Raw genomic sequence first — 72089 nt, 5'->3', positions numbered from 1 at the left:
CTGAGATTTTCAAATCCGAATTTCAGAACCTAAGTCTTCATTAAAGCTAAGTACCCCATTGGGGAAACTTTTTTCTTGCTCCAGACCGATGTCAGAAAAAGTTAACAATTGTATTTCTTGTGGGAAGCAAATACCTCATAAAGATTTTCACTCTTACTGTATTCCTTAACTAGGCCCTGATCACAACATTGCTAGCTGTCGGTTTTGTGCTAGATTTAACCAACGCATTATCAAGCGTCGGTTCAATTTTGCATTTCATTACTTTGGCCGAAGATTTAATTATATAATGCCGTCGGACCAGCTGACAACCGGAGTTTACCAAAAAGCAAGGACAAGGATAGGCATCCGAGGTCCAAACCGACGACGAAGCCTCTACTAGGCCATTCGCTGGTTCGCCGTTCTCAGTGAGGCGCTTTCGCAGCCCCTGGCGCCCGCTACCTCAGAGCCACAGGCCACTACCGACTCCCACATGGAGCCAACTGGGCCTCTGGATACTCAAGGTATTGGACACTCAGAAATCATACCCACAGATGGGTCCAGAGCCGCTGAGCAGGCATCGGCTTCTGAGGGTGTCTTCAGACCTACACAGCTATATATTAAGCCATCTTCAGCTTCAAAGACTAAAGCAGCTCTAAAGACAAAGAAACAAGTAACAGCATTCTCCTACTCAGACTTTCATGCCTAAAAAACAGATGCTCAAAATGGCCGAAGACCTAATTACTTTGATCAGGGGCTCCCATCCCCCTCCTGATAAGAGGCCTAGGCAAGAGACAGAGTATGATTCTTCTGATCAGGTATCTATTTCCTCTGATTCCTCTTCTGAACAGGATTACTCCATGCTTCCCTATGAGGATTCTGATGCTGAAGAATCCATTCCTTCAGCCTCTCCTCATGAGGATGATGTATTTTCAGAGTCTGGCCTGTCCCCTGACTCTTTACCCCCTGCACCTGCTAAGCCAGACAGATACTACAGGGTCCCGGATTCTCATAAATTCCTATATAAAAACCCCGCTGCTGACCCAGAAACTATATGTCAGGGTCCCAAGGGAGTTAAAGCTTCCACTGCAAAAAACCCTGTCCCCTCTGATAGGGATTCTAGTGCTCTAGACAGATGGGGGAAAAAGTCTACATTTCTGCTACCCTGGCTGTAAGGGCTTTAAATTGTCAGTTTCATAAGCTTAAAATATCAGCAATATTTAATGTCACTGCTTAAACAGAAAATATTGACAAATTCTGAATGTTCAGAGAACAAGGAATTGCAGGATTTATTGCATACAACTGAACAAGTGGGAAAGCATACTTTGCAATGTGGTTATGATTCACTAGAGGCCTCTTGCAGGGCTGCTGTTACAGGTTCTGTTATTAGAAGGCATGCTTGGTTAAAGGAACAGAATCTGCCTGATCATGTTAAAGCAAAATTATTAGCTGCATCATTACAGCATGATACTTTGTTTGGTACTAAAGCAGAAGAGGTGTTGATAAAAGTGGAGGATAAAGCAAAATCCATGCAGACAGTCAAGGATTACTTACAGGTACAGCCACCCAGGTTTAGCAGGAACTGGCCTTCTAAAAATTGGTCCTTTCCATTGTCAGACAGACCACAGAGGCAGATACAGGCATCCCAGAGGCAGATCTCAGCCCCAAGGCTCATACAGGCCTAAACAATGGGGTGCTCCTACCTCCAAAAGCGGAGAAGACAAATCACAACCTTACAGGAACCAGTCCCAATGACTTTCCTCTACCAGTTCCAAACAGTTTTCTTTTGACAGCCCCCTTAGGGGGAAAACTAGCACTTTTTTCATCAAATTGGCAAATGGTTACCCAAGACAAATGGGTCCTGAACATAGTGTCCCAAGACTACAGGTTCCATTTTCACACTCTACCAAGGTCAAAGGGCATGCCAGACCTGCCACACTATCAATGGGCAGAGGCACAAAAGCAAATTACAGCCCTCATGTACATGAGGGCCATTCAGCAAGTTCCACAACAAGAGCAGGGGCAAGAATTTTACTCCAGACTTTTCCTAGTACCCAGAAAGGACAAAACCTGGAGACCAATACTGGACCTGTCTATACTACATAAATTTCTGGAAGTTCCAAAATTCAAGATGTTGACTCTACAGCAGCTACTGCCCATGCTGGGCAAGAGGGCTTGGCTCGTAAATTTGGACCTAAAAGAGGCATACCTGCATGTCCCAATCAGACAATCTTGCAGAAGATACCTCAGATTCATAGCTGACTCAATGCATTACCATTTCTCTGCACTGCCCTTTGGCTTATCTGCTGCGCCCAGGGTCACAAAATACCTGGCACCAGCAATTGCGTTTTGCAGACAAAAAGGAATTCATATAGATCCCTACTTGGACAATTGCCTAATTCAAGAAGAGAACAAAGACTCTCTTCTAAAGCATCTGGCATTTTAAAAAGATTACTAATTGGCCTAGGGTACACAGTAAACGAAAATAAATCAAAACTAGTGCCCTCTCAAGAGATAATATTCCTGGGTGCAAGCTTAAATACAACTGCCCAGATGGCTTACATCACGCCAGACAAGCAAAATCAACTGACTACTTACTTCAAGAAACTGGCAACAAAAACCCACTTATCTGCAAGGAAAATCCTGCAGGCCTTGGGTTTCATGGCATCCTGCATTCTACTAATTCCATATGCCAGACTGCATATGAGGAAACTACAATGGTATCTGAAAAATGTTTGGACTCATTCCCTGCCTACAACAGGAGTTTCGATGGTGGGCAGAAGCCTGTCACCACAACAAGGGTCTGCCATTCAGTTTACCCACAGCCAGACAGACACTAACAATGGATGCATCAGATTATGCCTGGGGGGCCCATATGGCAGGAAAATGTATTCAGGGCACATGGCCTGCAAACCAGATGCATCTTCACATCAATCAAAAAGAGATGCTAGCTGTTCAAAAAGTCCTGACAGCTTTCAAGGACCTGCTTCATCCAGGACAGTTACTGATAAAGACAGACAACACTACGGTCATGTGGTACATATACAAGCAGGGAGGTACACATTCCTACCCCCTCTGCAGACAAGCATTGACCTTATGGGACACAGCATTGGCTTTTTAAGTTCACCTGCAAGCACAATTCCTGCCAGGAAAAACAAATTCTCTGGCAGACGAACTAAGCAGAAACCTCATAGATCCCCACAAATGGAAACTGGATCCACAAGTCTTCAGCATGATAATAAGGAAATAGGGATGCCCAGACATAGATCTATTTGCCTCTCCTCACATCTGTCAGTTGCAGAGATTTTGCACAAGGTTTTATCGCAAGCAAGCATGGAAAGTGGACGCCCTGTCATTCAGCTGGAAAAATCTAACAGCATATGCTTTTTCCCCACTGCCTCTCCTTCCCAGAGTACTCCTAAAGGTCAGACAAGAGAAGCCAAAAATGATACTGATTGCACCAGACTGGCCACGCCAGCCCTGGTACCCAATCCTAAAGAGCTTCTCTCAAGGTCCAGCATGGATATTGCCTCAAACTTCTCACTTGCTGACCCAACAAAACAATCAGATCCTGCACAGCCAACTCAGAGCCTTAAATCTGGCAGCATGGCGGATAATGTAGCCATTCAGAACACTCCTCTTTCAAAAGCTGTTATGGATGTTATCTTGGAGGCCAGGAGGCCCAGTACCAGAAAATCTTATGCAGAAAAATGAAAGAGATTCTCTGCTTGGAACCAGGAACAAGGCATTGACACGTCTGTACCAAATATACCTCAGACTTTACAATACCTAACTGAGATGCTGAACAAAGGCCTTTCTTTCTCATCAATTAAGATTCATGCCTCTGCCATTTCAGCCCATTACAATACGGAACCACCTATCTTTTCTCCTCCTTTAATAAGGCAGTACCTCAGAGGGGCCAAAAACATTAGGCCTCCAAGGAGAGCACCAATTCCGGCCTGGAACCTCAATTATGTTTTGGAAAAACTCACACTGCCTCCTTTCAAGCTAGCATCAACAACAGATATAAAATTATTATCCTGGAAAACAGCTCTGCTCCTCGCAATAACCTCTGCAAGGCAAGTCTCGGAGTTACAAGCACTGATGGCTGTGGAACCTTTCATCATTTTTCATCCAGACAGGGTTTCTCTGAGGACAAACTCTACATTTATGCCTAAGGTGGTGTCCAGTGTGGCCCTCAACCAAACCATTCACTTGCCTACCTTTTACCCAAATTCACAGAACAAGGGTGAGAAAATTCTGCATTCTTTGGACATACACAGGCTTTGGACAGGACTAAAGCTTTCAGAAAGACTGAGCAACTTTTACTGTCATATGCTGCAGGATTACAAGGGAAAGCTATCTCAAAACAGACTATTTCTAAATGGATAGGCAATTGCATCCATTTCTGCTATTTTCAACATGGCAAATCAGTGCCTAAGGGCATTAGGCCTCATTCCACCAGAGCAGCAGCCACTTCAGCAGCCTTCCTCAGAGGAGTACCAACCAAAGATATCTTAGAGGCTGCAACTTGGAGTTCACTGCACACCTTTACAAAGCACTACCACTTGCCTCTCTACGCTAACTCCAGAGCAGGGTTTGCCACTGCAGTTCTGCAGGGCCTCATAGCCTCTACTAATCCTATTTAGCCCAGCCACCCATCCTCAGCTTTGGGATTCTACCCAAGAGTAATGACTGCAACAGTGAAACACGATGAACATAGTACAGTTGTGTACCTACCATAAATGTAGATGTTCAAGTGTATTCACTGTTGCAGTCCAGGTTACCCACCCACCATCCCTCTTCTCTTTGCTGGGACTTATCTGCACTTCTGTATCCTATACAACCTTTTTGGTGTATTTGCTTGTAGATGAAGGAAATATTATTTTTGTGCATGCATTTCTTATTGGCATATTTTGCAGCCTACCAATTTGGGGCACCTGACATCTGGGGCAAGAAAAACTGAAGAAAATGTCGTCAGCTGCATCTTTTATACCCCTGGCGCATTGACGTCAGGGAAGAGGCGACAGCAACCGACGCCGGACCTAGACTTTGGAATTCAGGCCGACTGAGGGTAGCCTGCCAGCAGGATAACCCAAGAGTAATGACTGCAACAGTGAATACACTCGAACATCTACATTTATGGTAGGTACACAACTGTACTTTTTACCCCTCATTAATATACTAGGGTTACATAAAGCAGGTTGAAAGGTAATATAGGCAGGGTTGCTCATGGCACTTAACTGCTGCACTGAAGCCCGCCCAGATGAAATATACACTCTTTGTTTTTCCTTGAAACTCATTGAGTTACCCATTTTGAAACTCAGGTCTCCGCACATTAGCATTTTGACAATAATAAAAAAGGTAAGCTTACTTGGTTGTGCTGCTGTTAAAACAGCGTAAATTTATGCTTATGCCTCATAGAGAATAAAGGGATTAAGCCTTATTGCAGGTCCTACTAATGTTTCCGGAGGGTAGAAGTGACATTTCAGTGGGGTTTGTTTTGGCTGCAAGATAAAGGAGTGAGCATTGGCCTAAGGTGCAGTGGGTAAGTGGTGTCAAAGGCACTCTAATTCAGAAGTAAAAGAACATTCAGTGACTTGGGGATGGGGGTCAAATGCTGTGAGTGTGACACAAAACTATATTTTTTTATTGAATAAATATGTTTCATTTAAATTAATTAGTACTCTGCTAGAGTGTGCATTCATGAGTACTGCTGGCAGCCTGTGGACAATATGTTTTTTGATAGTTAATTTTGTGTGTGTGTGTGTGTGTGTGTGTGTGTGTGTGTGTGTGTGTGTGTGTGTGTGTGTGTGTGTGTATACTTATGTGGGGGGGTCACACTGGGGTGTACTATGTGTGTCTAATAGCAGTGAACTGCAGTATATTACTATGTCTATTATTTATATGTATTTTATAATCAGATATCTGAGGTATTAACAGTTACTGTAGTAGCTGTACTTAGTGAGCACTTCTGTGTGTATGTGTGTGTGCATATATGTGTGTGTGTGTGTGTGTGTATGTACACATTTGTTTATTTATGTATTTATTTATTTTAGTTTATTTTACATTTGTTTACCAGGAGTGTCCGACTGCGCCAGGGGCCCATTTTCAGTGGAGGCCTGGGGAGAAAAGCTCCTTGTTATAACACTTATAGATTAACTACAGAGATAAAAACATAGTCATGTGGTGTACAAGTGCATCAGTCTATATAAGTTACATTGGGGAAAAACTGTATTATTCAGACAGCAGCATGCTAAAATACATTACTTTGGCCATTAGTTATATATTAATTTGATCATAATCAGACAGCTGTTGTGTATGTAGCCAGTAAGGTGTCTGCAATTAGTGGACACATCTGTGTGAATGCACGTATGTACAAAGAGTTGCAAGGGATTGCACTTTGTGTCTTACTACAGTGAGCCGAAATACATTATTGTGGCCATTATTAATGTATTTATATATTTGATCGAAATTAGACACCTGAGTTGTACACACAAATTAAAATCTCTACAGTTGGTGGTACTTCTGTTTTATATGGTGAATGCATTTGACAGTAACGTGTGGTGCAATATATTACTGTAGCCGTATATCTGCGGTATATATCATCATTCAGTTGGCTGTAATAGGTGGGAAAAGTTCTGTGTATGGTGGGATTGCAGTAAAATAGATTATATGTGTTTGACAACAGTGAAATCAAATATGCTAATATGGCTATAATTTATGTATTTATTCATTTACTTGATTAGTCAGACATCTGACATGTACACTGCTAATAGCGTGGTTGTAAATGATGGGCACACCTGTTAGTACACATGTTAGTGTGTCTGTGTAGTGAGGTTGCAGTGGGCTGCACTGCAGGTGTCTGACAGCTCTGAGGTGAAATACATTACTGTGGCCATTATTTGTATACTTATTCAGTTATTTTATTATAGTTAGCTGTCAGAGATATACACAGTCATTACTTTGGCTGTGGCTTTTGGGCATAATATGTGTGTGTGAGTGAATTTGTGTGGGGATGTTGTACATTGCACTACTTATGTCTGACAGAAGCAAGCTGAAATGCATTACTTTGGATTTATTAATTTGATTAGCAGATGCCTGCGGTATAGATGGTCAATAAAATCAAAGTAATTGGTGAGGTGGTCTTTGGATAAAACAGATAACCCTGCTGTCATTTGCTTTGAAGTCACCAGCCACCATCAAATATAGTTATCCTTTAAATTCAGAGTTGTCATCAGTTTTTGAAAGAGTAGCCAAGCGTAATGAAATTCTGAATTTTAATTTTGAGATTGATTTTTTTTATCTAAATATGGAGTAGTTGAAGGATTATCATTACATGAGAACATTAGTTTGCACTGACTGACCAGGAATGAAGCCAAATAAAAATTTCTGTTTTTCCATGGATTCAAGTAACATAATTGATCTGGTTTCTAGATAGCAAACGTTTAGATTTGGTACGTTTTAGGTTGTCTAAATAAACAAATAGTTAAGTCTGAATAATGTTTGCAGGCAGTTCATTTTGAATATGGAATTATAGTGTCTATATGTACTTTTTTCTCACACTGCCTGTCAATCATCGATCTCTCTCTCTCGTCAAGTTGGCCAATTCATTCCTCACCACCAAATCAAGGGTTAGCTAAGAGGGGCATTATTCAAGCAGCCATCTAGAGTGGTATGATATTTTATGTCCTACTGCCCAACACATGCACTGGTATGCTGCCTTTAGGCATTATGCAATTGATTGACTGAGGCAGGCAGTCCTCCCACTTCCGTGAGGGTATTCTTAGTAAGCAGCTCCACACCTGACAAAAAGCACCATATGTTGTCCTCCCATGTCCCCACCACAGAGGATAATGCCTGCATGTTTGCTTCCCAAGCATGTGCACCTCCTGCCTCACCGACAGAGGCGATGGGTTCTGTCACTTCATTCCTCTCTCATCCAATGGTTCTCCAAATGCTGTGACCATAAATTGAACACTCTACTGAACAGAGTCCATTCAAATATAAAATCCTAGTTTTAGTAGGTATATGAAAACATGTGCCCATAATATGGAACTGAAGCTTTGCAAATATATTCATCTTAATTATCACAACTTTGGATATCTAGATATTAAGTTTCATGCTCCCAGCCTAGGAAGTTGTTTGAAATTCATATAGTTTGACTGTCTAAATTGTTTTGTTTAACCATCCTACCAAACTAATAGTCAAACATGAACACTGGAAACCTTGAAAAAAATAAAAAAAAAATATTATATAAAATGAGGACATTTTCTCTAGGAAACTTCTAAAGCATTCAACATAGTAAGTAATGCTTTTCTGTAGTACTATGCATACATTTGTTTTAGCCCAAAAATATATTAATTACATTAAAATATTTTGTAATATCCCGTCTCTACAAACCTGTGTTAATTTTTCCCCACTGCTCCCACTGCCTGCTGATACCCAGCAACTTTGTGGACAATTTTTTGATTTGCTCTTCATCAGTGAGGTGAGGGTCAGCCAATGAGGGGGCCATCAGTAATGCAGCCATAGGGGAGATTATGTCTTGATATATTCACTCACGCATGACTAGCATAAGAGAAGGAGGCATGGTATGAACTGGCCATAAGTGACGATTCTCTCTTGCAGCACAACTCAAGATCCTTGAAGCAAGGAAGATCTTTTCCCCAATCTGCTCCACCAAGAGAAGTTATACCAGCCAGTTTCCATGCCAGTGCATGCAACTCTTCCCCTGGAATAGGCAGGTGGGTCATACCCCTTCACTTATCCTCTTCCCTGCCTTGCTTCTTCTTTTGCCAGGACTGCTAATTGAGGCCAGATTGCCTGGATCACACTCAGGGCTCCATCCTTTTAAACCACAGAACCATGTTAAATCTGTGTTGATGTCTCTGTTTTTTAACTGTATAATGCAAATAATACTTAATGTGGAGCTTTTCTCCCCGGACCTCCGCTGAAAACGGACCTGTGTCCAGTCGAACTCTCCCGGTCAACAAATGTAAATAAATAATAATAAATAAATACATTTCCCTTACTAAGAGAGAGAGCGAGAAGCTTATTTACTTTCTCTAGATTGGTTTAATTTATGTTCATTTTTAAGTTCAGTTATATTTAGGTGCTTATCTACTAAGTATCATAATGATTTGAATAAAGTATGAAACAAATGAAAAAAGTGTACAGTATGAATTAAATTAAAGACATACATCATGTAAGTAACACAAACTTCCCTTATCAGGCTAAAATATGATATAGATATTAAGATGACCATTGGCTAAATTGAGCATAATAGCATGAGTTGTAATTGGAAACTTTATAAAAGACTGATAATTTATATAGTTAAATATCATTTACCTAATACAGACATCTTTTAAGGGGTCTTTTAAAACCTGAGAGTGTTGGTGCCACAGTGCTTCACACACACACTCATATATCTATGTATCTACTGATTTATCAATATATATAGATAGAGAGATAGAGAGACCAAGAGAAAAATGTGTATGTGTATAGTTATTTATAGTTATTTATAGTTATTTATAGCTATCCTAAACACATTATACTGAAAATAAGAAAAGTACCAGATTCTGAAACTTACTTTTGTTGCTGGTCCTGGTGTAAGTGCTAACATTTCAAGGGCATATCTTGGAGTTTGACATTGTGAATCTCAGTTATGTGCATTTATAATTTTTTGGTGTATCCAGTTTACCTAATCGGTTGTCAACAGACTTAAAAAAATTAGAAATGCCCTTTTCTCTGAGTCTCTTCCCTAACAGCACTTGCAGAGCAGCCCTACACTTACCATGTTTACTGTTACCAAATCCATTAGCAGTGCATCCATCTGCTCAGCAGTCCAGACTTTCCTAGGTTGCTAGGTATTTCTGCTCTCCCATAATGCACTGACCCTCATTACCACACGTGAGCTACAAGACTGGTAAATGACCTCAGGATGCTGATTGCTTGTTCTGCAAGTTTAGGTCATGAGTTGCACCGTTTATTTTTCTTTATTGCTTGTTTATCGAGCTTATTGCCCTTTTTTTCTCTTTTTTGGTGGGTTCCTAAAGTTCCTCTCCTCCTTTCTTCACTTGCTCCTTTTCTTTGGTCTGTGGCACTTTCCCTTACAGAAAAGTCCACATTTCTCCATCTTGTATGAGATGGTCTTGGCATCTTAGTATTTTTAATGTCGACTTAGCAAGGCTGCCTCAGCTGTGGAGAAGGAGAGCTAACATGATGCATTGTGGGATATGGGGAAGCTAGCCTTTTTTAGGCAATGTCAGAATGACAAAACTACCAGCATAGCAAAAAGAATAAACCTCAAAGTAACCTTAAGGTGTTAATGTTCAGTGCTAGGAGACTAAACAAGAAATTCCAAACCCCACAACTGTCCTCACTCTGATGAATATACACATCTGTACTTTTACCAAGACTTGGATTAAAGCCACAGAAAGTACTCTGATAGTGGAAGGCTACAGTACCTTCCACACATTTAGACCAACAGCATCCCAGACTGGGGCTAAAGGTGGAGGTGTCTCAATCTTTATTACCAGCAAATACAGCTCTAGGTTGGTTAAACAGGATGATGCAAAGGAGTTCATCCACATCCACATCTCCATAGACAAGGTTCTCTGCCATGTACTGGCCAGCTTCAGGTCACCTTCTATGACTCACAAAGCTCACAACTCTTAGCTAGACCTAGTAGAGGTGCTCGCCATCCAACCAAATACCCTATTCATGGGAGACTTTACCCTTCTATAGACTTGGAAATGTACACAGTCTCTAACTGACAGACACAATGGTTCTTGGACCAGATAGTGCGCTCTCCAACAAGAAGTTCTAACTTATTGGACTTAGTACGTGCAAACATCGGAGAATAATTCAGTCCCTCTGTGTCACATCCTCATTGATGAAGTTGGACCACAAAGTTGTTTCCTCCTAAAATAAAAATCAACCCAGAAAACCCAACTAAATCTGTAATAGTTAGAGAGCTAAGATAGTAAGAAAATCATTCTATGTCACACAACTCATAAGTAAGGGTATGGCATCCAAGTCCAAGGAAGTAACAGTATCACAGGGTATGGCATCCAGGTCCAAGGAAGTAACAGTATCACAGGGTATGGCATCCAGGTCCAAGGAAGTAACAGTATCACAGGGTATGGCATCCAGGTCCAAGGAAGTAACAGTATCACAGGGTATGGCATCCAGGTCCAAGGAAGTAACAGTATCACAGGGTATGGCATCCAGGTCCAAGGAAGTAACAGTATCACAGGGTATGGCATCCAGGTCCAAGGAAGTAACAGTATCACAGGGTATGGCATCCAGGTCCAAGGAAGTAACAGTATCACAGGGTATGGCATCCAGGTCCAAGGAAGTAACAGTATCACAGGGTATGGCATCCAGGTCCAAGGAAGTAACAGTATCACAGGGTATGGCATCCAGGTCCAAGGAAGTAACAGTATCACAGGGTATGGCATCCAGGTCCAAGGAAGTAAACAGTATCACAGGGTATTGCATCCAGGTCCAAGGAAGTAACAGTGTCACTCTACTCAGCACTTATCAGAACCATCATTGAGTACAGTGCCACCTTTGGCATGTATCTAGCAAGGCACTTGCAACAGTTGGAACGTCCTCAAAGGTTCCTCACCAGGAAAATCCAGGGAATTAATACCCTGTACTACACAGATCACCTTAAGGCCCTATCTCTGTACTCAGTATCCCACAGGTTACTGAGACGTGATCTATGCCTGGCATATGATGCATTCTCAGATCCAGCTCTGATAGAGCTTTTACACATCTTGAAGACAAACACTAGATCCAAGGACCTGAACTTTGTCAGCAGCATAAATAGAACCTTCTGGAGGGACCAGTATGTGTCTCAGGGGATCCTGGTGCTATGAAATAAGCTCCTCATCTAAGTTAAATAGAGTTCATCCCTGACCCTGTTCAAAAGAAACCTTGATCATTGGATGGGAAATCAGAAATTCACCCCTGGTCTGGCCCTGATGTCTCTGATGGACAGAGGTTGACAGGAACTAAATTAATCCCCAGCTAACATATCCCCCCCAACATAACTGCCTAGCTACCTCTTTACTAACATACCCCACCATATAGGTGTCCACGGAACTCTGGGACAAAACATGGTTGGGTTACATGGCTAGGCTGGTAAAGACCCTGATAGTCATTTGCCTAGTATGAATTTATGATCATAGTGGGAGGCTAACATGGTGCATTGTGGGATATGAAGAGGCTAGCATGATACACTGTGGGATATGGAGAGGCTAGTATGGTGCATTGTGGGATATGAAGAGGCTAGCATGATACACTGTGGGATGTGGGGAGGCTAGTATAGTGCATTGCGGGATATGGGGAGGCTAGCATAGTGCATTGCGGGATAGAGGTAGTGTCTAGTTGTCTTGGAATGTTTTGGGTGCTCAGCAGTCCTAATGCCTGCAGACTTACCTTACAGGCTACAGAAGATGGGGATAATTCTATTTTTATGTCATTACATTCTGGGAAGAAAAAGCGGTATCCCTGATGCTGCAAATTCAGGTTCAGGCTGCTAGCTTCAAAGATTTTTGAGATTATCGAGTCCTAATCTAGCCAGCTTTATGGTTACTGGCACAGCCACTAGGTGTTTAGAGATTAGGCTATGTCCCTGTGCAGAAATTTAGACTTAGTTTGGAAGATTACAAATTTGCTGGAGACAATGTTGACCTTATTTTCATGTGTGTTTTCTAATCAGACACTGGGCATAATGTGTGCTGTATATGGGGTCCCCGGTGCATGTTAGATTTCAAAAATGACTTTCTGTATTACTGCAAATCCTTTCATAAATTCAGCTCCAAACATTGTTTCCTGCAAACACACCATATTACTACTCAAACCATCCAATGCATGGGATGTATTCCAAATTTTTAGAGCTGCTGCGTAAGAACTGGCCAGAGAATCTGACAAGTTGTCTATCTGGGATGCAAAAAAAGTTAACTCATTTTTTTTCTTTTTTGTGTTTTGCAACATAGCATGTGCATTGGCGACACTTTGCTGTGAAAATATGCAATGTTTCAAGTGTACACAAGTATAAACTCTATATTTTAACTGGTATTAACACCTTGATGGTAATAATAGGACTAAACATGGTCTGGTACAAGGGGATAATTGCTTTTAAATAAGAAATTTACACTTATTGTATGTTTCCCTTTGTAACAGAGACAATTCTCAAAAAAAAAAAAAATAGTAGTTTCCATTTACTGAAGAATGGTATTGGCTTCATGGTTAAACTCTTTATTACAGAATTTCTACCCGCGTGTTACAAAGTAAACAATGCTGCTGTCGTGTCACTGTTTGTGACTTATGCATTATTTGTAACACAAGAATACATAACAAAAACAGATACTGTAGTTTCTGAATACCTCTTAGTCATAAAATGCAGTATCGATTTCAGCATGTTTTTACTACATATACTGCGAACTAACCAGTTACTCATGTATCTTGGTACAGTTTTTTCTTTGAGCATCATACGCACTTTGACTTTGCACTTTGATTATTTGTTGTAATTAGTAAGTTCATCTTTCTTTGATAGATGTGATTAAGTATATATTTAGCGGTGCTTAATGAGTTTTCTGCCTGGCTGCACTCAAGCTAATAAGGAATTCCACAGGTCCCTCGGCAGCTGCTGCCGATCCCCAGTTCTTTTTCATCGCAAGAAGAATATGTCATGCACTGCAAAGATAGCAGGACTAAACTCCTCAAAACTGGCCATAAAATCCAGGCTAATTAAATAATAATCTGCAGAAAAGGCAGGTACACATGACCAGCAGAATGGCTTCCCCACTCTTGAGTAAATGCTGAACTAAAAGCCTATGTGATTATATTTAAGGAGAACCATTTGATTTTCCATCTTGCATTAATTGCAGATAATGAAATGCATATTTTTATGAGTTAATTTTTGGTTTTGAAATTATTTCCCATCTGTGAAGCTATTAATTCTCAGTTTGAGAGGAAAAGGAGGAAAAGAATCTTTGGTTTGCTTTCTTACATGCATTTGGCTGGAAGAAACTGAACAATTAAATTGTAGGATTCGGTTTGCAGAATTAAATTACAGTAGTCAGACCTGTATCAGGTTCCATGCTGCATATTAAAATTAATGGAATTATGCAGTTTTATATGTGGATAAGGAGACTGTATATTTCTGGCTATAGCTAATGACAAGAATAAACAGCATTTGACCTGCTCTGCAGATTTTTTAATGAACCTTTTTACAAGTCAATATACTGCATTCGGCACTGGTTACAGCTGTTGTTCCATTTTGAATCTTGTTGCTCACTCATCCAGGCATATTGTATGTTGCTAAATCTTTATCAACATAATGCCATGCAGTGGTTTATTCTGATGCCATTTCACATGTTTTCCTTAAGGATACATATATTGTTGCTGCTTTATTTATATCCTGAGGCCTTGTTGCTAAATTTTGAAGTCAGAATATTTTGGAAGGCATAGTGATGAAAATCACTATACTCAAGAAGTTATTTTAATCGTATTGTTTGCTGCAGATTTGTTTTGATGCAGACTGCTGGACCAAGATTAGCATTGCAAACTGCAGTGTGGCCTTGTTCTTCAAATTTAAAACGTATCCATATGGTATTGCAGTAGCTGCTGTTACTAACACAGTTATGGTCTGTACTGTATTCGGCGAGTTGTTTGGATGTATTGTTTTCTTTTTTAGTATTTGATTACAGGCTTTTGTGGTTTCCAGAATTGTGCCTGAAAAACAGGATTGATACTGCTGAGTGTGCTTAACTGGTAAACGTAAACAAATTATCCATTAAAATGTTTAAATGTGAGATATTTTCTCAAAATTCCATAAGACTTTCCCAGTGTCACTAATCATGGTCCATTCCTACATTTAACCTTGGAATAACTGAAGCATCCAGCATTATCCGGAATCTTGAGACTCCAGGAATAACTGAAGCATCCAGCATTATCCAGAATCTTGAGAGTCCAGGAATAACTGAAGCATCCAGCATTCTCCAGAATCTTGAGACTCCAGGAATAACTGAAGCATCCAGCATTATCCGGAAATCTCAAGACTCCAGCAGTAACTAAGCAGAATAAACTTTTTGTTCACTTACAGTCCTAATCCGGTCACCGTTAATCAGTACTGCTTCCTTGATTAAGGATTCAGAACAATCCAGGGTGGAACTTTAAGCACATTATCTAGTTAGGCACTTTTTCTTTTCAGCCCAAGTCATTTCATAACTTATAAAATTGTACTTGCAATTGAGTGGTCTCAACACATTATTTTGGTTTGACATTTAAGCACTTGTGAGTGTGTGAAAGTTAGTGAAAGTGTCCGGATGGGAAAATTAATTCATACTAAAACGTGTGCGGAATGGGGTGAGAGATGTGGACAAAGCAGGTTTAATTTGCAACGATAACAGGCTGTGTGATGAGAGTCAGGGCTCTCTGCATAAGGATTTGCAGTAGACATAAGGGTGTCTTTTCTGTTGGAAAGAAGCCATAAGGCTAAACTAGTACTTGAGTAAGACAGTGAGCAGTATTACCTGCCCGAGGAAACCCAGGAACTCAACATCTGTAGCAAAGGCCAAAATTCTGGTGGGAGTCTTGATGGAAGAAGACAAGTGGTCCATGCTGTACTTCATAAGGTAGAAGAAAAGGACCATACTCCAGCCATTCCTAGAGTCAGCATTCCGGATCTGTAGAGTGCTGAAACAGGGAAAGTACAGGTACAGGACAGGATGCATGCATTACCATGGAATGGATTTAACACAGGTACAGGACAGGATGCATGCATTACCATGGAATGGATTTAACACAGGTACAGGACAGGATGCATGCATTACCATGGAATGGATTTAACACAGGTACAGGACAGGATGCATGCATTACCATGGAATGGATTTAACACAGGTACAGGACAGGATGCATGCATTACCATGGATTTAGCACAGGTACAGGACAGGATGCATGCATTACCATGGATTTAGCACAGGTACAGGACAGGATGCATGCATTACCATGGAATGGATTTAACACAGGTACAGGACAGGATGCATGCATTACCATGGATTTAGCACAGGTACAGGACAGGATGCATGCATTACCATGGAATGGATTTAACACAGGTACAGGACAGGATGCATGCATTACCATGGAATGGATTTAACACAGGTACAGGACAGGATGCATGCATTACCATGGATTTAGCACAGGTACAGGACAGGACAGGATGCATGCATTACCATGGATTTAGCACAGGTACAGGACAGGATGCATGCATTACCATGGAATGGATTTAACACAGGTACAGGACAGGATGCGTGCATTACCATGGATTTTCTCTCGGGTTTGTTTCTGAATGCAGATGAATGGATAGTGTTAAAGTGGGGCTGCACGTAAGTAAACATGAAGCTAATTTAAGGAAGTCCTTTGGCAACAAAGTTGTGTGATTGAAAGAGGAGCAGTGCAAAATGTTTTTTTTTTTTTTATCAAAGTGTGATGATGCCTATTTTGCCGAAAACAGACTGTGTTACTACCAAATTGCAGAGTTTGTCACATTGCTGATTCTCGAGTGGTTGTGCAACTGTGGAGTTATATCAGCAAGGGGGGAGTAGAACTGCAGAGGGACTGTGCTTATGCCAGTGACTGGTTTTACATGAATATACTCTGTATAACTGAATAAATGTAACTCGGTTACACCACACCAGTGCTTATCTGACAATTTATGCATTCTGTGCATGTGATTGCATGTCAGTGCAAGCTGTAAAAATGACTATAGATTGTTGTGTGCTCTCTACCAGTAATGGGCTGCAGACTAGTTCATTCTGTTGCTCTAACTGGCTGTAGGACTGGCTACTGTAAAGTAGTTCATGGGTAGTTACCAGGTTTGCAGTCCAGGAGACCTTTAGTAGTCTAGCCCATATTCCCAGTTTCTCTAAAGGACTGTCTGGTTAAGTGACTTGCTTAAGGTCACACAACAGGCAAATTAATGATGAGGAAATCAAACCCTGTACCACAGGCATTAGTTCATTCAGGGCTCATAGCTTTAGTCAGCAATGCTAACTTCCAAAATGGTTGCTAATATCTCACTTCAGTCTGTGTCTCTGATTGGCTGTAAGTCTGGCATTACTGTACCACTGACTGCTGGCAGCTCATTTTATTATGGGGGTCTGATTGACTATAGATTTGGCAGCACAGAACCAGTGATTACATGCAGCTCAATTCTTGATGTGGTTATGATTGGTTACAGGTCTGTATATATTGGACCACTGATTGCCTGCAGAATACTTCTCTCTGTGGTTCTGAAGATAGCTCTCAATCAGTCAGGGACAAATCTCAACAGAATCAGGGACACTTATTAGCTGTATTAACTACAGACATTGGCAGAACAAGAGAAACTGAATAATTATGCAGTTTCTAAAGTAAAAGAAATCTGTAACTGTAATTATTGCCATTATTTATTAAGTATAATTCACCACCTGTTCTCTACAAGTCACTAGTTGTAGGAGGGGTTAAGAGGTACAGAGCTAAAAATGGAGTCAAAATCAGAGACATCCATGAAAATCAAGGACAGCTGAGAGATGTGGTTACAACTGACTGTACTGTACCATTGATTGTCTGCCCCTCACGTCTCTCTGTGGTTCTGATTGGCTGTACAGCATCACATAGTGTCTGAACCTCACTTCACTCTGTGGTTCTGACTGGCTGTATGCCTCTAAGTGTACAGCACCACTGAATGTCTGCATCTCATTTCACTCTTTGGTTCTGATTGGTTGTAGGTCAGTCTGCAGAGTATCACTGACTGTATCTTTGACTCATTGTGAGTTGCTGCTCCCTGGTTCCAGCTCACTGGTCTTAGTATCGGAGACTTGATACTTTTAGTACCACTGGCTAGTTAATGTTATAGTTTCTTATAATAAGGGAGTCCAGTATTTATCTGCCTGGGATGACATGATCGACAGACCATGCTGCTTTGCCAGAGATGGCCTGCACCTGTCACCCTTGGGATTCCGGATACTGACAAAGGCTCTTGCCACCCCTATAATGCCTTTTTTAGGAAAGGTTCAAATGACAAATTCACCACTGTAAAAGGTACAAGCAAGCAAAATCTGAGAGTAATGCTACTCAATGCTAGAAGTCAAAACCTCAAAATGCACTCACTCGAGGCACTCCTTAAAATGGAGAACATTGACATCTGTGCAGTGCCAGAGACCTGATTCAAAGCTCCAGAGAGCACCCCTGCATTACCATGCTATAATTCATACCACACCTTTCGGCTATCAAACCCGGACCGCAACACTAAAGGTGGAGGTGTGTCCATATTCATTAAGGATATCCACACCTCCAAGCTAGTTGCTCAGCATAATGCATCCGAGATTATCCAAGTTCAACTAACTCTGGGCAAAACCACAATCCAGATTGTAGCTTGCTACAGACCTCCCACCATACCCCAGGATTCCCACTCCTCTCTTCTTGATACACTGGAAAATATTAAGGTACAACCCAACGCTCTAATAATGGGTGATTTCAACTACCCTACCATTAACTGGGAAAACTACTCATGTACCAACTCTTTTGCTCAATGTTTTCTGGAAATCATCAATTCCAACACCTTGGATCAACTTATCCACACCCCCACCAGGAGCAGCAATATCCTAGACCTGGTCATCACCAACATGGGTGACCGTTGTTCCACACCAGAGGTCAGCTCCTTGTTGGTCAGATCCGACCACAAGCTAATCACCCTAGAAATCCACATCCTGCTCCCACCCCCCATTGGGAAAACAACTGTAAAAAATTTCTCCAAAGCTAACTTCATGCTTTTTAACACAGAAGTGGCAAACTTCACGACACCCATGCAGATGGACAATAGAGGTACGACTGCTGAATCCTACACAAATGCACTTTATAAGCACTTACACGCGTGCATGGATCGTGCTATCCATAACAGAACCAAGATGCTATCCTCCAAAAAAAGGAAGGAAATCTGGTGGTCTTCTGCCATAAACAAACTCTACAACAGAAGAAAGAAACTGTTGCAAAAAAGAGTAAAATCCCACGATTGGAGGAACTCCCTGGTCAGCCTCAGTAAGAAGCTGAGATCCCTCATAAAATCCTCCAAAGCTAGTTATGAAAACAAAATTGCCACTGATTCTAAAGACCAACCACAAAGCATTCTATAGCTATGTCAAAAAAATGGCAACACTCAGATCTGCTCTGAGTTACAGCACAATTGACACTAAATATACAGAAACAACTGATATTGCCAACATCCTGGCAGATAGGTTCAGTGCTAACTTTACCCCCCTCTCACCCCCTAAAGGGCCAATCTTTATACCGGAAGAACGCAAAGTTCCTGTAATCACGGCTGCACAGGTAAAAACCTCACTCTCCAAAGCCAAGTACACAGCATCCATGGGACCTGACAACATCCCAGGTTGCCTTCTACATGAACTACAGAATGAACTGGCATCCCACTTAAGTTCCATGTTCAATCATAGCCTCACCTCAGGCTTTGTGCCCATTGAATGGTGCACAGCGACAGTTATCCCACTCTACAAAGGGGGGGGCCACAACAGACCCTGGGAACTACCGCCCCATTAGCCTGAACAGCCTCGTCTGCAAGGCCATGGAACGTATCATCATGGAACTCGTAAATAAAGACATTGGAGATCTCCAAACTCTGGACCCCACACAGTTTGGGTTTATAAAAGGGCAGATCATGTCTCCTAAACCTGATAGACTTCTTTGAAGTAGTCACCAAAGCCATAGATGAGGGTAAGGTTGTTCACACAGCCTATGTAGATCTCGCCAAGGCGTTCAACACCATCCCCCACTCTAGAATTATAGATAAACTCACTAAACTAGGTATAAATCCCTATGTCACAAGATGGGTTGCCAACTGGCTTACTGACAGAACCCACACTGTGAAAGTAGCAGACTCCAAATCAGACTTCAGACCAGTGACAAGTGAAGTACCACAGGGTTCAGTCCTGGGTCCTCTCCTGTTTGGTATCTACTTCTCTGAAGTACAGGGTAATACAGAAGGTCTTTGGCTAACTAAAGTCGCAGATGACTGCAATCTAGAAGCCATAATCGAAACTCCTAACGATGTGGACATCCTACAAAAGGGCCTCACTTAGACAGATGCCTGGTGTCAAAGACATGGTCTCAAGCTCAATGCCAAAAAGTGCATTGCCATCCCCTTTGGTAAAAACTCTGTACCCATGAACTACCACATAGGCAGTAGTCTACTTAACACCGAAAGTGTGATGAGACCTTGGGACACAGGTAGACAGTAGTCTTTCCTTTGATAATCACATCACCACAGTGGTCAGGAAATCCTTCTACGTGGCACACCTCATCACAAAAGGTTTCTCATCCAGAAAAAAAGAGGTCATTGTTCCCCTCTACTCATCACTCATTAGACCCATTATAGAGTACAACGCTCCCTTTTGGTATGTACCTCACAAGACATATACAACAACCGGAAAGGCCACAAAATTACCTCACAAAGAGGATTACTGGCCTCAAACAGATGCCTTACGCGGACCGTATCAAAAAACTCCAGCTTTACTCCGTCGCATATTGCCTACTCAGAGGTGATCTCTGCCTAACATACAAAGCTATGTCAAACCCAGAGCTGTTGGACATGCTCCACTTAAAGAATTCCCAATCCCTCTGAGCTACACACTCTAGGGACCTAAACCTTGTCACCACAATAAACAGAACATGCTGGAGGGATAGATTCCTGTCCCAGAGACTTCCCATACTCTGGAACAGACTACCTATCTATGTCAAACAGAGCTCCTCATTAGCACTCTTCAAGAAAAATCTTGATGATTGGATGGGTAATAAGAAATTCACCCCGGGATCACTTCTGTGGTTCTGCTTGACAGGGGCACAGGAAAATAATTTTCTTGGGTGGCGAAAGCCAGGGTACCTTTTTGGCTAGGCTTGTATAGGCCCTAGGGCCAATAGCCTAGTACCTACCTATGAACCTGAATTGGGAATGGCACAGTTTGATGTACTCCACACCAGTAACTTGCAGTCATTTGGTATGGCAGCCTACCACAGAAAATTAAGGCTGACCTTTGCAAACCAGCTTCATCTTTTAGTTTTGCATTAGATTGCAACTTCCTGCATAATGTGTGGCTAAGAAAGTCACTTATCTAGACGGTCTCCCAGGTCACCTTTATAAAAAGTGAATTGTGCCCTGGTCATCTTACGTGGGTAATGTCTGCATCGTACCTGGGTAATCTTATGATCATTAATAAACTATAGCTGCATTGTATCAGTGAATTGTTACACTTCTGTATGCTTTCTGCAGTCTGTTACCCTCAACTTCTTGGTCTGTGATAGAGTGTAATGACTGATGTGCTTTGTACAAGTAAGAGCTGCATTTCATTTTGCTTTGTTTCTGCACCAGGATGTAGCCCACTTTTCTGTTTTCAGTCACTAAACGCATTGGCATGGTTTGTTGCATGCGCTAGTTTCATAATTCATTATGGGACAGTGATGGCATCTCAGTTCATGCTGTTTCAGTGAATGGCTGAAATCTGATGGCGTCTGCATTGGTTGTAGATTACCTCACAGTGTGGCAGGTATAGCTCTATATAGCCCAACTAGCTATGTCTTGATACAGTCTGAACCACTGACAAACCTTATTTCACCTCTCTTTTATTTTTTTTAATTTCTCCAAGTCTTTTTGGGTTTCTAATACCATGATGGGAATGGACCCTATTCTTAAGTCAAAGTATGATTAAAGTTCACAAAATTAGTATTGTTTCAATCTTTGATGTTAGCCAAAAGTGCTCTTCACAGCATCCGCAATTTGCCCAGTAATGACTCCTTCTGCAGTTCATACGGAGTTACATACATCAGTAACATATTTAAGTACGATTGTAAATACTTTTTTATAAGACCTGTTGCTCCTACTACTACTAGAACTGTCTGGGTATCCTTCTTCCGCATTGCTCTTATTTCTGCCTGCAAGCCCTGGCATTTTATGACTTTTTTCCCTCTGTACATAAGACACTGTAGTCACTGGGTGTGTCAATTTCAATAATCAGTGCTACTTTTGTCTTCTTTTCTTGGACCACTATATCTGTTTTTCTTGTATCTATTTTAATGGTAATGGGTGATCCCATGTGATATAAACTTTTCTTGGACCAGTATATCTGGTTTTCTTGTATCTATTTTAATGGTAACGGGTGATCCCATGTGATATAAACGTCACCATTTTCTTTAATGGCTTGTGGCTCATGTTTCCAGTATTTTTCAGCTACTTGAACATTATGATGTTTGCACAATCATCATTGCAACAGTCTTGCCACATTATTATGACTTTCAGTATACAGTCCTTCTGCCATTAGTATATCAAAACCAGAAACAAGACGTGCGATTGTTTCCAATTCTGTTTTACAAAACCTACGTTTGTCTGTTTCTCCAACATGTTCAATGTACATTGTAAAGTAACGTGTACTTAGGCCGCTATCTTGGGCCGCCAGTATTAACCTTTCGTCTTTTTGTTTAAATTTGCCTCTCCTTAATCATTCCTGCATTCCATCCTGATCAACATGAGGGTGTTCCAAGAGTTTTCTTTCTACACTTGCAGCTATATATATGCATTTTCCACATTTCTTGCCTTCTTTTCTGATCCTTCACATTATATTCTTTCTTTTTGGGGTGGACATTCAGTCGCTGCCCGATTTTCATCTACGTTTTGTTTGATTTCCATTTCCACTTAACACTGATATCCTTCTGCTAAACTAAGCAGGGAAGTCGTCTTAGACTTATTCTCCTCATGTTTTAAAACGTTCACTATGTTTGGATTTTATGAGGTCAGCAGATATGTATACAGTCCTACGACTGCAGATCTGTACATGTAATCAATTTCAAGGAGGCCCAAACCTCCTTCAGAACGAGGAATATATAATCTAGGTTTACACTGATTTTTATAACTCATTTGATAAGCATGAAGCATCCTTCTTGTTTTCCTGTCCAACTGATCCAACACCTTTTAAAGCCAGTCAGTCATTCCAAAACTGTAAGTTATGACAGGAAAAGCAAATTGGTTTATAGCTTGGATTTGGTTCCTAGATGTCATTGCTGTTTTCAGTATTAATTTTAGTCTTTTAAAGTATTTCTTGCTAAGTTTTACTTACATTTGTTCATATTTTATTGTTGATCCTTCATCAGTTGCCAAATATTTATATGCTCCCTCTTGCTCAAGTTCTTTTATATCACATTCCTGTCCCAAACTCATATTTTCTTGGTGCTGCAGCTTTCCTGCTGTAAAGGTTGCTTTTGCACATTTATCAAGACCAAATGACATTCTTATATCGTCTGAAAAAGTTTTGACCTTTCCCTTTGTAAATGACAGGCTGCAGATGGATTCACCATTTACAAGAGACAGATTCCAACTTGATTTATCTGTCTGTCTGGCTGGATGGCTGGTTGTCTGTATTTATCTGTTTGTCTGTCTGTGTAATCCATCATTTGTTAACCAGACTGGTCTGTGGATCCTTGTAGCTATCACCTGGCTACAGGAGCAAGGGTAAGTATTATGTACTTGTAGACAGTTTAGTGTTGTCTGGCAACCAGCATAGTTTTTTATAAGTAGGAAGAAACCCGAGTACCTAAAATGCAGACATGGGAAGAGCATGCATATTCCACACAGGCAGTATCTGGAGGTCAGACATGAACCCCAGACAGTGGAGCTGTGAGGCACACATCTTACCACTTATCCAGTGTGCTGATAAATATACTGTGTACCAGACGCTAACTGCATTTTCAGTCCCCTGACTGGTTTCAGTCTTATTTGTATTGCCGTTACAGAGTGTGCTGACCTGTACCGGTCACCAGTACAGAATCAGTTGGTCTTCAGCTACTCAGTGGTCTAGACAGCTCCTTTTGCACAGCTTTTTCATCATATTGTAGTCTGCCTTTAATAAACAATACACAAATTGTGGGTCATCCTTAAGGAGAAGGACCATAACCATGCAGAATATTATAATCATAAAGCAGCAGAAAGTGTTCTAAGAAATAAGCCAACATGGGAATGGAGAAAGGAGATTCTGCCAGTAGGAATGACTGCAATTAGGGGTACAGAGAATAGGCAACTGGGGGCTAGAATTTACTGGAGAAACCGGCAGGAACCAAGATATTGAGAGCAAATAATTAGTGAGGTAAAAGTAATAGATTGTGAAGAGGCCAATAATATATTTGGCTAGAGATTGCCTTCACTGTCAAGGATTGATACCAGAGTATAGGCAAAGAGAAAGGAATAGGGGATCCTAAGTGAAAGACCAGCACTGGTAGAGTTTTAGTAGAATGTAGAACAGAAGCTGGTGTTAAATAAGGGTTAATTAGTAGGGCATATAAAATATTGCCTGATAACTGTAGGAATCAATCGTAAGGGGGTTAGAAAGGGTTGGGAAGAAAGATTAGATAAATAATTCACAAATAAACAATGGGAGGCTATATGTATGGCTCCCAAATACGCAACAAAGCGTAGACTACTTTGTCAGAAATGCTGGGTGACCATATTGGTGTAACTAAGGAAATTATTTTTTTTTTTGAGCTGTGATACAAAATCAGAATTGCCTAGACATGGTAAGGCTTTGCTGAGTTTAATTCCCCTGGCTGCCAAAAAATGAATTACTAGAAAATGGAATATAGTAACAAAGATGAAAGAACTGAAAGTGGGAGCTTTAGAAAAGGACAGGATCAAATTATATGGAAAAATTGGAATTATAGCAATACTTGCAGAATAATGTTTTGGAGGAAGAATGAGGTTTAAGGGAAGGCAGGAATTGAATGAGCTTTGTAATGATTGACTGACAATGACTGTATAGAAATTATATGTATGTATAATGTTTGCAGCTGGAAATATATTACTATGGTTTGTTTTCATTTATATAAATGTATGATTGTCAATGTCATAAGTGATAATTCAATAAAGATGTTTCTTATACACAAAGTTTAGGCCAGTCACTGAAACAGTTGGTTACAGAGTTCACTGAGCCAGAACCAGTCAGTACTGCAAGCATGTGTCATATTTTAGACACGCAGGGATGCAGAATACAGATTTACAGCCAGAGAGCACTACAGGAAACATTAAACCGCTGCCAGAATACATTGAGATATTGTTGATGTAGAGCTTGCATCACAGTACATCTAAACTCAGACAAACCCTAACGAGCTGCTGTCAGTCACTATTACAGAGTGTGTCTTGCATGTACTAGCACAGAGTACCTCACATTTCAAATGGCCTTCAGTGTAGAAGGGATCTAATTGTAGATTCTTGCGGTTACAGTATACACTGAACTTCAGTCATTTAGCAGCACGTTAAGCTGCAAGAGGTCCCCAGCACAGAGTCAAAAGAACTGTATCCAGTCACTGGAGTACTCTGCCTGCTGCAAAACATTGAACTGGAAGGCACTAAGTGTAACTGATATAAATACAGATTGCACAAAAGTGACCCATCATTGGCTAAGTTACTTCTGTTAACATTTCTACAAGCTACAGCAGATTGTCAGTGAAACAGTGTGTTTCATAGGATAGTCACTTTTTGGTACAGAATGCCTTGAGCTGCTGTGTGTCACTAGTACAGAATGCCTTGAGCTGCTTGTGTCATTAGTACAGAATGCCTTAAACTGCAATGAGTCATGGATACAGTATGCCTTGGGCTGCTGTCACGTCACTAGTACAGTATGCCTCTATCTGCAGTGAGTCGCTGATGCAATATACCTTGAGGTGCTGAGAGTCACTTGTACAGAACGCCTTAAGCTGCAATGAGTCACTGATACAGTATACCTTGAGCTGCTGTGAGTCACTGGTACAGAATGCCTTGAGCTGCGATGGCTTACTGATATAAGATGCCTTGAAGTGCTGTGTGTCATTGGTACAGAATGCCTTGAGCTGCAGTGAGTCATAGATGCAATATGCCGTGAGCTGCTGTTAGTCAGTGGTACAGAATGCTTCGAGTTGCAGTAAGTCACGGTTATAGTATGCCTTGAGCTGCTGAGAGTCACTGGTACAGAACACCTGCTGCTGCAGTGAGTTACAGATTTGAAAATGCTGAGAGTCACTGGTACAGAATGCCTTGAGCTGCAGTGATGAGTCACTGATACAGTATGCCTTCATCTGCAAAGAGTCACAGATACAGTATGCCTTGAGTTGCTGTGTCTCACTGGTACAGAATACCTTGAGCTTTTAAGCACTGGCACTTCAAGCTACGATGAATCATTGTTAGAATATCTGGAGCTGCAGTGAGGGACTGGCACTGAGTGCCTCCAGTTAGAGTTAATCACTGGTACTGAGTACCTCCAGCTGCCGTAATTCACTGCTACAGAGTACCTCAAGCTGCAATTATTAATCATTACAGAGTATCTCAAACTGCAGTTATTCTCAGGAGCAGTTTGTCTCAAGCTTTAGCTAGTCATTCGTAAAGAGTGCCTCAAGCTGCATTGAATGGCTGGTACAGAATGCCTCATGTTGCAGCTAATAACCAGTACAGAGTATCTCAAGCTGCAGTGAGTCACTGGTACAGAGTGCCTCAAACTGCAGTGAGTCACTGGGACAGAGTGCCTCAAGCTGCAGTGAGTCATTTGTACAGAGTGCCTCAAGCTGCAACGAGTTGCTGGTATAGAGTGCCTCAAGCTGCAGTGAGTTGCTGGTACAGAGTGGCTTAAGCTACAGTATGTCACTGGTACAGAGTGCCTCAAGCTGCAGGAGTCACTGGTAGAGAGTGCCTCAAGCTGCAGGAGTCACTGGTAGAAAGTGCCTGAAGCGCAGTGAATCACTGGTACAGAGTACCTCGAGCTTCAGTGAGCCACTTGTACAGAGTGCCTCTGCCTCGTGCTGCAAGGAGTCACAGGTTACAGAGTGCCTCAAGCTGCAGTGAGTCACCAGTACAGAGTGCCTCACACTGGTGTCAGTCGCTGCTACAGAGTGACTCAGGCTACAGTGAGTTGCTGGTACAGAGTGCCCCAAGCTACTGTGTGTCACTGGTTCAGTTTGTCTCAAGCTACAGCTAGTAACCAATGTAGAGTGACTAAAGCTGCAGTGAGTTGCTGATACAAAGTGCCTCAAGCAACAACTAGTAACCAGTGCAGAGTGCCTCAAGCTACAGGGAGTCACTGGTATGGAGTGCCTCAAGCTGCAGTGAGTCACTGGTAAAGAGTACCTGAAGCTACAGGTATTCTTTGATACAAAATGTCTTGGGCTGCAGCTAGTCAGTAATACAGAATACACTGGTGCAAATACATGACTTGCAGTCAGGTAGTGGTGTAGAGTAAATCAAACTCCAGGGAGTCACTATTGCAGAGTTCTTCAATCTGCCGCCCATTACAGGCATACAGTATCTACTAATCTGAAGACATTCAGTGGATCAGAGTGCATAAAACTGCAACCAGACACTTAAGATTTATTTATTATTTATTTATTGGCATTTGTTTACTGGGAAAGTATAACTGGCCCTTAAGAGTCCATTTTCAGCGGAGACCTGGGGAGAAAAGCTTCATTTAACAGAGAAAAGAAAGAAAATTCAGAGAGATTACATAAAACAGTTGAAAATTATACGTTTCAAAAATAATCAACACCATTTTAAGGCAGAGAGATGTAACAATAATATGTTGCAAAGAGAACAATGAGAAAAAGCAGAGTAAAACACAACGTACAAGAGTGTCCTTTTGTCAGTTCACATAAGTGATACGTAAAAGTCATGTGGTTAGTTTAATTATAATTATAAAAGGGGGGACAGATTAGGATAGATTAGTATAAATGGAGAGGGGCTGATAGGAAGAGGTTATGTAACGTGGTAGGGCGGGTAGGATAGCCAGATGAAGATGTGGTGATGGGTAGAGAACTGTACAGATAGAGATGGATAAAAGTAGGAAGATTGCTATTCAACCAGAGGTATAGCATAAGCAGAGCCACGAGTTTCATAAGTTCATAGGTGTTTACTAGGCTAATGATTACAAGAGCCTTTTTAAGCCTAGCCATGCATCCCAAATCTCTGACAGGTTCTGATACCCTTGATAAGTGTTAGCATGGGCCTGGGAGATAAACCAATTACAGGTTACCTGAGTCCATTAGAGACATTGGTGCCAAACCAGGGATGAATTTCCGGTTTTCCATCCAATTGTCAAAGTTGCACTTTGAATTGGATTAGGGAGGAACTCTGCTTCACATGGATGGGGAGCCTGTTCTATAGAGTGGGTAGTCTCTAGAATACATACCTATCTCTCCAGCAGGTCCTATTTATATCACAGGCGAGGTTTAAATCTTTAGAACAAGTAATTCTGGTACCGTTTTTTTGTGGATATGCAGGTAGTCTATCAGAGTGGGGTCTGACACTGCCCTGTATGCCAGGCATAGATCTTCCCTCAAAAGCTTGTAGGAGACAGAATACAGGGATATGGCCTTGATGCGGTCTGCATAGGGCATATTACTTATGCCCTGTATTCATTTAGGGAGGAACCTCTGTGGATGTTCCAGTTGTTTGATATGCCTGGTTAGGTACATACCAAAGGAGGCATTGTATTCGATAGGTCTGATGAAAGCCGAATGCAGAGGAACAATGACTTCCTTGGACTTAGGTGGTCTTTCAGAAGATGTTTGAAAGAAGGATAGTAGGGTACAGTTCTAATAGCTTGTGGAACAGAATTCCATTTTTGGCAACAGAGTAGCATTAAAGGCTATTTCCAGTTGCTTTTTGAGGTTTATAGATAGTGCAAAGTTGTTTATCATTAGAAGGAATGGGTCTGTTTGGTTAATAGGAAGGAAGAGTAGCGCTTACTGCAGGGGGGACATGGGGGTTTAGAAATGATGTTATAAGCAGTGGCCTGGGGATTATAAATGATGTTGTGGGCAGTAGCTAGTTGTGTGAAGCCCAGGTAGCGGAGTAGTTGAAGTCAGTTCAATCTTTTGAGGGCCTTACAGTGACGTGTTTACTATTGTTTATTGGCAGCAAATTTAGCAGCTTTGTTGCAGCATATTTCAAGTTTAGTTTACACAGAAATCTGCAAGTTGGAAAGGACAAGAACACCATTTAAGAGTGAGGGAAAGAAGGAACTGGCTGCTAGTGTGGTTTTAGCAGTTAGTAACAAGTTGGAAAGGACAAGAACACCATTTAAGAGTGAGGGAAAGAAGGAACTGGCTGCTAGTGTGGTTTTAGCAGTTAGTAACAAGTTGGAAAGGACAAGAACACCATTTAAGAGTGAGGGAAAGAAGGAACTGGCTGCTAGTGTGGTTTTAGCAGTTAGTAACAAGTTGGAAAGGACAAGAACACCATTTAAGAGTGAGGGAAAGAAGGAACTGGCTGCTAGTGTGGTTTTAGCAGTTAGTAACAAGTTGGAAAGGACAAGAACACCATTTAAGAGTGAGGGAAAGAAGGAACTGGTTGCTAGTGTGGTTTTAGCAGTTAGTAACAAGTTGGAAAGGACAAGAACACCATTTAAGAGTGAGGGAAAGAAGGAACTGGTTGCTAGTGTGGTTTTAGCAGTTAGTAAAGTTTTTATGTCTATAAAGTAGGCCAAGTTTTTGGTGAGCTTTATTATTTTGAATGTGGAGTTCAAATCTGAGGTTGTCATTGACACGTCAAGCATTTTTGTGTGGGATGCAAAGATTTTGAAGCTGGATTTGTCCTTCAGATGTGCTTTGGGGAGGAATAGGAGTAGTTTTGTTTTTGGTGGTTGACTAATAATTGTGCATTGTGAAGCCAGTTTTCAGCAGAGGTGAGGGCTGATTTCAAGATGATGTGCCAGAATGTCAGATGATCATGTTAATGTTGAATCATCAGCGTAATAAGTGATGCTTCCTAGAAGAGGTATTGAGGTTATTAATGAAAATGTTAATGAGAAGTGGACCAAGAATTAGGCCTTGGTGTACACCAGTGGTAACAGGGAGGTAAGGAGAGAATGTATGTTGCCATCTAACAGTCTGCTGCCTGTCAGACAGGTAGCTTTTAAACTCCTGAAGTGAAAGAGGGGATAGGCTGAGATGGTGCAGTTGTTGGAGTTTGCTATGTGAGACGGTATCAAAGGCTTTGGACAGGTCCAGAAATAAGTTTGCCAGAGTCCCTTTTCTTGTTTATATTATCTAAAAAGGATAATAGTGCAGTAGTTGTACTATGGTCAGGGAGGAATCCATATTGAGTACTGGTTAAGAGCTGTTCTGAGAGGAAATGGTGAAGAAGTTGAGCGTGGATACATTTTTTCTCAGATTTTTGAGAGAGGGCGAGAATTACAATGGGACAAAAGTTAGAGATTTCTGTAAAGTTTCCTCCCTTGTGCAGTAGGATGACATATGATCTTTCCCAAATAGCTGAGGCATAAGATTCCTGTACATCACTGTAAGATGTCACTTAAAGCTATAGTAAGAAGTTAGCACAGTAAATGGAAGAGGTATGGTGGCTTAATTGAGTTCAGGTTTGACTCCTGGTCACTGTCTGTGAGGATCTTTACATGTTTTCCCATGTCTGTGTTGATTTTTCTCCAGGTACACTTAGTTTCATCCCACCTTTCAAAACATTTGCTGATTGATTGACTACATGTGAGCAGTAATTCCCGATGGGGTGTGTGTTAATGTGTAATTAACACCTGGACAGGGGTGTTATGAGGCCTGTACACCCCCCTGGGTGGGCATTAATTACACATTAACAGACACCCTGGAAGGTATTAATGTGCTTAGATAATGGGCCCTCTGTATAATTGTTGTGTTTTACTTATTCTTTTAAGTACTGTATTATTTTTTATATTTTTTGAAGTACTATATTATTTTTTTATATATTTTTGATGAAAAATAGTTCCTCCGCTTAATGTTTCAAACTTTCTGTAATATATGTTGATGGTATTGGAGGAAGCATTTTACATGAAAAATATATAAAAAATAATATTGTACTTAAAAAAATAAAAAGTAAGTAAAAAAACAATTTTACAGAGATCCTACTCTCTCTCATACACAGTTTCTTCTGCTTTCACACACAGACATATACACACACAGTTTCCTCTGGTTTCATACTCACTTTCACTCACAAAAGCATAACTCTAAACCTCTTAGCACAAAAAATCTGGACAAAGCCAAAAACAACTGTGGGACAAAGCCCGGAAAATAGGGACAAATTTTAAATATTGCTCTTACAAACCTAGAAAGTAGCTAGAGTAAAAGGTCTTGCATTACAATGTATTTTCTGAGAGATATAAAGCCTGAAACTCAAATACCTTTTATTATGTAGTGAATTCACTTCTAACTGATGTGCCACAAAACTTCAGAAAACCACCAATTTTATGAGGAACAGACAAAAAAATCTTCTTCTTTCGGCTTTTTCCCGGTTAGGGGTCGCCACAGTGGACCACCTGTCTGCTCATGATTGGCAGTGGAGTTTTATGGTGTTGAGTTGCCAGCCCGGCACACACATGCACACTGTCACACCTAGGGCCAATTTAGAGTGTCCAGTTCACCTACAGCATATCTTTGGGATGTGGGAGTAAACTGGAGCACCCAGAGGAAACCCACTTGACCACAGGGAGGACATGCAGACTCAGCACAGAAGGCACCCCAGCCAAGGATCGAACCGGAGAACCTCTTGCTGGGAGGCGGCAACGCTAACCGCTGCACCACCGTGGCCGCCCTGAGGAACAGACAAAAAATATGAGGCAAAAAGTCTTGATATTCTGTGGCAATTTGGGCAGTTGAGAGCTGTGCACACAAGACTGCTTTGTGTCTCGATCTCAAACACACAGTCTCCTCTGCTTTTATACATGCATTCACTCACACAAGATTGTTCTCTCTCGATCTCTCCCACACACACACACACACACACACACACACACACACACACACACACAGAGTCTCTTTTGCTTTCATACATGCATTCACTCTCACAAGATCACTGTCACTCACTCTCGATCTCTCACACACAGTCTCCTCTGCTTTCATACACGCATTCACTCACACACACAGACAGAAACATAAACCCACTCATACACACATAAACACAATCATGTTTATTTTTCTTTACACTCACTAAACAGCAAAAGTGCTGCTTAGCGAGTGTAAAGTAATGCCAGATGTTAATTTTTTTTGTAGGCCAAGCTCCACAGCAGCTTGATATGTCGCCATGAAGTAGTGGACTTGTTTTTTCAGTGGGCATTACTTGTGCATTAATACCCTGCTGGAGGACATTCGTTCTCCGGTCAGGGTGCTGATGTACAGTTTGCCCATTCTCTAATAAAGCATATTTACCCCTGCTATCTGACTTATGGCTGAGAATGATAAATAAGGGCAGTGGATTTATTGAACTTGTTTGCTACAAAATCAGTAATCCCCCCAAAAAGAAAACATGGGTTTTTAACTTCTTCAACAGCAATTCTACAGTTTTTTTCATAGTCCCTTACAATTTGAAAATGCTGTAATTCCATGTAAGTGTAGCAATGTCGGTGGTCTTCTGAACTATACTCGGGTGTGTTTTTCTTTATTTTGCCACATAAAGGATAAGAAAAGATTTGTATTTGTGTGTGGTGTTGGAATTCATTTATTCCAGATAAAGGTTAAACTTGGCAAGCTGAAATTGGGAGAACATTGTCTCTAAATCTTTTGTGTGAATCCATAGCAAGACTATAGCAATGGGATGGGGGAAGTGTTGTGCAAATTGTGCTAATATAAAACGTAGTTTGATTATATGACAGAGCAGGAGTCCATCGTGTATGATTCCACTCAGAAAGATGTAAACCTCAGTATTCTTAAAGATGGCAACAAAAAGATGATCCCTTACAGGAAAAGAGAGCATATGTCTTTTAGGTACACAGAACCACAAAGATACTGTAAATATAAACATGGGATGTTCAGACTTCTTTTATGTAAGAATCAACTTAGCTTCAGTTGCAATTGTTTACTGTCCTGTACAGTGTGCTTGAAATTTAGAATATATGTGAACACCAGAACTCAGGCTCTTGACATCAAGAGGGCACATTTTATTGTCATAAAAGTAATACCTAAATTAATGTAGCAAAGGATTTTGAAGTGGTTTTGGTTTGGGACAGCAGGAAAGGCCAGAGACAGAGAACAGCATTCTTTTTGATTTTTTAAATAGTAGAGAGTTAGTTACATTTCAGAAAGTTCAGACTAATAAAGAAGGTATGAATGATTCCTTTCTTAATCTTGCTTGAGTAAGCACTCATTTAGTGTGTGGACTTTGTCGTCACTATGTTTGTATGTTAACTATCCGTATGTATCCTGTCATTAGTGTATGCTCAAACCATTCAGTTACAGTACGTATGTATGTATGTTACTGTCTGTATATACATCTTATTGAGATTTTCTCGAAGGGCCTCCTCTGAAAAGGACTTTTGTTCCCAGGCAGACTTTCTGAGTCAACAAATGCAGTAAATAAATAGTAAATCTAAACATGTATATTCTAAATATCCCTGTTTTCAGGGTCCTTTATATGTTCTGTCTTACTTACGTATGGGAATAGAAGGCAAAGCTGAAGGCACACAGGATGAAACTAAGTTCATATAAGGCAGGTGTAGTGGCAGTAAATGGGGAAAGTTAGAAGAAGCTGAGAACTGATACAGAATGGAAAATAATGGAGCAGCGCAACAGCTTCAGGTATCTGGGAGAGGTGGTTGCGCAGATGTCTGAATAAGGAGGTCAGAGCTAGAATCAGATGGGTTGCAACCAACTGGCACAGAATGTCAGAGGTAGTGTAGGACTAAGGAATGCCAAGTAAGCTGAAATGAAAGGTGTACAAAACAGTAGTGTGACCAGTACAACCGTATGGTCTAAAAACCTGGGCAGTAAAGGCAAAGCAGTTGCGGATACTAGAGGTTATGGTGATGAAGTGCCTGGGGCGGATGGTAAGATGCAAACTGTGGGACAGATGAAAAAATGGTGCTTCAGAGCAGAGGCCAAACTAGCTCCAACTGCAGAAATGATCAGAGAGAACCAATAACATTGGTTCTGGCATATGCAGAAAATCAGAAGACAATCTGGTAAAGAAGATTTGGGAAAGACAGGAAGAAGGCAAAAGGAAACAAGGGAATCCAGCAAAGAGAAGGAAGGAGGTAAGTGCATTGAACCAAGAGAGAGACAGCGACAGTCGACATCACCTTGACCCCCATAGAAAATGGGGGGAAAAGGTTGATGATGAAGGAGGGAATAAGCAGATTGTTAAAGAGGGTGAATTTTGTCATACTGGCAAGAAGGTCAGTTAAGAATGCAAGTGAATCTTATGTGAACATAACTACATGTTGTCAAGTTCAGTGGGGTAAAAACACACAACAGAACATCAGATCAAGGTCAGTCCTGTAAAAAGAGCAAACACTTTTATATTTATATTACTTAGATGTTGGGATGCCGTACACCACAAAAATTCAGTTTTTAGGCTGGAAAACTGCACATCTGTTTTTGTGTTTACCAGTTTATGTTAATTTCTGTACAATGTTAAGTCATAGTATTTTTAATAGTGCTGTAGTAAGCTTCTCTGTGTCATGTAAGTGAGCATAAACCTTTGTTATATGTCAAAAATGTGTGTTGGCCTTTCTGAACAGTAAGCCACATAACTGGCCCAGTACGTTAGGAAGTAAGTTAATGTCTGACTAGCCAAAAATCTTTCAGTTTAGTCGGTCTTATCCCCTTTACAACCTCCGCAACCTCTCCCAGTTAACTACCTCACCCCTGACCTCCAAAACCAAACGGCACTGTACCAACCACTTCTCTGTTCTTGCAGACAAACTCTGGCAATGTCCCCACCTCCACCTAAAAGAAATTTCCTCTTTCCCTATTTTCAGAACACATTTCAAAAAACACCTCCATTAAAAATCCGACTGCAAATGCTTTTCCACAGGATATTCCTACTTAGACCTTCTTTTCTCACCAGCCGCTTACCTCCCATGTTTATTACTAAAATTAATTCAGATTTGTTTTTCTACTGTGTTAGTAATGTTTTGTTCATTGTTTCAGTCATCTGCTGGAGTGCCTACATTCTGTGATTATTCCATGGTTGTAAGTCAGCAATATTTTATTTTATTGATCCGTATCCTACCCCTGTAAACAACCTAAATAAATAAATAAATGTCTCCTATTGCAGTTAGCTGATCCTGTCATAAAACCAGTGCCTAAAGTGATCGGCGTTTTAAATATGCATAATTTTCAGACTTGCTTGGATGCCCACTACACCGTGATGGAACATCCACATTTGATAAGTGATTCTCTAAGCAACAGTCATGTACCTTGTTATGTTACTAGTTTGTTTCTGTAGTGGAGATGTCTAGTTAGTGCAGGTCTTACCATACCATAACTACAGTAAATTACATAAGTCTGTTTTCAGATCACAGTGTTGAGAACTGTGTAGTACACTTAAGTAACATAACTGTGCCAGGACTTTTGCAAGTTGAAATAGCAAGTGAGGATGTCAGACGGCACTGTAGAAGGAAGTCTTTTGAATAAAATTTAGTAAGGTATGAATTGCAGGTGCAGCAATAAATTCATTCTATTTTTTTTGAGCATTACCACATTAATGCTTCACCCTTAATCAAATCTTTTTTTTTTGGTGTGTGTATGTTTAATCTTAGAAAATAGCACTTTTTGTGTGTAAAGAAATTTACTCCTTCAAAGATATTCAGCCAGGTCTCTTTCAGGCAACAGTGCAGAGCTTGCAGTTGTGAAAGGTATGTTCACAGTTATGGTAATATCGTTGTTCAGCTGGTAGCCCAGGATAAATGCATCAAGTTCTGTTATCGATGTGCATGACCCAACCAGTGCCATGTTGAAAGGTGTCAGCTGAATTAGCTGAATTTGGAACACAGTGCAGTGCTGCGGCCCTGAGGGCAATGTAATGAAAACCAGCTTTGATAGGAAGCTCAGACGGAAGCTTTTACCTAGCAGCTGTCCAATTTCTTACACTGACCCTGTCAGTCATGAAATCAAGTACAATATTGTATAGCTGAAAGGGTCCTAAATCTAAAGTGCTGTTTTGTTTTGTTTTTTTTTTACTCAGAAAACTCTCTTTTTCCTTGATTAAATCAAAGGCCTTTTTCTGGTTAGCTTACGTATGGGTTGTGACCTTCTATTTTGTTTGTGTTATATCTGCTAGACAGTGCTTCCACTGTGTACCATCATTTGGCGCAGATTAAAGAAAAGGTGGTGAATAGAGTGTTTTTGTCAGTTTTGCAGTTTCCTTAGGATGGTTTTAGTATTATATCACATTGTAAATATCATATGACAAAGTATAGATGCAGTCAAAGGGAGGAAGGCATTTTATTGTATTATTATTTTTTACTTATTGTATTTTGTTTTAATTTCATGTAAATATTTTTATCTGTTTTCTACCTTTTTGTCGGGTAAAGAGAGTATTTTTGTGAATGACAGCAAATCTTGTTCCAAGAAGAAAATATTGCAAGTGAATTTTGGTGTGATATGTTGCACATTATTTAAAACTAGACACATTGTATTGTGTGCTGTTCTAGAACCAATTAAGGACTTAATAACCACTGCTGTACTGTTCTCTTTTTCTTTCTACACATATTTCCTTTAGAGCCACATGATTACAGAAGCTGTTGCATAAACTATGAGACTGTTTTGTGTAAAGAATATTGCCTGCCCTAAGATGCATGTGTCTTGCTTATAGAATGAACTCAAGTAGGAGAGATAAACTAATATTTTGTATAAGCTCAGCCCGACATTACAGATGATAAAGATGTTTCATCTTCTTATGCATGCAGAAAAATATGAAAAATCGCACTTTACAGATACTTGCTCAATTCAAGTGTAAAATTGGGCCCCTAGATTGCCCTGGGCCATGATGGCTGAGTTAAAGAAGCACTATTTACTCAGCAACTGAGTGAAAAATGATCAGAATATTAGACTCATCTCTGCTGCATTAAGAAGCCCTTGCCTTTCCCTACAACTTTATGCCATCTCAATATGAAAACAGAGCAATTTCAGCTCATATCAAGTTATGATTGACAATTACGGCTGCATAATTCACCCAGTCATCTCTTTTCAGGCCCTTTATTTTCGCTTTTGGTGACATTCCTGAGAAAGTGCCTGATAAAAATGTCATATATCATGCTGGCTTTAAAACTCTTAAGGGGGTAATCTGCTATGCCTTGCTGGGCCTATATTCATCACTGCAGTTTTGACTCTCAGAGGTCATGGCACTCATAATTTCCTTTCTGATATTGTCCTCTCTAGATATGACAAAGGGGGGCTATAAAAGCTCAGACGTACACCACCGGTAAAGAGCCGTTCCAGCGGGGCTCATCACCAGCAATAACGCTGCATTACTGTGGATCACGCAGGAGATGGCCGTTTCAGAGATAATTAGATTTGATGTCAACATTTCTTTATCACCTGCATCCTTTTGTGCAGTGATGTGTCAAGTTGTTATTTTCAGATTTATTAGCGCACCCTGCATTACCATCTATCTGTCAGCTTGTGTGGTATTCGTGTTGACAGTTGTAAAGTTAATTACAAGCACTAATGAGCATTGAGCTTCTGGTGGACGTGCTATCCTGAGCATTTATGAGATGCAATTAGATGCATTATCTTATGTAGCAGAACTGTAAACTATACTGCCCATATTTGTACTTTAATGTGACTTCTTTTATTTTATGCAGAAGCTTTTTGCTTTTTAAATTTGTTAATACCAATTATCACCCCTTTTTTCACCAAATTCATAATTTTTACTTCATTTATCTTGATGGGAAATGACTTAACAGTAAACAAGAATGTCTTCATCAAAATCAGGTCAAGTTTGTGCTTTTGTCATGGGAATTGAGTCCAGTGTGCCAGTTATTGCTATTAATCAAATCTCATTAATGGCATTTTATTGTCTTGATATATATATATATATATATATATATATATATATATATATATATATATATATAGATATGTATTTAATTTATTTTAACTACATCAGATAGGCTTGCAGAACCCTTTTGAACTAAGCAAAGACATTGCAAAATCGCAGATTGAGATACTTAACAGTTTGCTGTTGATTTTTTTTTCATTGTCTGTTATACCCAAAGGGCCACGTGATGGATGTTTCAGACTCTCTATTGCATATTAAATTTCTGTGTGAAAATGAGGTTGCCACAAGGCCTACCTATAAACCTACTAATATTCCCTTGAGATTTAGCTTGTTGAAATATTCTTAATAAAATAAGGTGACATATGATTGTGTGGTTTTATTATAACAAATAATGGTTTCATGTAACTTTAACTGCTTTGGGAAAGGCTCCTTAAATCTGTAAAGAATGTGCATGCTTATCTGACAGTTATTCTCAGAAAGCTTATTTTTTATTTTAAAATGGTAACTGACAGTTTAAATCGCAGCTTGTTGGCTGGCTATTCTTCAGGGGTAACATGAGACACAATCATTGGGGGGCTGTGAAGGATACGTAGAGAAAGAAGAGCTGGATGGGTTGTGCATTTCATAGAGTCACAACATAAATGTGGGGTGTAAGTTTTATTTTTGTTTCAAAGAAAGTACATTTAATCCATTTGGTAACATTCTACTGCGTAATGAGAGGATGATTGTACAAGTGCGCGCACGCACACACACACACATACAAACACACACATTAAAACACACACACACAATTTTTTACTTTAGTAATTACTTCTGCTACACTGCTACCTTTTCAGCTCTGGTAAGTGAAAAAATGCACAGCAAATCAATCAGAGTTCATGCACAGGTGTGATGCTACAAAAAGAGAAGCAAATATTCAGAAGAACTTTAACAACGCAGTGTGCCGAATAGTCCTAATATGTATTCGATTGGCATTTGATCCACTGGTTTCTTGAATATTCTTTATAAACCAGGACATGACAGAATACAATAAACTCCACTCCTTAACACAAACTGAGAACCAAGCCAAGGAAGACGAAAAACCAGTGAAAATGCTTTATTCCAACACCATTAGTATAAGTTAAGCGCTTTCATCCGTTAAGACATCATCAGAACTGAAAGCACAACCCAATTAACAGTTTAAATAGCAATAAAACAAATCACATGATTCATAAGTATTATTTAAATTAAAAAGGTAAAAACATGATAAAAATACATATGTAAAAAAACATATATGTGTTACATATATGTATATATTAATTTGTGTGTTAATAAAATATTAAAATACTGAAAAAATTACTTAACATTGCAAACTTTGGAGATAGCAGGACGTGGCACTGCAGGGTTGTAAGACAGTGTCCTAGATACTGACTTCTGTGTGTAACCAGTTATTAGCCGTGGTACATGGGGGAAGTAGCTTATTAAAAGTAAGGTTGGGTGGCACGATGCCAGGGTAATCCTATGAACTAGGCTTGCAAAGACTGCAGGACCATTAGCCTAGTACACACCTATGAGAAACACTTACAGGGCATCCTTACAGCTGTGGTACTCAGTAAACATACTCATTCTGCATTTTGTTTTATGCCTTGTAGCTTCAGTTTTTCTTTTTTTTTTTGGTTGTGTGCTTGCCTTGGTCTTTGCTTCAGTCCACCTACTTACTTAATACATAAATATATTAGTTTAACTCACTGTTTCAAGTGACCTGCGAGATTAATACTTAAAGACAAAGAGAGATTCAGGGTTTGAAGGCACTCTATGGTACCTTGCCATGCACTGTTATTCAGATCATTTATTTATTTATTTATACAGTGTGGTAAATGGGGAACAGCACTGATCCCATTGGACCAATGTCAGTTTCAGCCGAGATTGTGAATATGCATCAAGTTAAAAACAAAGGAATAGTCAATATTCAGTAGAAAAAACTATTTAAGTAGGTAGTCAGCAGAAACCACTATGTAGAATATTTACATCAGTTAGAGTAGGGACATGTTAGGAATTAGAGAAGGGATGCTATAGTGAAAGTGATAGGCCGTATGTGTAGGAGATTAGGGAGACTGGGGTATGTGTGACCTGAAGCAGAGCATTTACAAGCAGCTTGTGCTGTGAAATGTTCTTAAGTTGTGCTGGCAGGAGAAGTAGTTAGAGAGCTCTTTAAATTTTGAGGGACTATCTCTCAACAGCTTGAGTTCAAAGGTAGAAATGGAGTGGTCAGAGCACTGAAGTTTGGTTTTAGGTGCTTGCAAGAGCTGCTCTGAGTGTCTATGAGATCTAAAGTTATATGATGGAGGCTGTCTAAAAAGAAGGCAGGAGTTTTCTTTCAGGAACTAGAAAAGTTGGGAGCCAAGGGGCAGATTGGCTTGTTGTTGAACCTGCAGCCAGTTGGCTTTGGCTAGTGTAAAGCAGTGGTATTAATACTTTGGGGAAGGGGATATGAAGGGACAGATGGAGATGGAAATCATTTGGATGGTGGTCGTGTTTCTTTTGGATGCAGATGCTACAAGAGGTATTCAAGTTGGGCTAGAAGAATCCCTTTGCAGATACTATTTCTTGTTGAGTGGGAGAGGAAAGGGAAGATTTTTTTGGCCCAGAAGAGTAAGTGAAGTGAAGAATTAGGCCAGACTCCTAGGTATTTTAAAGTGTTAACCTGCTCAGTGGCATTATTAAGGTGGTCAAGAGTAAGATGTGAGTTGGAGTTCGTGTGCCTTTTAGTGATGGTTCCAAAAAAAGTATAGTTTTAGTTTACGAGGAGTTAAGCAATATTTTTTTGCTATTGAGACAGTTAACTCATTCCCTTCAGTACAGCCCTTTTGAGTGTGTACCTTTAACTCCCAGTGGGTGTGGCTTGAGCCTTTCAGAAATTAAGTTATCACCTTACAGTTCTAACAAATGCTCCTTGCCGGAGTTCAGATATCAGTACAGTTGTGTTTGTCATCTTGTATGCTTCAAGGTAAAATATTCTGATACCTTGTATATAGCATGGTTTTGGAATTATTAATGCAAATATGAACAATATATTTGACGCCTAGAGGCGCAGTAGGAGGTGACTGTAGAAACGCCTAAAGGCACACTCAGCTGTAATGAGTTAAGAAGGGAATTGGAAATTGTTTTGCAGATCATGTTGAATTGAGTGGGTTTTTGTGGTTGGAGAGGAAAATAACTATGTCATTGATGAATAGTAAGTTTGGAAGTTGGGGAAGGTCGAGTGTAAAATTATTTCTAAAAATGCAGAAAAGAAAAGGGGCCAGTATGGAGTCTTGTGAGACTCCTTTAAGTAAAAGAGTGGAGTTGGTTAAAATTTACTGAGAGATGTTGGTTGGATAGGTAATTTTGGAACCAGGAAATAGCATCAGGCTAATCCCAATGCCAGTAAGGTGATCAAATACCATTGGGTGGTCAAACAGTTCACAGACTCTGCCAAGGTCTATAAATATGGCTATATTAAGGAGGCCTTTGCCCATAGCTAAAAGGGTGTGACCAGTGAAGGACTAAAGTGCTGCAGCCGGACCAGAAACCATGCTTCTTGGACGAGAGAAGGCAGTATTGGCTCATGCAGTTTAAGAGACAATTATAGATCAGTTTTTTTAAGGTTCTCACGGAGGCAGGATGGATGGAGATTGGTTGATAGTCACTGGGTAGCTTGGGATTGTATTTTTTGGAGATAAAGAGATTATTTTTGCTGTTTTCCAGATATTAGGCCATACAGTTTTGAGTTAAGCAAAGGTTGTAGCAGAGGAGTAACAATGGTCTCCCTACATTGGAATGTGAACCAGGATAAGAGGGTATCTGTCTCTGCAGGTGAGTCAAGCTTTAGGTTTCAAAGGAGATTTATAATATCTTTGGTTACAGACTTTTTAAAGTAGAAGAGGGGGCAGTATGGGGGGGGGGGTGAGAGAGAGGTTGAGTCAAGTATGTGAGTTAATGAAGAGGAGGGTGGAGAAGTGAGTACTAAGTCTGAAGATGAGAGAAGAGGAGAAAGAAAAGTGAGCACCATGAGGAGTTTACGACTTGTTAACCGGTTGACTTCAGCCCACAATTGTTTAGGGGAGTGAAAAAGGTTTGATTGATGTGTTCTCCTTTGATGATTAATTGATTGTTTAGACAGGTTTCTGAGGAGGGTGTGGTGTAGTCTCATAGAAAAAGTTGTGTCAAATGTGCAGGAGTGGTGTGCTTTGCCTCTGACAGTTTGGAGGGCCTGTATTGGGGCATCTGGTGCTTCTGCCTGTTGTTCAGTGCTAGTCATGGTACTTGTATACTTTTCCTAGCAACTGTTTTTTTTTTTTTTTTTTGCTCATCATCTCTTTTCAGATTTGGGACAAATTTTCTATGGTCTCCCTGCCTTTTCCAGTTTCACCCCATTATAACGACACCCATGTTTTTCCTCTTACTAGTTTTCTCATAAAGTGTTGTACTGAGAATGTTGAGCACAGTTTTTGGGTCAATAAATAAAATCATTTTATTTTATTTATTGTTTTGGTAGCCAAAATCACAGGTACTCCTGAGGTTGTGCTTTTTCTGGGGTGATCCTTAGAAATTGTAAGATTAAGGGAGTGACAGCAGGGCACAAAAATTATCGTATGTATCTTTGTTGATTGGTAACCATCACTTGGCCAAACTGCTGCTTTACAGGTACAACTAGAAGTAATGCTTACTTAAGTGACTTGTCAGAATCACTTAGTATGAGAATGCAAGTGATGACTGAAGATGTCAAACACAGGACCGTTGAATAGAACTTTTTTAGTAGCACAGTGCCTTAAATTCATATGGCTGATTTATACTAGCATGTTTTTGTATAAATCAGTCGTGTGTGTCTATTTATCGGGGTTCTTTTTTGAAGTGGTCACACGCTCAGGTTATTGAACTTCTGAGCAGCATCACAAGTGAATGTAAACTCGTCTGAGCGCAAAGTGAAAATAATTATGTATAGGAGATCGTTAGGAGATCATAGTACAGAGGGAGCGCAGATTTGCCCATTCCTCACTGTTGTGCAATCGCTCAATTGCTTTTTATTTGAACTTAAGGGAATTCATTAATCTGATATACGCTCATCTAAATAATGATAATAATAATCTAAATAATGATAATAATAATCTAAATAATGATAATAATAATACTAAAGCATCGCCACACACCCTGGCATAGAAACAACACTAAAGACTTATTAAAAGAAAGGGACAAGGCATGGGAACACTGGATAATTAACAAAAGCAATGACAACCTTCTGTTTTTCAAACTACTTGGGAATAAAGCCAAATCCCAGATAAAAGCTGACAAAAAAGCCTACTACATCACCCCACAGCAAAGAAACAAAAACAACCCCAAAAAATTCTGGGCCACTATAAACAAACTCCTGCAACCTGGTAATATGCCCACCCCCAATCCTACCACACCCCCATCAAATGACAACATCGCAACACAATTCAATTCCTTTTTCATAACCACAATTCACTCACTTATTGACTATGACCAAAACATCACTACTATAATCCCTGTAGCCAACAATGAGGGTTTAAACTCCTTCTTTAACCCCGTACCATAAAAAAACTACTCAGTAAGCTCAAGCCCACCAGCCTAGCTGCTGACAACCTCCTATCAGAATTCCTCAAAGCTGCCTCCGAAGTCGTAGCCTACCCCATTTCTATCCTCATCAACCGCTCTGTCTCTGAGAACCATGTCCCACTAATCTGGAAAGTCTTTTATATCAGCCCTCTGCATAAAGATGGCAACTCTACCGAGCTTACTAATTACAGGCCCATTGCTATTCTTTCACCCTCTCCAAAATACTAGAAAAATGTATTCACTCCCAGCTTCTAAACTACCTTCTCTCCAATAACCTCCTATCAAACACACAACATGGCTTTCACCCCAACCACAGCACCACAACTGCCCTCTTCAGTTTTACTAACACAATAAATAAATGCAGAACTTAGAATAAATATGCCTCAGCCATCTTTCTAGATCTCTCAAAGGCATTCGACACCGTTTCACACCAAAAACTGCTGTCAGAACTGGCCACATTACATCTCTGTCATTCTTCCCTAGCTTGGTTCCACAGCTATCTAACTAAACACCAGCAGGCTGTTAGATGGCAACAGGAGCTGTCACCTTTACTCCCTGTTAACGTAGGAGTTCCACAAGGCTCAATATTAGGCTCCCAACTTTTTGCCATCTTCACAAATTAACTCCATAAATCCACATCTCTCGCCTCTGTCATCCAATATGCAGATGACTCTACCCTGATATGCTCTCTGATGTGCTCTCTGACACAACTACAGGCTATAACACAACAGTCCTTCCTAGAAGTAGAATCTTGGCTAACTAACACTAGCCTCATACTGAACCCAAACAAGACCAAACTCATGCTCTTTCTCCCCACCAAAACACCCAATCCCTCAGCCACTTTTCAAATCCACTCCTCCAACAACACAATCATAAACACCAGCTCACATACCAAATTACTAGGAATCACAATTGATAGCAAATTAAAATTGGACCTACACATCTCTCAAACCATTAAAAAAACACACATCAAACTAGGCTCTCTTTACCGAATTAATCCTTTCCTAACTAGCCATTCTAGACTAAGCATCACCAGGACTCATCTCACCTACTGTTCTCTATGCTTCTCCCATCTTTACAAACCTTAACAAAACTGACCTTACCAAACTTGAATCAGCCTACAATAAAATAGCCAAGTTCACCACAAGCTCCCAATATAGCTCCCAGCACTGCACTGCCCTACAACAAATAAATTGTCTAGAATTCCCATAACAACTAACCTATACCCAACTTGTCTTTACTCGCCAACTAATATACCAGCCAAACAGAACCCAAGCCCTACAACAATTACTCCAACCATATGCCAACACTTGGCAACTCCGATCCTCACACAAAACACTACTCCAAGTATCCAAGAGCAACAACAAAGCCGGAGATGTCCTCTACTACCACCATATTTCTGAACTTTGGAACTCAGTCCCTCAACACATCCTAAATGCTACCAACCTACACCAATTCAAAACTCTGCTCAAAGACCACCTTACTAACAAATGGCTCTGCTCCTGCACCAAGCCAGGCTAATACCACATAAGCCCACATCGAATTTCATCCCCTAAATTTTATAGTCTCCATATATACCCAACTCCCACTTGTTAATACCACCTATCAGCTAACTACAATTAGGGTTACCACCTGTCCCACTTTGCGAGGGACAGTCCCTCTTTGGGCAGTTGTGTCCTGCAAAAAAATTGTAAAAATGGCAAATGTCCTGAGATTTTAGGACAAAATGATTTCCTATATTTTATGTAATAGTTGTGTAAAACAGTTATTCTGAATCTGAAACACCTAAATGTTATAAGAAACAGAATAAGCAACTAAAATGCTACAAGAGTAATCTTGTACTTAGGCAAAAAAGTGAAGTTCTGCCCTTTGTACTGGCCGTGGGTATGTTTTGGCCTGCAAAATCTGACGTATGTACCAAAAATGTCCCACTTTGGACATTTGAAAAGGTGGCAACCCTACCTACAATAAGAGAATAATTTGATAATTTATTTTCTTATGTAAGGGTATACATATGTACACGTATTAAAGTATAGTCAAATGATCAACTAAAGATGAACCCCTGCCCTCAAAAAAAAAAAAAATATATATATATATGACTTTACTATACTGTAATAACTTTCTCCTTTTCACTAAAGTGCCTATTGTATATTGTACTTTTTTTATTGTCTCTAGATATTTCTGTTAAATTCTATGTAAAACCGACACTGTACCTGTCAATGTTGTTCTTGTTTTATTGGAGCTTTTCTCCCCGGGCCTCTGCTGAAAATGGGCTCACATCCAGATGGACTATCCCAGTCAACAAATGTAAAATAAATAAATAAAGTAAATGCATATACATACGTGTGTGTATATATATATATATATATATATATATATATATATATATATATATACACACACACACACACACACACACACACACACACACACACACACATATATTTATATACATTAAAGACATAGATGCCAAACCAGGAATGAATTTCCTGTTCCCCATTCAGTTGTCCAAGTTACACTTGAATTGGGTTAGGGAGGAACTCTGTTTCACATGGTTGGGGGAGCCTGTTCCAGAGAAGGGGTAGTTTCTGGGATACATTCCTTTCTCTCCAGCAGGTCCTGCTGTTATCACAGGCCAGGTTTAATTCTTTAGAGCAGGTAATTCTGGTGCCGTTTGTTTTGTGAATATGCAGGAGCTTCATCAGAGTGGGGTCTGACAATGCCTTGTATGTCAGGTATAGATCTACCCTCAACTGCCTGTATAAGACAGAATACAGGGATAGAGCTTAGAGTCAGCCTGTACAGGACATGTTCCTTATTCCCTGTATTCTTTTAGTGAGGAACCTCTGTGGACATTCCAATTGTTGGATATGCCTGGTCGGTACATTTCAAAGGTGGTGTTGTACTCTATGGCAGGTCTGATGAATGCCAAATAGACTGGAACAATGAGTTCTTTGGACCTAAATGCCATACATTTGTTTATAAGTTGCACAACGCAGAATGATTTCCTCACTACTGTAGACATGTGATGATCAAACACTGTCCCCAAGTCTCTGACTACAGGTTCAACTCTTAGGGGTGTGTTGTCAGTATGATAGTTAGCACAGGTGGATGACTTCCCAAGGATATTGTTATGCATTTTTTGGCATTAATTTTTAGGCCATGGCTCTGGCACCAGTTGATTGTCTGTGTCAGGTCTTCCTGGAGAACATTTGTGTAAGTGGTCGATTCAGTGACAGCTCCTAATTTGCAATCATCTGCAAATTTAGTCAGAGAGAGGCCATCAATGTTGGTCTTGAGTTCAGAGAAGTAAATGCCAAAAAGGATTGGACCTTGTACCAGTCCCTGAGGGACTGTGCTTGTGACTTGCCTCTTTGTAGACGTGAACTCCCCAGTTCTAACTTCCTGGTTCATAGGTAGGTACTAGGCTATCGGCCCTGGGACCTATACAAGCCCAGCCAAAAAGGCACCCTGGCTTTTGCCACCCAAGAAAATTATTTTCCTGTGCCACTGTCGAGCAGAGCCGCAGAGGTGATCCCCAGGGTGAATTTCCTATTTCCCATCCAATCATCAAGATTTTTCTTGAAGAGTGCTAATGAGGAGCTTTGTTTGATATAGATAGGTAGTTTATTCCAGAGTATGGGAAGTCTCTGGGACAGGAATCTATCCCTCCGGCATGTTCTGTTTATTGTGGTGACAAGGTTTAGGTCCCTAGAGCGTGTAGCTCGGAGGGATTGGGATTTCTTTAAGTGGAGCATGTCCAACAGCTCTGGGTTTGACATGGCTTTGTATGTTAGGCAGAGATCACCTCTGAGAAGGCGATATGCGATGGAGTAAAGCTGGAGTTTTTTGAGACAGTTCGTGAGGGCATCTGTTTGAGGCCGGTAATCCTCTTTGTGAGGTATTTCTGTGGCCTTTCCAGTTGTTGTAGATGTCTTGTGAGGTACATACCAAAATGGGCATTGTACTCTATAATGGGTCTAATGCGTGATCAGTAGAGGGGAACAATGACCTCTTTTTTTCTGGATGAGAAACCTTTTGTGATGAGGTGTGCCATGTAGAAGGATTTCCTGACTACTGTGGTGATGTGATTATCAAAGGAGAGACTACTGTCCACCTGTGTCCCTTGGTCTCTTATCACACTTTCAGTGTTAAGTATACTACCGCCTATGTTGTAGTTCATGGGTACAGAGTTTTTACCAAAGGGGATGACAGTGCACTTTTTTGGCATTGAGCATGAGGCCATGGCTTTGACACCAGGCATCTGTCTCAGTGTGGCCCTTTTGTAGGATGTCCACATCTTTAGGAGTTGTGGGTCCTTTCTGTGAGCCAGCTGGCTGTCCAGCATGTTACTTAAGGGTTTGTCCCTAATCTCTTAAGTTCTGTCAACAATACCTGAGTAGGGTATTGTGTCAAATGTTTTGGCCAGGTCAAGGTAGGCAGTGTGGACCCTTTTGCCCTCATCCATTGCTTTGGTGACCTTCTCAAAGAAGTCTACCAGCTTGAGTAGGCATGAACTGCCCTTGATGAAACCAGACTGGGTTTGGTCCAGTATCTGGAAGTTTCCTTTGTCGTTATTGATCATTTCCATGATAATTCTTTTCATGGCTTTGCATATGAGACTAGTGAGACTTATAGGTCTGTAGTTTCCAGGGTCTGTTGATGGCCCATCTTTGTGCATAAGGATGACTGTTGCCTGTTCTCCATTCATGAGGCAAGAAGCCTGTTTGGAGGCTACATTTAAATAGCAATTCCAAATGGCCTGATAGATCATGTTTCCTGCTATTTAGAGGGCATACTGGGATGTTGGCTGAGCCCATTGATGCAGTGTTCTTGGCCTTAGAGAGAGTATTAAGGACTTGTTCCATTGTGATATCAGGATGATTTATATTTGATAGTATATCCTGAGGGAAGGTTGATGGGGAGAGAGGGGTAAAGTTGGAGCTGAATTTGTTGGCCAGTAGGTTTGCTATATGTTCTGGCTCAGTATAGGTGGCTAAATTTACAATGAGCTCTGCACACAATTGTGTATTGCTTTTGAGGTTGCAGACATAGCTAAAGAATGCTTTGTGGTCCTCCTTGGCCTGGGAGGCCAAATTTACCTCAAGTTGGCTTTGGTAGACTTTTTGTCCTCTGAGTTGTTTGTTTAGTTTGATGAGAGTGCTTTTATCCTGCTGGGTGCTGCACCTCCTAATTTTTGCCATGATTTTCTTCCTTCTATTGTACAGCCTATTGATTTTGTGATTCCACCAAGGTGGCCTGTTTTTTTTGTTAGTTCTGTACTTTTTCCTTAGGGGGTACAGCTGCCTCTATGCAGCTATTAACTTGCTTGCATAGTGTTTCTGTGAACAGTTCTGCATAGTTCACTGTGAGCATTGCATAAAGATCTTGAAATGGTGAAGATGAGAGAAATGGAGTACAGTGACCGGACAGTATGCATGGCCATAACTGCAGTTAGGGTGAGACAGAAATAGATACCACAGAAAAAAAATTGGAGGGGGAGGAAACAAAAGATGAGTTGGGAAGGAAACTGGAACATTTTAAGCTGAACATATTCAAGCCATTCACACCTGGTGGGTAAATATGCACAGTAGTAGCATATCATCACCATCTGACACACCTAGACCATCTGTTTGCTTACTGTTTAGATAAGCTTCAGATCTCACTTAACCAACAGTTTCTTTACTTACTGACCTCCAGGAGTTGCCTTATGCTTGTCTCACACTTTCTTAAATTCCATCATAGTTTGTGACCTTACTGTGTTTTTGTGGAGATTGGTAAATAAGTAGCACCCTTTCACTGAAATAGTAATTTTTCATATCTCCCCAGTTCATTCTTCTTATGTCTATATATTATGAGTGCATATTCTTGTGGATATTTTAAGCTTGTACACACTTTATTTCTGTGATCACAGAACGTTGGCAGACAAAGTACACAAAGATGTAATAAGGCCATTTAGGATACAACAGTGACTGTGAAGGGTTTATCTGAATGAATTTATGTTCAGTGCTTGGATTATCATGTTTGGAAATGTATTACCAAGTATTGTAGGTACATAATGCCTCCTAGATTGTTGTAGTGTGCAGTACCAACATTGGTCATATATTTATTACTAAATTTATCCCACATGTACTAATACCTGTAGGAATATTATCAATGATAAAACAACCTTTTCAAAGCTTTTGTAAACATGCATGTATCTGTTGAGTATATGTTTTTGAGGCCGGAACACCTAGAATCAATGTTTACACCACCAAACGGCTAGTCCTGGTGTGTGAGAAATCTAATTTTTGCTTTGGGTATATTTTGTTTTGGATTAAGGTCAGATTATTTTTATTAGGTGCGGTGCCAGTATGTTTATATGAAACAAAGTTTTGATACCTTTTCCCCAGGTTATGCTACTGATAATTTATTTCTTATTTGTTGGTTCAGTATTACATAGAAGTATACATTTTAATGGCAGGTAAGTGCTGCAGGCCCTTGTTAGTCAGGTCACTACTTACTGCATAGGTCATTTGTTCATTCTACCCACTTATGTGTGACCTTATTCTTCTAAAGTTTGTAGCACTACTTTATGTCTGTGCCGTGCATTCTTGAAACCAGTAAACTATGTATAACCCTGCTGAATCTTCCTTAATTCTTTTCCATTTATTTTTCACCCTTTAACAGTGATGAGACTGATAGATGGGCCTGGCCCCCTGTATCATATGGTACAGAGTGCCAGAGATGGAATAAGAGGCAGAAGGTTCGCTTCCAGAAGTGGTTATAATTGTACTGACATTCAAAACCTTGAGAGACCGAGATTGCAGAAAGTAATGAGTGCCATAGTGAGTTAGATTACAGGCTGAAAAAACATAAATACATGGTCTGGCAAACAAATTCCTGTTGTCAAAATGTGTTCTTAAGTATTACAAAAGTCTGTTTTTATACCGTGTTCTTGAAGAGATTATGTTTGTAGCCTGGGTACGTTTTAAACATAGCAGATGAACAAGAATTTTGTGGTAATGTTAATTCTAAAGACGATTCAGGAGAGAAGGATCACAAACATCAAGCCGCTCAGTAATGTCTTGGTCCAGGAAGTGGTTCAGCAGAGTTTTAGCAAGGCATTAAGAGAAGTTAAAAACGTTGTTAAAAACAGATGGTGTTAAGAGAAGTGTCAGTAGTTTCTTAATGTCTGCATGTGGAATGTGCCTTTGTAAACCTGATCTTAGCTTAAATGAAGGAGAGAGAAAACAAGACAGTAAACACAGTGGAGCAGATAGAGATGCTAGCTACTTTGTTTCTGGTATGGCTGTAAGAGATCAGGAAGAAATGCCCAAGTGAAACAGAGCAGTGCAGAGAGACAAGACATGATGGAATGAATGTGAGAGGCTTTTACAGAATGGAAGGTTATGAAAGAGTTGAGCAACTGTAATATCTGGAGCCCTTACTGGGTCTCATCTAAGTATCTCAAGGAGCCCAGATTGGTGTGAACAAGACCACTAGCAGACCTATTCAGCCTATCACTGTAGGCAGGCATTAGGGATGTCCATGAGAGACTTTGTAATCCATAATGCATTGAGTCTCACATTTCCTCTAAGCAAACCTGATTGAAAAGCTTCCTAGAAAATGGATGGTTGAGCTTTGAAAACCAGGTACTATATATGTCTAAGAACATGGAGTAATTCTCAAGAGGAATTTATTTTTATTAAAGGCTGAGCTAGTACCATGACTGCATCACAGCTGAGACGGACAAATCTAGTACATCTGTAGACATGGTCTGCCTGGACTTTGAGAACGCACTTGTTTGCACAGTTCAGAATACCCAGGTCCTAGCACCAAGCCATATAAATGACCAGCTCCAATTGGCAAATAGACCAGTGGTGCAGTTTCCTAAACCAAAGGGAGATGGTAGTCTCAGTTTGTAGTACAGCGGTAGCTTGCTAATTGGCAAATAGACCAGTGGTGCAGTTTCATAAACCAAAGGGAGATGGTACTCTCAATTTGCAGTACAGCGGTAGCTTGCAGCATCATACAGCCATGGGTTTCCTTAATAGACATTGTGATCCATAATGCATTGAGTCTCACATTTCCTCTAAACAAACCTGATTGAAAAGCTTCCTAGCAAATGGATAGTTGAGCTTTGAAAGCCAGGTCATGTGGAGAAGTGGAAGGGAGGGTGGTAAGGTGTGGGGTGCAGAGAGTTATACTCAGAGATGTTGTCAGCAGCATGGCCACTAGTTAGTGGGATGCCACACAGGTCAGTCTTAGAGTAGGTGAAAATATTATTTTGGCAGTTGTTGCAAAATAGGTAGTGTTGGTACAAGATAGTTGGAGTGTCGAGATTGTACATTTTGGTAAGAAGAGCAGTGGAGGAATAGGGGCAAAGAGTCGGAAGCTGACTTAAAAAAGATGGTAGGAAATAGGATGATCTTTTTGTGCAGATCACCTCCAAATCACTTCATACATGAATCTTTCAAGTGACTAGACTGTAGGTACTGGTTCAAGCTCTGCACCTGGTATGCTGGCAGTCCATATTTCAGCAGTAGCTCTGGTGCTATAGTGACACTCTGAGGACAGAGTAGCCTTTTTTCTCCAGTCATACTGCACCAGGTGCCAAAGGCTAGATGAGCTGTAACTGGGAGTACTAGCAGTGGAACGGAGAGCAGATCCTCAGTGGTCATTGCACAGCTTAAGCAGTACTGTCAACTGGTTCAATCCCAAGCATTACTGCATTCTCTCCTTTGAAGGGAAGAGGATTAAAAGTAAGTTAGTAAACAAATTTACATCCTGCCTTGGATCATTATAGTAACCAGCAGCTCTGCTGCTCATGTTTTGCTCCATGACAAGAACAACTGGTCAGTGGGTAGTTTTGGAGTCCATGTCACCTGACGTCAGTGGAATAGAGATGAATGATTCATGGTATAGTGGAACTCTGCGGTGAGAATCAGTAAGATGCGTTAACGCAGGGATAGGAAATTACATATTAAGGATACTTGGGTGAATTTATCACTGATGGGGCCTAGTGAAGCCTCCTTTAAGTAGCTTATACAGATGTGCAGCATATACCTTTTTTAAACAGTATACTGGGAGAAAGGGGTCTTATAAGCAGAGAAGGAGAGGTGGCTTATAAGTGCAGTTCATCTGGACAAATATATAGTCCATCTGGTCAAATGTACATCATCTGAAGAACTGCAGAAGAATGGAAACATAAACTGCCCTCATAGTATCTTGAAAAGAAAAAAGGAGAGCATAACCTTCCAACCCATCTGCTCTTGGTTTCCAAGCCTGGCATCAAATGGGTAAGTGCTTCTTGTAATTTTCTTTGATTCTTATCAGTTCTAAGTTATTTTTAGCAGTTTTTGTCTGATCTAAGTTCTTTTTTGTTATTAGTTTAAATTACTTTATCAGTTTAAGTTATAATTATTTATTTATCTGATGTTTGTTTACCGGGAAAGTCTAATAGGGTATGAGCCCATTTTCAATGGAATCCCAGGGAGAAAAGCTCAACAGTACACATTAAACAGAATTTAAAAAAAAATCGAACAGTGGTTATAAATATTAAGACAATGAAGTAGTACAATTTGTGAATACAGTAAAAGAAAATAAGCAAAATATAAGGCAAACAATAAAGTTGACCATACGTTATACACAAGATAGAAGAGAGTTCCTAATGTGCATGTTACATAATGATGCATGAAAAATGTATAACAGAATAAGTAATGGGTCGTAAAAGCCATATACGTTTTCTGGCAGGAGAACTAGGTAATACATTTCAGTCATAAATTCTGAGATAGATTAAGGTTAGTGTAAGAATATAAAGGAAGGACATTAGGAGGTTAAGGAATTAAAGAGAGGTGATGCTAGAAAGTAAGGTAATGCAGGAAGGGAAGTAGGATATATCAAGAGAAAGTCTTTAAAGAGTGCGGAAGAAGGTAATAGAAAAGAGTACTACGATGGTGGGGAACCCAGGTAGATCCAGTTAATTAAATCGATCTGGTGCTGGTTTCCAGGTGCTTCTTGTTATTTTCTTTCCTTTTATCGATCTTAAATTCTTTTTTTAAACAGTTCTTATCCGATCTAAGTTCGTTTTGTTATTAGTTTTAAGTTATTTTATCATTGCCTTCATTTACATCCTGTAACAACTGAGTTAACCGTTTTAATCTCTATTAAGCTCTTTCTTATCTTGACAAATTCCAGTTAATGACTGCACTGTCTGGCGGCTAGAATTAAATCATGTTGTCTTTTCCTTTCTCTGGTGAGAGAAGAGAGAGCCAAGTTAGACTTTCGTTTTCTTGGAGACTGTTTGCAAATGTAACCTATGCTGACTGTGAAATTCTGAGAGCTTTTTTTTTAATCCTTTGGCACTTGTTTTAAATGTGGCATTCCTGCTGGGGGGAGGCGGGGTGTGCTGCATGCAGCAAGATTGCAAAATGCACTGTTTATATGCAGGTGATTTCATCTGACTGTTTGCCTAGTATTTGTATTAACGTCCAAAATTTTCTGAGTCTGTCTGTATCCACAAGTAGGTTTCCCCCAAGCTGTGCTATATACTGATGAACAATGCCTCAAGCTACTGCTGTCCTTCAAACTGAGACTACCATCTCCCTTTTGTTTGTCAAACTGCACCGCTGGTCATTTATGAGGCTTGGTGCAGAGACCTGGGTAGCCACTTTCTTTAAAGCAACGTACTGTAGCCTGCATCTCTCAAGCCCCCTTCTCCCCTTTGCTTTCATCTTTTACCTTCTAAATGCAGATGCACATTCCACTGTAAACCCTCCACAGAACCACCTACTTCTTTAAATATTTTAGTTTGTGTGTCATTCCAGCACAGAACCATCTACTTCTTTAAATATTTTAGTTTGTAATCCCAGCACAGAACCGCCTACTTATTTGAATATTTTAGTTTGTAATCCCAGCACAGAACCGCCTACTTATTTGAATATTTTAGTTTGTGTACTGTTCCACAAGAAACTATTAACCTGTTTATTCCTTACAAGTAGTTTATCCTGTATTGTACTCCAGAATTTAAATGTAATTAAGCTACTTAGTCACAGTTACCTTACTTGTGCATTTTCTCATATAATGCTTGAAGTGCTGCACTGAATGGAAGGGTAGCCACTTTATTTCCCTTCTGGTGTCAGCCTGTTAGCACTTGCTATCCTTGTATTCATTGATAATGGACTCTTTCTTAAAAATAACACTGTCAATGAGAGATGCAAATATTTAACTTATTTGGAGGAATCCATGTCACCTAATACCATGCAGAGATGAGCTTTATAAATACCTCCTCTGTTCCCTGAAAAGAGGTCATTAGTTTAGTGGGACAAATCTGGTCAGCAAAGGATAAATAAACAAATAAAAATAAGTTATGCCCTCGCATCTTCACTCCCATCACATTCTCAGCAAAATCACATTAAAATGTCATATGCTGAGGCTGTTAAAAGATCTCTAACAAAGTGTCTTTTATCTAACAGAAGTTGTTTCTTATCTCCTCTATGCACATCTACAGCAGTAAGTCAGTAAGAGTCATATTGCTCCCAGTTTTGTACTGTAAAACACTCAACTAACAAAATTGTCTTAGCGATTAGTCATTCAGTTGTAGGCATGCAGACTCCCCACTCACAAGACTGGACAAAGATGAGGTTGCAGTCAGTTTCGTTTCGGTTGCCAGAATGTCTGACATTACGTGGGTCATAAACACTCCTAGGACAAGTACAACTACAACATAGTGGTATTGTCCAAAACCCAGGCGGCCATTCAGAGAAACATGTCAGGACTTTCAAGCATGTGACTAATGCAGGTAAGACTTTGGTCTAGAGTAGAATCCCTCCTTTGCTGAGTATGATAATTAGATGCAAATAAAAATAATTGGCTTCAACAATTTTGTATCATTCTAGTGGGATCCATTATGTGCAGCATGGGACAAGATGATTGATAGTACAACTTATTTTGCTAGAATACTGGCTAAAACATTTGCTGCTCTCATAGTGCCGTTTTGAGGTGCAGTACAGTTAATGGACATTCCATTTCTTTAAACCACCAGTTTTGACCACATTAAGGTGGTGTTTCACAGTGCCAGATCTTGAGGCTTTCGTACATCTGGAACATATCCATGTTTGTGTAATTACAGAGACTTTGTTTAAATGTAAAGAAAGCGCTTCCTCTGTACCCGAATTTTGAGCTTACCATGTCTTCAGGCCTGATGGTAACTGCAGTGGCATCTGTTTGTCAAAGATCATATCACCTCCAAGCACATTCCCAGAGACCCACAAACAGAACTCCTAGAACTCCAAATCACCGTAAGTAAGACAATCTACAGATTGCTACAGGACACCTATTATTTTGGGAGACTTGGTGGATACCCAGATGTTCTTGTATTTAAATTACAAAATTTCCCTAGAACAGATAGTTAATAAACCCACCAGAGGATATAATATTCAGATCAGACCATAAATATGCGACATTTGTCTTCTGAGTCTACGAAGGCCCTGAAACCTACATTTCTGAATTTAAAGACTTTAAATGGGAAAATCTCAAACTTTACATTTGATAGAACCAGCTACAGATACAGCACTCTGCTTAAGAAAGTAGCTCTATACCCAATTAAACAAATGCATGCAATTAGCAGTCCCATCAAAATGCAATGAGAAATTCAAAAGCAAAACACACTGGTGGTCTACCAGCATAAATTTTAGAAAAAGACAAAACTCAGTAAGTTATACAGCAGATCCATAACTTCATGGAGAGGATAGTTTAAAAAATATATCTTGAGAGCTGAAAAATACTGTTGGGAGTAGTAAAGCAACTAAGGAAATTAGATTAGCTTCTAAAGCTAATTGTAACTACAAGCTATGTTAAGAAACCAACCTAACAGTGCTCAGAACTTGTCCTAAAGTGGACCACCCATTCTGATGAATGCAGAGATGATAAATCAGCAAGTAAAGGGGAATAGTATTGCTGGAATTGAATTAATCCTTAAATCTTAGTGAGTACCTTCATGAGGTGGACCCTGTTTTTCACAAAATCTCACCAAGACCACACTGATATGTAAACTGTATTTGATATGGCATCTGTCATGGACAGAAGTAGTTTAAAAAATAAAAAAAAGATAGCTAGGTGTACAAGACCCAGGATAAAAAAGCTCCCAACTCTGGTAGGCACACTGGTGCCAGGACTGGAAAAAATAGTGTAAAATCCTCAAGACACAGAAACATTCCTTCAGTGGGGCTAGGCCAGGCCCAGGGGCTGGCCCCCGTGTTGTAGAAGGAAGTAGCAGTCCACAAAAAAACACAAAAACTGATAGGCCAGAAAAGAGCCATACAGATGACAGAGTGGACTATTGAGGATAAGAAAGAAATTATGTATTGTTACTATTATGCAAGAAGCCCAGACTTTCCAGACACAAGGTATACGAAAACATTAAGAGAGAAATTAGAGGAAAGAAAAATACTTCCATAAGAAAAACGCTATATAGACCAAGAAACCTTGAGCCATTTGGAAAAAGAAGCGACTGAGGAAGTGCGAAAATATAAAGAACAAAATCTAGAGACACTTGAACGTATAAAAAAGAAATATGGACAAAGGAAAAAAAGAGAGAGCTGATATGGCGCAATAGTTATGTAAGGGAGAAAGCCAAATTAATCAATGCAAAAAGGCAGCCCCAAAGATATTCAAAGAGAAATACAGCTAAAGGCATCCAGACGTGGAACATTTCACAATAAAAAAAGATCACAACGAGGGAATGTAGAACAGAAGATGAGTCAAGTAGAAGTTAAAACATAGAAGCTGAAGTTATGGGATACTTCCAAAGTGAAGGATTTAATGTAGAAAGTCTAACCTGGGTTGCATCACAGCATGATGGAACAACGAGGAAAAGGAGAGACAGGAGACATCTGAAGAAGAAATATGGACATGGGAAAGAAAAAGAGATTTAATATGGTGCAATATGTATGCAAGGGAAAAAGCAAAACTAATCAATACAAAAAGAGCAGCACCAAAGATATTTGAAGAGAAATGTAGGCAAAGGCATCTGGATATGGAAAGATTTACAATACAAATAATAAGTAAACAAAGAAAAAAAGTCGAAAGGAGAATTACTAATGGAGAAGTTAAAGAAATAGAAACTGAGGTTATGGATTACCTGCTAAGTGAAGGATTTAGCGTAGAAAATTTAACTTAGATGACATTGCAGCAGGATAGAGCAATGAACACCTAAATTAAGGAGAAACTACTGGAGTAGGAACCATCTGATCAGTTGCTATATGAAGACTCTTAGGAGACTTCCATAGGAAACCAGTGCAAATGTTCAGTTGGAGTTGGACAGCAATGGAAGGAACAGGAAACTGTGGCAACTCTGAGGCAGTCAGTGTTGTGGAGTGATAGGCCAGTGAGCTCCCATATGAACGAGCAATGGATGGCACAGGATGAAACTGAAGAGAACGTGGCATAGGAAGATGCTCTGGAACTTTCTATAGTATGTCTGTAGGAAATGTTGAACAAAGAATATGCTTTCAATTTAGAAGAAAATGATCCAAGAGAAGTTGCTTGATTTTAATAGAGATGGATATATATATTAAGATCAGGGAAAGAAATAGACTACACAAGGTCAATAAAAAACAAAAAAGTTAGATGTTTGATAAAACAAATGAACACAGTAATTAGGACAGTCCTTAGAGATTCATGTGATATAACAAAAGTAAATAGAATATATTACTGTGCAGCTAAGTTAATAACAGAGAACATCTTACCACAAGAACACAGGATAGTAAGGGAAGGGAACGGGAAAAATTGAATGCCATCATGGAAGCATCATATAAAGAAACTATAAAGCATTTAAAGCAAGAAGTGTCAAGTGTTAGAAGAGTATAGAAGAGGGAACAGATCAACAAAATACTCAGAAAAATAGACGTAATAAAAGCAACATGCGGTATTATAACAGATCAGGATGTAGTGTGCACTGTTGCAAATAATAAACTAAAATATCAGCACAGGCAGAAAAACTTGGAAGGTGTGTAGATAAATATAAAGGCAAAGTACAAAATAAGCAATTTATTGATGACCCAAAAAATATTTTATAGAGAATTGGGAAACAAGGCAAAAAGAAATCAAACACCACCAAAAAAAGAAGAAATGATACATTTCAGAGAAATATATGAAGATGCTGTGGAACATAACATAACAAAGATGCTGAATGGATCGAAGAAGTAAAAGAGTAAATAAGAAGTTGAAATCTACAGGATATGAAATAGGATGAAGTAAAGGCAAGAGAAATTGAAGCAAAATAAAGAAAAGTTACTAATTGGAACCGCCAGGCCTAGATGCATTACCTAACTTCTGGCTAAAAGTATTAACATCTTTGCATGAAGTCCAATACAAAGTCCAAAAAATAAAACAGTGGAGAACTAAACCATGACTAAGGATAGCGGCATAAAATCTTTCTTTTATTGTGAGTGCTTTCACAGTTATAAGAACTGCTTCATCAGACATAATCACTTCACATCCCCTCCATATTTAAAAACCAAACAACCAATGAAATGACAAATTCCGTTCAGCATTTAAATTCCCAGTTTTCAGTCAAGGCACCGTAAAACAATACTAACATCAAAGTCAAATATAACATCCCTATTAAAAAAAATATATATATATATATATATATATATATATATATATATATATATATATATATATATATATATATATATATCTATACACACACACACACACACACACACACACACACACACACACACACACACACACACACATGCGCACGCACACAGTTTTATTTTTTTGGACTTTGTTGGATTTTTCTCTGTGAGGATCCATTTATCCTAACCGCTGTGACTGGTTACTTGATTTTACTTGAAGATTTAGCCATGAGTAAGAACTATTTATGTGCACACCTCAAACAGATGCCAACCTGGTTAACAAAAGGAAAAAGGATACTCCTGTTTAAGAGTGAACCCGCAAGGTATCCTAATAAGTATAGACCAATAGCTTCCCTTCCAACGATACATAAATTATACACTGAAATTGATTCTGACAGAATTTATAGTCATTTAGAAGAAAACTCAGTCATGGTAATACAACAAAAGGGTAACAAAAGAGAGTCTTTTGGAATAAAGGATCATTTGTTGTTAAATAAAGTAATAATGGGGAATTGTAAAAAGGGGAAGAATATAAGAATGGCATAGATAGACTACAAAAAAGCATTTGACAGCATCCCACATTCATGGATAAAAGAGTGCTTACAAATGTATAAGATACACTGGAATACCTATCAAATAATTGAATGGACAGATTGTCGAACGTCATATGGTCAAACTCATATCAACAACAATTCAGCCCATCAAACCATTCTGACTGAGATTGTGTTGTAGTGAGGAACAGGAAATTTACCCTTTTCTTCACTGTAGTGCAATCACAGAGTTGGTATATATAATTAGCAGGAGGTACTGGGGTCTTGCCCCCCCCCCCACAAAAGTAGTTTTTGTGGTGTATGTGGGTGTTGTCTTTGTTTTCAGTGTGTTTTGATGGACTGAATTGTTGATGATATGGTTTCGACCATATGGGGTTCGAAAATTTGTCCATTCAGTTATTTCATAGGTATCCAATACAAACTGCGGTGGTACAGCGGTAGCGTTGTTGGCTCACAGCAAGGGGTTCTCCTGTTCGATTCTCAGCTGGAGTGCCTTCTGTGTGGAGTCTGCATGTCCTCCCCGCTGTCGAGTGGCCACCGAAAGACATGTGTGAATGGGCGTGCCTTCGCTGAAGGTTGGGCGTCGGGCTGGCAACTTGGCACCATAAAAATCGACTGCCAATCATTAGCAGGCCGGAGTTCCACTGTGGCGACCCCTAACCAAAAGCCGAAAAGACAAATCTGATACACCCAACATTGGTCAATTACATTACAGTGACCATGAAACAGTGGGAAACCACTTTGCAGGTAAGCCATGGTAAAGGACAAATTGTTATCCTGGGATAAAAATTCAAAAGGGGATATACCAAGGTGACTCCTTGTCACTGCTGCTCGTCTGCATTGCCCTTAGCACATTAAGCTGTATACTTAAAAGATTAGGTCTTGGCTTCAATTTGGCTCCCAGAAAGTGTAAAGACTTCTCATCTGTTTTTTGTGGATGATTTAAAACTGTATAGTTCATCAGATGAGGAACTTAAAGCACAACTGCAAGTGGTCAAAACTTTCTTAGATGATGTAACAATTTCATTTGGTGTGGATAAATGTGCAAAAGCAACCTTTAAAGTAGGAAAGCTGCACCACCAAAAAAATATCAGTCTGGGACAGGAATGTGATATAAAAGAACTTGAGCAAGATAGAGTGTATAAATATTTGGGAACTGATGAAAGATAAACAATAAAACATGAACAAATACGAATAAAACTTAGGAATATTTTAGAAGACTAAAATTAATACTGAAAACAGATGTGACATCTAAGAACAAAGTTCAAGCTGTAAAGCAATTTGCTCTTCCTGTTCCAGCTTACAGTTCTGGGGTAACTGGTCCTGAAAGACATTTGATCAGTTGGACAGGAAAACAAGAAAAATGCTTCCTGCTTATCAAATGATTTATAAAGAGATATGTGTATACCAAGATTATATATTCCCTGTTCTGAAGCAGGTATGGTCTTTTTGAAATTGATTACATGTCTAGATCTGCAGTTGTAGGACTACATACATATCTGCTGACCTGACAAGACCCAAACTTAGTGAAAGTTTTGAAACATGAGGAGAATAAATCTAAGATGACTTCCCTACTTAGCTCAGCAGAAGCATATCAGTGTCAATCATCAATGGAAATCAAACCAGAAATAGATAAAAGTCTGGCTGCAACTGAATGTGCCAAAAAACAAAAGAAAGAATATAAGGTGAAGGATCAGATTAGAAGGCAAGAAATGTGGAAAATGCATAAATATAGTTGCAGGTAAAGAAAATTCCTGGAACAATCTCATTTTGATCAGGATCTAATGTAGGATTAGTTAAGGAGAGGTGAATTTAAACCAAAATATGAAAGGTTAATATTGGTAGCTCAGGATAGTGGACTACGTACACGTTGATTTAGAAAGTCCATTGAACACATCAGAGAAACAGACAAATGCAGGAAACTGAAACGGAAACAGTTGCACATCTTGTTGCTGGGTGTGATAGACTATTGCCAAAAGGCCTGTATACTGAAAGGCATAATAATGTGGCAAGACTGTTGTATTGGGGATTCTGCACACATTATAATATGGAAGTAGCTGAGAAGCATTGGAAACATGAGCCACAAAACATTATAGAAAATGATTACATTTATATCAGCCGTTACCAACAGTACAAAAAATAGATGCAAGAAAATTAGATATGATAATCTAGGAGAAGAGGACAAAGGAACATTAGTTATTGAAATTGCTGCACCCATTGATTATAGTATCCTACACACAGAGAGACACAAAGTCATAAAATAGCAGGATTTGCAGGCAGAAATGAGGGCAATATGGAAAGATACCCAGACAGTTCCAATAGCAGTAAGAGCAATGGGTCTTATTAAAAAGAATTTGCAGTCATATTTAGATATGTTACCAATACAAGTAACTCCATATGAACTGCAGAAAGAATCAATTCTGGGCACATTGTGGGTGCTATGAAGAGCACTTTTGGCTAACATCAAAGACTGAAACAATAATAATTTCATGAACTTCATTCAAACTTTGATTTAGGAATGGGGTTCATTCCCGTCATGGTATTAGAAACCCAAACGTCGTGGAGAAATTACAAAGGGATGAAATAGACATCATCGGTATATTAACAAACAAGTTTAGCGCAGACTTCACCCCTGAAACATCTGCCCAAATCCACATATCCCAGAATTTCTTGCCCCCTATTTCACCAATGAACATCTTCTGAATTGACCATCAGAGACCAAAAATGCTTCCTCCATGGGAGAGGACCACATACTTGGATGTTTAATAAGGTTTACCATTGAAATGCCGAACCAACTATGTGCGACTCGATTTGCGCGAAGGCTGAAGAGCGAATGTCACTGCGGTCTAATTCAATTGTGCAAACGGCAGATCCTCGCCCCTGCATGAGCCATGGTAGCATGGGTGTGGAGGTGTTGTGCGGCCGGTAATGTCGAACGTCGAATGCCCATCAGTTGCAAACAATTTTCGCGGTTTCGGTTCGCGTAAATGCGTCGCAGAAGTGGCTGTTCAACTAAGTTCAATCGCAATTTCAATAGTAAACCGTTTAATAAATAGTGTTAAACTTAATGTTGTTGAATATGTCCGCATTGTTTAACCTAACCTTAGCCACAGGATTTATTCCGGAATTATGGCGCACTGCAGTAGTGCGGCCCCTCCACAAAGATCTCTATGGACCATAGTAATTATATGTACGTCAGCCTTACTAGTCTGAACTGCAAAGCTGTGGAGCATATAAAAGCTGGTCTTATCAATTATGATATTAAAAATTGCATTGGGTTAGATGGGGAATAAAAACATATTTTTGGGAGTGTAATGATTTGGCAGATTTAAAAAAAATCCTTACAGAGTTCTCTGTCAGAAATATTGGAGGAGTAAATGGCTGTAATTTAGAAATTATTGTTTTGAGCTGGGACACAGGATCTGGATTGCCTAGACATAGTAAGGCCTTATTAAGTTTAATTTTGTTGTCTACCTAAAAAGCAATCACTAGAAAATGGAAATCAGAATCTAAACCAACTGTGTTTGACATTTTGAATATTGTAAAAGAGATAAAAGAACTGGAAGAGGGATTGTTAGAAAAGGGAAGGAGCAAATTACATGGAAATAAAAATTGTGGGAACAGTACTTGTATTATGATGTTCTGTAGAAGAAGGAGTGAGGTTTAACTGAAGACAGGAACGGAGCAAATTATATAATGTTGAACTGAAATACAGTTGTTATAAAAAAAGAAAGAAAGAACACGTTTAATGAATAGTGAATATCAATGGAAAAATACTAATATGGTGTATTTTCTTGTCTATTCTATTTTTAATTTCGCCAAGTCTTTTGGGTTTCTAATACCGTGATGTGGAATGGACCCCATTCCTAAGTCAAAGTATGAGTAAAGTTTGTGAAATTAGTATTGTTTCAGTCTTTGATGTTAGCCAGAAGTGCTGTTCGCAGCACCCACAGTGTGCCCAGTAATGACTCCTTCTGCAATTTGTTCAGAGTTACATGTGTTGGTGACATATCTATGTATGATTGTAAGTTCCTTTTCATAAGACCCATTGCTCCTACTACTACTGGAACTGTCTGGGTATCTTTTTTCCACATTGCCCTCATTTCTGCCTGCAAATCCTAGTAATTTATGACTTTGTGTCTCTCTGTATATAAGACACTGTAGTCACTGGGTGTAACAATTTCAATAATCAATCCTACTTTTGCTTTCTTTTCATGGACTGCTATATCTGTTTTTCTAGCATCTATTTTTTGAAGCGTTGGTAATGGATGCTCCCATGTGATCATTTTCTATGGTGCTTTTGGGCACGTTTCCAATGTTTTTCAACTACTTCAATGTTATAATGTTTTTACAATCCGCAGTTTAACAGTTTTGCCACATTATTATGCCTTTCAGTACACAGTCCTTCTGCTATTAGTATATTACAGCCAGCAACAAGATGTGTGACTGTTTCCAATTCTGTTTTACAAAACTTACATTTGTTTCTCCCACATGTTCAATGGATTTTGTAAACCAACATACATGTAGTCCACTGTCTTGCAGTCCCAACATTAACCTTTCATCTTTTGGTTTTTAATTCACCTCTCCTTAACCATTCCTGAGTTTGATCCTGATCATCCTGAGGTTGTTCCAAGAGTTTTCAGTACTTTCAACTATATTTATGCATTTTCCACATTTCTTGCCTTTTCATCTGATCTTTCACCTTATATTCTTTCATTTTTTGGCACATTCAGTTGCTGCCTGATTCTTGTCTACTTTTGGTTTGATTTCCATTCCCGCTTGATGCCGACATGCTTTTGCTAAACTAAGCAGGGAAATCGTCTTAAACTTATTCTCATCATGTTTCAAAACTTTCACTACTTTTGGGTGTTGTGAGGTCAGCAGATATGTAGGCAGTCCCATGATTGCAGATCTATACACATAATCAATTTTCGAGGAGCCCATACTCCTTCAAAACAGGGAATATATAATCTTGGTATGCAATGATTTTTATAAATCATCTTATGAGCCTGAAACATCCTTCATGTTTTCCTGTCCAGCCTATCCAACACCTTTTGGGGCCAGTCAGTCACCCCAAAACTGTAAGTTAGGACAGGAAGAGCAAATTGGTTTATAGCTTGGACTTTGTTCTAAGACGTCAACTGTTTTCAGTATTAATTTAAGTCTAAAATATTCCTTACTTGTTGATCCTTCATCATTTCCCAAATATTTGTACAGTCCATCTTGCTCAAGTTGTTTTATATCACATTCCTATCCCAAACTGATGGTTTCTTGGTTCAAAGCAGCAGAAAGCACCTCTGCACTACCAAGCTATAACTCATTCCACACCTTTCGGACCCAGAACTTGGACCGAAGCTCCAAAGGCAGTGGTGTTTCCATATTCGTAAAAGATGTGCACACCTCCAGACAGGTAACCCAACATAAAGAATCAGAGATACTTCAGGTGCAGCTAACATTGGGTAAGACAGCGATTCAGGTCGTAGCCTGCTATAGGTTCCCAACCATGTCCCAAGACTCACATTCCATGTTCCTAAGAACCCAGGAGAATATTACGGTCCAAACTAACACTCTCATACTGGGCGACTTCAACTACCCCTCCATTAACTGGGAAAACTACTCATGTACCAATACACTCGCCCAACATTTCCTGGAATTCATTAATTCCAATGCCCTGGACCAGCACATTCTTACCCCCACTAGAGGTAGCAACATCCTTGACCTGGTCATTACAAACATGGGTGACTGTTGCCCTACAACAATAGTCAACTCCTCCCTGGATAGATCCAAACACAAACTAATCACCTTGGAAATCCACATCCCTCCCACACCCCCGCAAAGGTAACCACCATGAAAACCATCTCCAAAGCTAACTTTGGGCTCCTAAAAACAGAGGTTGCTAACTTAACGGCACTCATGCAGATGGAGAATAGTTGCATGACTGCCGAATCATACACCAGTGCACTGTACGAACACGTACACAAATGCATGGATCTCGCCATATCCAATAGAACCAAGACACACTCCTCTAAAAAAAGAAAGCCAATCTGGTGGTTCCCTGCCATAAACAAACTCTACAACAGAAGGGAGAAACTGATGCAGAATAAGGTGAAGTCCCAAGACTAGAAAATCTCCCTTATCAGCCTCAACAAAAAGTTGAGATTCCTCATCAAATCCTCTAAAGTTAGCTATGAAAACAGAATTGAGGCAGACAGTAAAGACAACTACAAGGCCTTCTATAGTTATGTAAAGAATCTCCATGGCAATACCCAGATTTGCTCTGAGCTACTGTACAATGGTACCTCCTATACTGAACCAACATATATTTCCAATTACTGGCCGACAGATTCAGTGCCAACTTTACTCCCCCCCCCCCAAAGGACCAAACACAGTACCAGTAGATTGCCTGGCACCCATTATTACTGCTGCACACGTTAAAACAGCACTGTCCAAGGCCAAGAATACAGCTTTTATGGGACCTGACAATATCCCTGGCTATGTTCTACATGAACTACAGAGTGAAATGGCACCACACCTGTGTGCCCTGTTCAGTCACAGCCTCACCTCAGGCTTTGTCCCTACCGAATGGGGCACTGCTACAGACCCTGGGAACTATCACCCCATTAGCCTGACAAGTCTGATAGGCAAAGCTATGGAACACATCATTATGGACCTAATAAACAAGGATATAGGAAATCGCCAAACTCTGGAACCCACACAGTTTGGTTTTCTGAAGAGTAACTCATGCCTTCTCAACCTGTTTGACTTCTTTGAGTCAGTCACCAGAGCTGTGGATGAAGGCAAGGTGGTTCACACAGCCTACCTTGATCTGGCCAAGGCCTTTGATACCATTCCCCACTGAGGAATCATAGAAAAACTCATAAAGCTAGGCATCAACCCCTGTATCACTAGGTGGGTTGCAAACTGGCTCACAGATAGAACCCACACTGTGAAAGTAGCTGACTCCAAGTCAGGTTGCCGACCAGTTACGAGTGGAGTCCCTCAAGGTTCTGTCCTGGGTCCTCTCCTGTTTGGTATCTACTTCTCTGAAGTCCAGGTCAACAGGAAGGGACTCTGGCTGACAAAGTTCTCAGACGATTGCAAGTTGGGAGCTATTAATTACTCTCCAAGTGATGTTGACATCCTGCAGAAAGGTCTCACTGAGACCAACAACTGGTGTTAGAACCATGGCCTTAAGCTCAATGCCAAAAAAGGTGTCGTCATCCCCTTTGGGAAAAACTCAGTTCCCATGAATTACCACATCAATGGTAGTCCAGTGAACACAGAAGACGTTATAAGAGATCTGGGAACACAGGTTGACAGCAACCTCTCTTTTGACCACTACATTGCCACTGTGGTCAGAAAGTCCTTCTGTGTGGCACATCTCATAACTAAGGGTTTTGCATCCAGGAAGAAAGAGGTCATTGTCTCCCTCTACTCCTTCCTCATTAGGCCAGTCATCGAGTACAATGCCTAATTTGACATGTACCTCACTAGATACCTGCAACAACTGGAGAGGTCACAAAAGTACCTCACAAAGATGATCCTAGGCCTTAAACACTTGTCCCATATGGACAGACTCAAAAAACTCCAACTATTCTCTGTCTCATATCGCCTACTTAGAGGTGATCTCTATTTGATTTACAAAGCCATGTCTGAACCAGCTCTGTTAGAAATGCTACATCTAAAGAAATCCCAATCCCTCCGCACCACATGTTCCAGAGACCTCAACCTCATTACCACAATTAACAGAACATGTTGAAGGGACAGGTTCATAACCCAGAGACTGCCCATGCTATGGAATAGACTTCCCATACATGTCAAACAGAGCACCTCACTGGCCCTCTTCAAGAGAAATCTTGATGAATGGATGGGAAATAGAAAATTCACCCTGGGGATCACTCCAGTGGCTGTACTCGACAGAAGCACTTGGAGCTAATTTCAGGTGGCACAATGCCAGGGTAGTCCTATGGGCTAGGCTTTTAAAGGCTCCAGGGCCATTAGCCTAGTACACACCTATGAACCTATGACCTAATCTGTTAAGTAGACAACTGAATGGGTTAATGGCAAGACAAAATAGCAGTGGTGACAGTCATCCTGGAATACCCCTCTTTGAATTTTTGTCCCTGGAATAATAATTTGTCCTTTATCATGGCTTAACTGCAAAGTGGTTTGCCACTGTTTCATGGTTGCTGTAATGTAATCAATCAGTATAGGGTGTATCTTATACATTTTCAAGCAGTCTTTTATCCTTGAATATTGGATACTGTCATATCCTTTTTTTATAGTCTGTCCATGCCATACATAGATTCTTCCCCTTTTTACTTTAACAACAAATGATCCTTTGTTCCATTTGACTTTATTTTATTATCCTTTTGTTCTATTGTCATGATTGAGTTTTCTTCTAAATGAATTTAAACTCTGTTGGCATCAATTCCAATGTGCAGTTTGTACATCGTCAGAAGGCAAATTATTCGTCTGTGGTTTTTAGAGTAGCTTGCAGGTTTGCTGTTAAGTAGGAACATTGTTTTTCCTATTGTTAACCAGGTTGGTGTCTCTTCAAGGTGTGCATATAAGTAACTCTTACTGATGGCTGAACCTTCATGCAAAGATGTTAATACTTTTAGCCAGAAGTTAGGTGGGTCTTAACTTTGTTTCAAACTCTCTGGCCGTTACTTCATCCCCTTTCGTATCCTGTACATTTAAACTTCTTATTCATTCTTTTATTTCTTCCCAATTTCTGTGTTTTATCCAACTTTCTGAGTTTTATTGACTTTCTTTAGTGTATTTCTTTAATTGATCTTAATATGTCTGTCCATTTCTATTAAATCATGCAAATCTTCTCTTAGATCATTTTCTTCTAAACTGAGGGCACATTCTCTGTTCTCAGTTTCATGTAGGCATTCTATAGAATGTTCCAGAGCATCTTCCTGTGCCACACTCTCTTCTGTTTCATCCTGTGCCATCCATTGCTCTTTTATATAGGAGCTCACTGGCCTATTTCTCCAGAACATTGCCTGCATCAGAGTTGCTACTGTTTCCTGTTCCTTCTCTTGCTGTGCAACTCCAGCTGAACGTTTGTACTGGTTTCCTGTGAAAGGTTCCAAAGTATCTTCATATGGCAACTGATCTCATGTTTTCCACTCCACTGGTTTATCCTTAATTTGGGGATCCGTTGCTCTATCCTGCTGTGATGTTATCTGAGTTTGATTTTCTACACTAATTCCTTCGCTTTGCAGGTAATCCATAACCTCAGTTTCTATTTCTTTAACTTCTCCATCTTTTCTACTTTTCCTTTTTGTTTTGTAAAATTGTTCATGTCTGGATGCCTTTGCCTGTATTCGTCTTCAGATATATGTGGTGCTGCTCTTTTTGTATTGATTAATTTTGCTTTCTCCTTTGCACAAATATTGCACCATATTAAATCTCTTTTTCTTTCCCATGTCTGTATTTCTTCTTCAGATGTTCCTGCTCCTCCTTACTCTGGGGACTCATTCCATCATCCTATGATGTAACCTTTGTTAGGCTTTCTGTAATAAATCCTACACTTCACAAGTATTTCAGAACTTCATCTATTGCTGGTTTTTAACTTCTACTTTACTAACCTTTTGTTCTGTGGTCCCTCTTTGTGATCTTATTTTTTTATTGTGAATTTTTCCATATCTGGGTACCTTTGCCTATATTTCGCTTAGAGTATCTTCAGGGCTGCCTTTTTTATGTTGATTAATTTAGCTTTCTCCTTTACATAAATATTGCACCACATCAGAGCTCTCTTTCATTCCCATGTCCATATTTCTTTTTTATATCATTCAAAAGTCTATAAATTTTGTTCTTTATATTTTTGCACTTCCTCAAGTCGCTTCTTTTCCAAATGGCCCAAGGTTTTTTGGTCTATATAATGTTTTTCAAAAATCTGTTGCATTAATGAACACAATTTTTTATTTGAAGCTTCTGACAGTTTTCTTTCCTCCAATTTCTCTCTTAATCTGTTTGTATATCTTCTGTCTGGAAATTCTGGGCTTCTTGCATAATATTAACAATAAACAATTTCTTTCTTACCCTCAACAGTCCACTCTGTAGTCTTTATGGCTCTTTTCTGGCCTGTCATTCTTTGTGATTTTTGTGAACTGCTTTCTTCTACAGCAGCAGAGCCATCACCCTCCCCAGGCCTGGGCCTGGCCTAGCCCCATTATACTAATGTTTTCATATCTTGAAAATTCTACACTGTAATTTTTTCCAGCCCCGGCACCAGTGTGCCTGCCAGGATTGGGCACTTTTTTATCCTGGGACTTGTGCGCCCCAGCTGTCTTTTCTATTTTTTTAATCTACTTCTATCATGATATATGCTATGTAAGATACAGTCTATATATCACTGTCGTCCTGGTGAGATTTTTGTGGAAAAGAGGGTTTACGTCGTGAAGGTACTCGCCAAGACTTGATGAATTCAACTCCAGCAGTACTACTCTCCTTGGCTTGCTGACTTATCATCTCTCCATTTCCTCGACTCCGATTAGTTTGGGGCTTCATCAAAGGGAGATCCTGCCTATTAAATCTAATTAACCTTTTTAAGGGTGTCACACAGCCTGTTGATCATGGCCATGCTGTTCATACAGCATATCTTAACCTAGGCAAAGCATCTGTCACCATACTCCATGCTGGCATTGTAAGATGCATGCTTTAAATATATACTCTTATGTGATAAAAGGGATGTCAAACTGGCTAAAAGACACAACCCCCACAGTCATGAGGCAGATGCCTGATTTGAAAATATAAAGGTAACCAGTGGAATTCCTTAGGGCTCTCCACTGGAATCCACATTTTAGGTATTGCTTTTCTGATCTCCAAACTAATAAGTAGGACCTCTGGTTATCTAAGTCGGCAGATGACTGCAAACTGGGTGCTATTGTCAAGAACCCTGTAAGACCATTTCCCATTCAGAATGAACTTATCCTAGTTAATGTAGTGAAAACGAGTTCACATTAAATGCAGGAAAAATTAGTATTGGTTCATTTGGCAAGCACCCCCTATAATCAACATACAAGTTAGTCAGTACTTCATTACAAAATGAAAAAGTAGTCAGGGACCTGGAAACCTTGGTTGACAGTTCCTCTTCTTTCATACTTATTTGGCAACTGCAGTTAGAAAACCTTCTGCTTAAAACAACTAATAGCCAAAAGGGTATATCATGCAGCTGTAAAGGTGTCAGCATTCCTTTATATTCAGCACTGATTAGACCAGTTATACAGGACAGTGCTGCCTCAAAGATGAACCTTCTCAACATATCATGCAACTGTAGTAACCCCTGAGATTCCTAAGAAGATTTCTGGCTTAAAGACCCTGCTCTACCAAGAGATGTTATAAGCTCTAGCCCTTTGGTCAGTATGGTATAAACTCTTGGGAGCTACTTCTGCCTGACCTGCTGCTTCCTGAAAGACACAGTTGTGCTTGATATCTTATATCTCTGCAAGTCTAATAGCTTAGCAAGCCTGAGAATCATGGAGCTAAATCTTCACCAGCAGATAAATAGAATGCTGTGAAGACACCATGTTATTACACACTGCCTCCCCCCTTCTCTACAATAAGCTGACCACAAAGGTTAAGAAGTATAATAGTTTCACTCTTCAGATGGAATCTGGATGACTAGTATTTATCCTCAAATTTACACCAGGACTAACTGGCCTAGCTCTCCATGATAATGGGATACCGCTTGAGAGTATGTATTGACAAGGCATTGATAGTTGTGAGACTAAATTGCCTTGAAAGTCTTATGAATTCTATGAAAAAGGAAGGAACAGTGAAAAAGAGGACTGGGCAGTACAGAAAACAAGTTAACAGGTGTACACGATCCAGATAAAATGAAGAGACAGAGGAAGGGAATGTGAGTGGACAACAGATGGAAGCAAGGTTGGAATAAGAATGAAAGGGTGGTGCTTGAAGGAAGTGGCAGTGGATTCTGGGAGTGTTTTCCATTGTGAACCAATGAATGTGATTGTGCAATTGTTATATGAGCAGAACTGCCAAAGTTTGTTTTTTAATGTACGTGCGTCTAAATAGCAGTAATATATTTGTACAAATAGCAGTGCCTCAGAACTGTAACCCATTTGTTATATAGATTTTAAAAAAAGAAACAGCTAGACACAGGCGTTTTGTTTTTAGAGAGTGCGCCATTGATTTTGCATTGTTTTGTGTTACATTGGTGATCACCACAAGTTGATTAGTACCTTTCACAGCTTTGCTATTGGTCATGACGTGTAAAACACCACCTCTGCATATGTTGTTCATTTTCTAAAGCATGAAAACTGTTGGAGGAGAGTAATGAATTTCCACTGTCCTGGCAACAACATGCTTTTAATACATGCATTAAACGACTGAGACGATAATATGTTTCATTATCTTGTATTTCATGAAGTTTTTTTTTTACTCCATGGATAGATTATGACTACTGTAATACAAATAATTTTTAAAGCTTATCTGTTTAGTAGTGTTGCTAGCACAATGCAGTTGTTCCAC

Source organism: Protopterus annectens, chromosome 8.part1 (assembly GCF_019279795.1).
Source record: "Protopterus annectens isolate FY-2018-M chromosome 8.part1, PAN1.0, whole genome shotgun sequence".
Lineage (NCBI taxonomy): Eukaryota > Metazoa > Chordata > Ceratodontiformes > Protopteridae > Protopterus > Protopterus annectens.
The sequence above is the reverse complement of the archived record's forward strand: the minus strand, read 5'-3'. Positions refer to the sequence as shown.